This window comes from Erinaceus europaeus, chromosome 8, assembly GCF_950295315.1.
Source record: "Erinaceus europaeus chromosome 8, mEriEur2.1, whole genome shotgun sequence".
NCBI lineage: Eukaryota > Metazoa > Chordata > Mammalia > Eulipotyphla > Erinaceidae > Erinaceus > Erinaceus europaeus.
In genome coordinates this window covers 35213753-35285841 of record NC_080169.1, presented here as the reverse complement: position 1 = coordinate 35285841, position 72089 = coordinate 35213753, and positions in this window count along the sequence as shown.

Below are 72089 nucleotides of genomic sequence, written 5' to 3'. Positions count from 1 at the left end.
AAATTATTGATGAGATAGAACCAGAGTCACTGTGACACATGCAATACCAGTAATTGAACTTAGAACCTCGTACTTGCAAGTTTAGTGATCTATCTGCTCCACAAACCCCTTGGACTTGATCTACAGAGTTCTCATTGATATTCATTTCACTTCAACTTCTGAACAAACAAAATTAGTTCCAGAATTCAGAGATATATGAATTTATACTGACTTATAGGCACCATATTCTGATTGCTCAGGTTAGAACACTTCATAATATAAATATTACGATATTTATGATGATTATGTGACATTGTAGAAAAGAGAAAACATTTGTTCATGTAAAGTCTTTTTTTCTCTTTCTGTTTACTCACTTGCTCTATGATTACTCTGTGAAAGAGTTCTAAGCAGTCTCAGAGGAATAGAGATTCATCATAAAGAATTACCAGGATAGTGAAAAAAAAGGAGGAAGTGGACATAAGTCATTAATAACAAAAAACTGGAGATAAAGCCTTTTAGTAAAGGTCAACAGGTATTTCTGATGCTATATAAACATGTTTTCTTTATTTATTTATGTTATATAAAACAAAATTTGTATTTAATTTGATGCATCTTAAACTTCCACTCTCTTTCTTTATAAACTTACCAGTGCCTTATTGATAATAACCCCAGAAACCCTTCTCCATTCATGTGGAACATTTCACAGTGAGATGCCAAATTAATCTGCTGTAGTTTAGCTTTATAAGGCTCAAATTATTGTTTCACTCAGCTGTTACACATCTAAATGGGCCAGAGCTCTTTAAAATTTAAAGAATAAGAGACTTGGGATATACATAAATAAAAACTCCATGCTTTTCAATATACTGCTAAATTTCAAATCAAGGTAGTAGAAATAAGAGTTCATGAACAAATTTTCTTCTATATATGTGAACTGCATGTTTGTTTGCTCATATCCATGCCTCTACCTGTCTCATATTTTTTCTTCTGTCTTTTATTAAAATCTGCCTTTTACTATCCTTTTAACATTTATTAAAATATTTTCACCATTAAATTTGATTTATCTTTTCAGTATGTGTGTGTGTGTTACAGTAAAATAGGAGCAATTAAATTACCAGGCAGAACTGCATGTTTGTTTGCTCATATCCATGCCTCTACCTATCTCATATTTTTTTCTTCTTTTATTAAAATCTGCCTTTTACTATCCTTTTAACATTTATTAAAATATTTTCACCATTAAATCTGATTTATCTTTTCAGTATGTGTGTGTGTGTGTGTTACAGTAAAATAGGAGCATTTAAATTACCAGGCACAAACTCTCTACTGTTGTCATTCTTGATAGGTTCTAAAATCTTTCATCTCATTCCAGCAAGATAGCTTCTAGTTCTCCACAATTTCCTAAATGTTAATTCTCTAGTTCTTTATCTTCTTGAACATGTTCTATGTTCTAAGATAGTCTGGTAGATTTACAACTTATAAATACTGAAAAGATCAGATTCCATGCCAATAACTGTAAAATATAAATACACAGTGATTATTTTTACAAATGGATATAGGGATTGTTTGCAGATGTTTGGAGTTTAGTCTCTTTGAAAATGTTGCATTTGAGTCAAGATAGCAATAAACAAATATCATTGCAGCTAAGCAATTAAGAATGCTAGCTATGATAACAACATATTATATCACCAAAGTTTTCAGTATACTAGTAATATTGATCTGACATTGGACAAAATCATGTTTTCAGTGAAAAATAATATAAGTAGTTTATTCTTTTATAAAAAATAATGCTTATTCCACATTTTCAAAAATCATTAAAGTAAAATTTATATATGTGTGTGTGTGTGTGTGTGTGTGTGTGTGTGTGTGTGTGCAGAGAAAAAAGAAAACAAGAAATAGCTTGTGATGTAGAAGAGAAAGTTACAAAGTAGAGGGTCAGGCAGTGGCACACCTGGTTAAGCACACACATTACAGTGCACAAGGACTCAAGTTCAAGTCCCTGGTCCTCCTCACCTGCAGGGAAAGCTTCACAAGTGAACTAGGAGTGTAGGTGTCTCTTTGATTCCCCCCTTTTTTTTTACTTATAAAAAGAAAACACTGACAAAACCATAGGATAAGAGGGGTACAACTCCACACAATTCCCACCACCAGAAAGAACTCCGTATCCCATCCCCTCCCTTGATAGCTTTCCTATTCTTTAATCTTCTGGGAGTATGGACCCAAGGTCATTGTGGGATGCAGAAGGTGGAAGGTCTGGCTTCTGTAATCGCTTCCCTGCTGAACACAGATCTATCCATAATCCCAGCCCGTCTCTCTCTTTCCTTAGTGAGGTGGGGCTCTGGGGAAGCAGAGCTCCAGGACACATTGGTGGGGCTGCCCATCCAGGAAAATCTGGTCTGCATCATGCTAGCATCTGGAACATGGTGGTTGACAAGAGAGTTAACATACAAAGCCAAACAAACTGTTGACCAATCATGAACCTAAAGGCTGGAATAGTGTAGATGAAGAGTTGGGGGGGGGTATTCCATTTTATAGATAGCTAGTAGGCATATTTTAGTTATATTCCAAAGGACCTGTGGCTATACTAGTTTTTTTCCCCAAGGCTGGTTCTTTCCCTCCCTTCTCAATTTCTGTCTCTATCCAGTAATAAATAAAAATAAAAATAATAAACATGGCATTTAAAAATTAAAAAATAAAGCTGCAAAGTACAACAGATAATCTCTAATCTTAGAAGCAAGGATAGAAATTAAACAGATTATGAAAGTTAAGAGTTCCCTAAAGCCTGTCAGGAGTAATATAAAGAAACCAATCACAGAGAGATAAGAAACTGTACACATGTGATAGCTATCTTATAAACCATTATTTCTACAATAATATGATTATTAAACATTTTACAATATGATTTAAAATATATATTATTTTTGGACAGGCAGGTGGCACAGTGGATACAGCACTGGACTCTCAAGTGTAAAGTACGGAACTCAATATTTGACAGTACATTCCCAGAGTGAGACTCCGATTCTCTGTCATTAGTAAATAAATAAAATACACTAGCTGTTAAGGTAATTTCAAGAGAGAAATTGCTTTGATCTACACATTAAATCTTGAACTAGAAGTTAATGGTATTTATATAAATGGCATGTTAAATTAATATAATTCATGACATAATTGAAACATGTTCACCCTCTAAACTTCGGAATAGTTTCCTAGAGTGAGGCTGATAGCATGATTGTTACACAAAGGAATAGTTTCCTCTAGTACCAGACGAAAATTTATGGATTTACCCTTGATAATGAGCAGTCTTATAGTCACTTTAAGACAAACACACAGATAAACAATTTAGTATTAAAAGTGTCTATTTCTGGATAGTAGTTAAAAATTTAAACTGAATTTAACTTTTTTTTTTCTTCCACTATATTGGAACTGCTTCCTTCTGGTTAGTCGGCCTATTTTAGTTCCTTCCGTGTACTGGTGATAAAAAAAACAAGCAAAATTATACTGGACACTTTTTTTTTGTAGGCTTTCACACCCTCTAAACCTAAAGTTTTTTTTTTAAAAAAAACTGGTTCTTCCAAAGTTTATATTAATAGAATATACAAAGAGTTTCTCATTCGTTGTTTCAATTATAATTTCTTTGGTCTAATACAGTATTTCTTTGTTCCAAATGATTTTGAATTTACAGTGATGTAGTCAGATGATTTCTGTTCTCTCCTTTCCCTACTCTGCCTACAAAGTGATACACTAATTTTACACAGGCATATAAGAGTAGATTGTGCTTATTTCTTCCTAACTCCTTGTTCCATGATATGTGATTCTTTAGAATAGGTCAAGAGGGTCACACAGAAATAGATTAATGCTAAAATTTGGGGACCAGGTAAGCGGTGCTTTATTCCTTTGTTGTTGCTGTTGTTGTTTTTTCCAGTTTGTTATGGGAATCATTTTTTTCCAACATAACATGAGGCTTATAGTAAATATTTAAATATACCAGCCCAAGGAAGCTAGAGAAGCAGAAAATCCAAGTATTACCCTTCTGTTAGCTCTATCACCAACACAGTAGCTAGTTTTATTTTAATCTCTATACCTAGTAAGAGTCAGACCACAGACAACCTTAAGTCAAGAGCAAAATACTGAGCTTTCTTAATATCCTGAAATTTCCCTCTCCTTTATGCTTGATGAAGAGGAGTTTCCTTAGATACTCTAAATCTGTGGGGGCACAAATGACATTACAACTTTCTTCAAATTTCAGTTCTGCCCTAAATCTACTCTTCTTCATGTTATGACTTAGCCTTATATCCTCTAACAGGTTAAAAAAAAAAGAATTGTGAAAACAGTGAATCCTGAATTTATAAATTGTCTTTGTAAATATGCATTTATTTTTTCATGGTGTCTTATTCAAAACTCAATATTAATGTCCTATTTCAAGAATTAAACTGAATCATTTAAAAGGAAAGGGATTTCAAAAACATTTGCCATAGGAATCAACACCAGAAAAAAGGTCACATGACAGAATATGCCAATCCCATATTCTCCATGTATGTGGGGAACAGTAGATATGTAAGTTAAAACCCATAAAATTTGAAAAACAGAAAGATACATCAAAAGATACACTCACAAAAACAATATATCAAGTAAAGGTCAATTACTGCCCCTATGGCAACCTTTATTAAAATCATCAAACAAGTAAATGCATGAAAGGCTTGAGGCTAACATCCCACTAAAATCCTAGCACTACTCCTTCCCTAACTTGAAGCCACATCCCATAAATCTAATATTGGATTGAATACAACAAATGGCATTCAAATCTTTAACAACTGGAAGAAAGTCTAAACTCATTAGATAAAGAAGGGAGTATAAAAGACTCAGTCTGTGTTTTAAAAACTTAAAGACATACAATTAATTTCCCCCCTCACATATTAATTAACTAGTGATTTATATGACTACACTTTACTGGGAGTGTACATAAACACCATTCCCACCACTAAAAGACTGTGTCCCATCCCACCCACCCCCACTTCCACCCCCACTGGCCCAGGAAGCTGCATGTCTACCCCTCACCACAGAGTTTTTATTTTGGTGCCCTGCCGGGATAGCCTGAAGGTACTTCTTCCCGAGATAGTGCTCTCTGGGTTGGAGAGAACTCAACTGGAGCCGATCTAGGCTGCTGTGTGCGAGAGGGATCAGGAACTCGTGCCACACTAACTTCGCAGGAGATACACTCTGGAACTCTCAGAGCCGGAAAGCAATTTCCAAGTGTCCTTAATCAGAAGAGCAGCTGTTTTTATACTCTCCAAGTAGGGTGGAAACAGGATGTGATATAGAGAGGGTGGAGAGAAAAGTGACTGGTGAAAATCAGAGTGTGACAAGGAGAGGATCAGGGTGTGACAAGGAGAGGGGGTGGAGCAGGTGAGAATTCTACCACTAAACCACCAATGCCCTGGAGGGAGTGTGGTGCTTTATGTAAATGTAAAAGTGATTTATGTAAATAGACCAAAGCTTTGAATGGGATTAAATATATCCCTATATAGGCATATGGTTAAGCAGAAACCAGGGGGAGCTGGCATACTATCCAACATCTCCCCCTTTCTTTTTAACTATTTGCCATAGTATCAGGAGTGCGGGGCACTTTGTGAGGCAGGGAGACTGATAAGAGGCACACCTTTTTGGGGTTCTACTGTCCCTCCTTGCTCAACCTCTCCGTGGAGAGAGAGACTAAGAGGATTGACACACCCCTCAGGCTCAAGCCCTTCCAAGCTCAACCATATCCTCACAATTCCCCAACATCTCCCTCTTACTTCATGGCCATATATAACTGGGTCAATGTCTGTAAAAGGCTTCATCTCTGTCAGGGGAATAGCAGTGTAGGGGTGAATGGAAACCTGTTGGGAAGAAAGCAGAATGATAGCGTGTAAGTGTCTTCAAAAAGAACTAGCACAAGACAGGGAGGGATAAGTAAGAGTAGCAAGAGACAGAGTGAGCCTGATGGGTGGAGGAGTGGGGGCCTGATAAGCCGAGGGGCTAGAGGGGTGATCTGGCATTGCAAAATCCCGAGTCAGCTGGCGGTAAGTTCTATGAACTGCTACAGTCATTCTTCAAGAAGTCCAGCAGTATAAAGGGAGTGTCCAGCAAGTTCTATAGAAGCATCAGTCCAATGTCAACAGCCAGGAAATAAATGCCACACATCTATCTTGATGGAGGAGGACAGCCACTGGAACTTTTCTTCTCTGTAGAGAGTGACCTGGAACCTCCAATACATGATGGGCGAAACAGAAGCAGGAAGAGCAGACACCGATGGTTGAGAGAAAGGCAGTTGGAAAGTCTTGTCCTTTGGAGTCTGTGAATCAGGTTCTCTAGATCGTGTCAGGTCACATCATGGGTTTCAGGGGATGGCTGTAATTGTGGGTGATGTCAGAGGTCAGGGGTCCAACATGGATTTCTGGGGATTCTATATGAGCAGATGCTTCTTTATGCAAAGGCTTGTCATAGCTGTAGTCAATTTCTTATGAAAAAACTTTGTAACAAATTAGAAGTTTACTACAATTGATAACTCAATGATTATAATTGGTTTAGGTATCTTTATAATTTCGTGTAAAGGTCATCTTATGTGACCTCATGTAGCAGTCTCTATATAGCAAAATTTTCATACTGAATTTAAGTCACATATATTGATTCTTAACTATTTTTACATTGGGTTTTTAAGCAAACTCAGGTTACTAGAGTTAACAGATTTTAGTGACAATTTTTTTTTTGGTACATTTACAATATCACATTGATGGCAAATTTGTTGTGGATTAATTTCCACAAGATAGCTTACAGGACATTTTTGGGGGCAATTTATATTCATTAATATTCATAAATCCCTCCAAAAATGTCCTGTATAGAGGATTTGTATTTTAACTTAGGAGATGATGAATTGTCACATTGAATATTTAGAGTTTTACCTTAAACACTCAGTTACTTTAATGAGTTGATTTTACCTCTTCTTGTAAGAATGTAGCTTCGAAGTTACAATTTAACTGTTAAGTTAATGTTTACCAAACTTGAAACACGCATATTAAACATATAGTTTATAACACACAGGAGGAGAAAAACTTGTAAATAAGACATATCATTTCAAATGCGAATTTAGATCTACTGTCATAGTTGAACCATCTTTACTCACACAGTTTAAGACTAAACATTTCATATTTATATCAAGACTTAAAAAAGAAATCAAAAAGGGGAATGAACAATTTTTGGACTGTTTCTGGATGTCTCCAGAAACCATGGCTGCGTCCAGCCGTTTTATATAAAGTCAGTTAACTTTCAGAGTACTCTGAGCACAATGGGTCATACAAAAATTTTGGTCACTCAAGTCACTCAATTTTTTTTTTTTACTCACTCACTCACTCACAAAACACAACTGGCCAGTCATAGCATAAGACATTCGGGGGGGAAGAGTTCTGTGAATCATATATATATATATATTTTTTATTCTGCCATGCTGTATTATGGATCCTGGGGTGCATCCTGCAGCCAGTCCTCTTGCAGCCAGTCTTCTTGCAGTGTTTCTTGTTCTTCAGGGATATCAGTGCCATCATGTGGGTATTGCCAGACATGGCGGGCAGGAACCCAAACAGGCTTGGAGTAATTTTGTGGAAAAATGCATGCGAAACCTCTCCCCATAGTCAACAGGGGGTCAGGTCCTTTCCAGATTTTATCAAGTGGGTCTTTCCATTAGACTTTAATAGCTGGGAAGGTGGGTGGTGTTTGCCAATGAAGAATAATAGGAGGTTGGTCTGAGTTTTGTAAATATTAAAGAGATTTAATGTAGTTAAGGCTTTTGCCAGCTGGATATTGGGGGGGGTACATTTCCCCCTTTTTCTTCATTTAATTGAGCCTTAATACTTTGATGGGCCCTCTCAACAATGCCTTGTACCTGTGGATTATACGGAATGCCTGTGGTATGAGTAATGTTCCAGAGGGAACAAAAATCTTTAAATTGTTTGCTGGTAAAAACATTTCCATTATCCGTTTTAAGTTGAAGAGGTAAGCCCATTACAACAAAACAGGAAAGCATATGGCTTATAAACTTTTTGAGTTTTCTCCAGTCTGAGCTGTAGCCCACATAAACTTAGAGAAGGTATCAATTGAGATGAACACATATTTTTGTTTGCCAAAGTTGGGTATGTGGGTAACATCAGTTTGCCAAAGAGCGTTGGCTTTTAAACCTCGAAGATTAACCCCCAGAGTTTGAATGGCAGGTGTTTTGATTAGACCTGCACAGGAGGAACATGTAGCAAGAATACGTTTTAACTGTGGCAGAGGAATATCAGGAAATCGAGCTCGAAGACCTTTAAGATTAACATGGGTTAGGGAATGAAAGTCAGCAGGATTAGAGACAGAGGCTAGGAGAATTCCTGTGGAGGCAAGGTGGTCAGCTGCAGCATTCCCTTCGGACAGGGGACCAGGAAGAGGGCTGTGGGAATGTAGGTGCTGAACATACAGTGGATGGGTTCGAGAACAGAGCATAAAGGCAATTTGAATTAAAAGAGGAGAAAGTGGGTTGTCATCAGTTCTTACATAAGATCGAGCAAGCCATGGAAGTAAGTTAACAGTATACACACTGTCAGAAAAAAGGTTGAAGGATTCTGGTACAGCTTTTAATGCAAGGAAAACAGCATAAAGTTCTTTGTACTGAGGGGAATTATCAGGAAGTTCAGTAAAGAGAGGTTTGGGGTATTGCTGGTCTGGATAATATATAAGGGCAGCAGCTCCCTTTTTTCCACCATCAGTGAACACTGTAGGAGCAGAGGGGATGGGATCTCGAGAGAAAAGTTTAGGTACTAGTAGAGGCAACAGAGGTAAAGAAGCTATCAAATTATTAGAGGGAAAATGATTATCTAATTGTCCTGGAAAACCCATTAAACTTATGGCAAAATGAGAATGGTGGCGTATGAGCCATTCTGTATCTGTGAGAGAAAAGGGAAGAATGATTTAATCTGGTTCCCTTCCTAAAACCTGAACCAATCTGTTTCTTCCTTGGCGAACCATAAATGCTAAGGCATCAATCTCGGTAAGGAGTCTTGGAGCTCTGCCTACTGGCGTATGAAGCCATTCGAGAATGCCATGTTTATGCCACAATGCCCACACTACCGTGGGGGTGGAGTTAAAAATTAGAAGATTTACTGGAGAGGAGGGGGAGAACCGAACGAGGTGCATGTCCTGGAGAGCCTGGTTAACTTTTTCCAGTGCCAAGGAGGCTTTGGGGGTAAACATACGCTTTGAGGAAGGCTGTTTGTTTCCTTTTAACAGATTGAACAGTGGTTTCAGGCAGCTCATAGGCAGATAAAGATACTGCCTAAGCCAATTCAAATTTCCAAGAAAACTTTGTAAAGAAGCAAGAGTGAGATTAGAAGGAAAAGTAACACAGGTTTTAAAGGACGAATCTGCGTTAGGGAAATCTCTGAGCCTAAGAAAGATATTGGAGGAATTAGCTGTATTTTCTCAGGAGCTACATTAAGTCCACTTCTGTTTAAGGTAGGGATTAGAAAATCTTGTAGGGCGGAGAGATCTGTATCTAATTCTCCCCATATTAACACGTCATCCATATAATGAAAAACCTTAAGGCCCTTATGAATATATGGGAAAAGGGCAGATTTAACAGCCTCTTGACAAATAGTAGGACTATTAGCCATGCCCTGGGGCAGTACCACCCATTCAAATCTATTGGCACGGCTGGCATTATTAATAGAAGGAACAGAGAAAGCAAAACGTTTACAATCTTGTGGGTGTAAGGGAATAGAGAAAAAACAATTCTGTATATCAATAGCTATGATTGGAATTCCAGTAGGAATTGCAGAAGCAAGAGGCAAACCCCTTTGGGGGGAGCCCCAAACCTGCATGGTTTTATTAACTGCATGAAGATCTTGGAGGAGGCACCATTTTCCTGAGCGCTTTTTAATCACAAAGACTGGAGTATTCCATGGGCTCCAAGAATGACGAATGTGTCCCAAAGATAACTGCTCTTGGACGAGTTCTTTTAAAATTTCTAGCTTCTCCCTAGGCAAAGGCCACTGTTCCACCCAGACAGGCTCATTAGAAAGCCAACCTAAACGGGGAGTTCTGTTACGAACAGTGGCAGTTAGTATTGGGGGTGCTGGTTGGGTCTAGCAGTCTCACAGGAGTGAGTGTGGTGTCCTGCAGAGGTATCTGAGGATATCACTACATCTAAAGATTCCAGCAAGTCTCTTCCCAATAAATTGGTGCTTATATCAGCTATTAAAGGCTGAAAGTGTCCTGTAGTCCCTTCTGGACCTTCCCACACAAGGGAATCTCGTGTGCAGAATGCCTGAGTCAATTCTCCAAACACCATGTAAGCGTGGTCCTGGGAGGAGTTCCCAACTCTGGGGAACCTCTTCTTGTCTTAATATTGTCTTATCTGCTCCCGTGTCAATCAAACACTTAAAAGGAATATTACCAATCTTTACTGTCATAGTTGGGTGACCCCTTTCTAAAACAGGGGTGGTCCATAAAATCTCAGGCTCCGAATTCGAGCTGTTCTCTTGCTCCAGCCAGCTATTTCTATGCTGGAAGTTCCCACATACCGCGGGTTCCTCCTTCTGATCACCCTCTGTTATTGTTACTTGGTGTGGTGGGTGTAGCGACGGATTGGGTCCCAAGCTGGGCTTCTGTTTGTGGAAGAAGGGCACAGCACCAAGCGGGCGACCTGGTTCCTTCCCTCTTGGGGGCGGGGCTAAGGGAAACCCCACACGTAGTTTAAATCTCTGTTTACATTTGGCAGAGGCGTGCCATTCCTATGGAACCTTGACCAACAATCTCTCCTCCAGTGAAATCCTTTCTGGCATCTGGGACAAGGCATTCGTGGTCTCTGATTCCCTGTCTGGAGGCGGGGTTGCCCTAACTGGAGGCTGGGTTGCCTGACTGGAGGCGGGGTCGCGGTCTATTTTCTGGACATTGGTTATGCCAATGCCCTTGGCAACCACACTGAAAGCAAGCCCCTTTTTGCTTATGTAAGGTAGCTGCATAGGCTTGTAACATAGGTCCTTGAAAAGAGCTTGATCTGAGATCCTGTGTAGCTATAATCCAAGTATCTGGGTGTTCATTTTTAAGAGTGATACAGGCCTGTCGAAAATGCGGAAGCATTCCATCCCAGACTATGGATCGCAGGAGGAGAAAACGAGCATCAGGATTATAAATCTTCCTTTCCAAACTCGACTGGACCCTGGCAATGAATTTAGTGAGGGATTCATCAGGTTCTTGTTGAAGGGAGAGAATGGGGGCTGAGGCCGCTCCCATGGGTGGTGTTAATCGCTCCCATGCTTTTAATGCACACAGGCGTACCTGATCAAAATACCCCGGTGGAAACTTGGCTTCCGCCTGTTGAATCCCTGTTTCTAATTGGCCTGTTCCAAACAATGCATCAAAATTCCCCTCTGGCTGATTTTGAATATTTTCCCGCGATTGTTGTAAACATTCGTTGCAAAAGAATGCCTCCCATTTCAGGAAGAGGGGGCCTGGGAGCGTAGCGCGAGTTACATCCCTCCAATCTTGGGGAGTATTAAGGTTCTGAAGCAGGCCTTGTAAAATGGACCTGGTCAATGGGGCATGAACACCGTCATCCTTGATAGCCTGGCGTAGTTCCTTCAGGTCTGTGGCGGAATATGGATACCAGGCCTGAGGTTTTTGTCTATTGGGGGCAACATTGACCGGAAATGTGTGGACTTGCTCTGATAAGTGTGTAGCAGTAGGAGGAGTCACTGAAGTGGAAGCTTCTGGACAAGCGGCCGAAGAAGTGGTTTTGGAGGATACAGGAGAATTCGGACATGTGTCTGTCAAAACGGGGGTGGGCGAAGAAGCAGCTGTGGAGGCAGCAGGAGGTTCCAGACACGTGTCTGCCAAAATGGGGGTGGCCGAAGAAGTGGCTGTGGAGTCCAAAGGGGAATTTGGACACATGTCTGCCAAAATAGGGGCCTCAGGGCAAGATGCCAAAATAGGGGCCTCAGGGCAAGATGCAGAGGAATTAGGGTGGGTTAGGATCACGACAGGCCTTTGCTTCTTCTTGTTTTTAAGGTGCTGGTTAAGTTCTATGATCACTTCCTTTATCTCTTGGACCTCAGCCTCTAGGTCCTTAAGCCTTTTTGAGAGGTTGCCCTATATATCCCTTAAAAGCTGCTATGATGATCAACAGAATATAAGGTGCAGCCCCAAGAAAAATGTCCCAGATATATAAAAATTGTATACTGGAAAAAGAATGCAGAATTTGGAAAAGATTTTCCATGGTGGAGAGATCTCAGGAAAACAATAAGAAAGAAAAAAAAATCACAGCGCCTTAACACAATATTGCAGATACCCAAAAGGTGTGTACTTATCTAGGATGTCTTCTTGTAAATCTGCTGCTTCGTGTCCCTGTTCCAGGCGCCAGATGTCGGGATAGCCTGAGGGTACTTCTTCCCGAGCTAGTGTTCTCTGGGTTGGAGAGAACTCAACTGGAGCCGATCTAGGCTGCTGCGTGGGAGAGGGATCAGGAACTCGTGCCGCACTAACTTCGCAGGAGATGCACTCTGGAACTCTTGGAGCCGGAAAGCAATTTCCAAGTGTTTTTAATCAGAAGAGCAGCTGTTTTTATACTCTCCAAGTAGGGTGGAAACAGGATGTGATATAGAGAGGGTGGAGCAAAAAGTGACTGGTGAAAATCAGAGTGTGACAAGGAGAGGATCAGGGTGTGACAAGGAGGGGATCAGGGTGTGACAAGGAGAGGGGGTGGAGCAGGTGAGAATTCTACCACTAAACCACCAATGCCCTGGAGGGAGTGTGGTGCTTTATGTAAATGTAGAAGTGATTTATGTAAATAGACCAAAGCTTTGAATGGGATTAAATCTATCCCTATATAGGCATATGGTTAAGCAGAAGCCAGGGGGAGCTGGCATACTATCCAACAGTGCCCTACTTTCAATTTAGTCAGATCCTGGAGGAATTTTATTTTTATACCATCAATGAAAGATAAGCAAACCTGGAAAACACCAGAAGAAGGCATGCTTTCACTTGTCTGAGAGAGAAGAGGGGAAAAAGGAAAAACACTTAGAAGCAGTAGTAAGTGTAGAGGTGAACTAGAAAGGAAGTGAAGGCAGCACCATAAAAAAAAATGTGGAAATATATATTGCTATATTGATAGTTATAGAATCAGCCCATAGCTTGGGAGAACTACAGCAGTTTCCAGTGGAGGATATGGGACATAGAACTCTGGAGGTAGAAACTGTACAGAGTTATACCCCTATTACCTCACAATTTTGTAAATAAATATTAAATCTCTAATACAAAATAATAGCAAAACTTAAAAAAATAATAAATAAAATAGATTCAAAAAAAAGAGGAAGGAAGGAAGGTAGGAAGTCGGAAGGAAGGAAGGAAGTTGGAAGGAAGGAAGGAAGGAAGGAAGGAAGCTACCTTAACAGACAAATCTTTAATTACCTCTGGGTGATATTTCTTACTGTCCAAAGACAAATCACAGGAGTTGGGCGATAGCACAGCAGGTTAAGCACAACTTATCATGATAGTTATATGCAAAGCAGACAGTCCTTGAAACTGTCTCACTGCACACCATTCTTATAGCCCTTTGGTTTGGTGCAATACATTAAACACACTCCATGTTTTGCTTTGTGTTTCCTCTTTCTGTTCTTGTTTCTTTCTTAAATTCCTAATCATCCCATAGCTATCCTTCTCTTTGTGGCTTATCTCACATGACAAGATTCCTTTAAGCTCTATACAGAATGACAACAATTTTACCATTTTTTTAATTATTTATTCCCTTTTCTTGCCCTTGTTTTTATTGTTGTAGTTATTACTGTTGTCATCATTGTTGGATAGGACAGAGAGAAATGGAGAGAGGAGGGGAAGACAGAGAGGGGGAGAGAAAGATAGATACCTGCAGACCTGCTTCACCACCTGTGAAGTGACTCCCCTGTAGGTGGGGTCCTCCCACTGGTCCTTGCACCTTGAGCCACGTGCGCTTAACCCTTGGCACTACCGCCCTACTCCCAGCTTTATCATTCTTAACAGCTAAGTAATATATATATATATATCACCATATATATATATCACTACTTTTTTAGCCAATCATCTCTTCTTAGACACCTAGGTTGCTTTCAAGTTTAGGCTATTACAAATGCTGCTGCTATGAACACAGATGTACACATATCTCTTTGGAGGAGTGTGTTTGTCTCCAGGAGAGGAATTATCAGGTTATAAGGTAAGTCTACTTTTTTTTGTAAATACTTTTTTCCTGATTAGTTGGGAGATTGTTTATAGTAAACACAGTTGTTGGCACCTGGGTTAAATTTTTCAATTTTCTGCAAGATACTCTCACCTGCAGTCTAGATCCTACCCCACCATCTTGCATCAGGACCTGAAAGAATCCCCCCACACACACATACCTTGAGTCCTTTGCTTTGATGTAATACACCAAAGTACAATACACCAGTACAAGTTCTACCTTGTGTTTCCTCTTTCTGTTCTCATTTCTTAACTTCTGTCCATGAGTAAGATCTTCCTGTATTCATCCTTCTCTTTCTGGAGTATCTATTTCTAACATTTAGTTCTCCAATGTGATCTCCACAGGAGATAAACCAGTTTCCATCCCCACCAGCAGATTAAAAGAGCTCCTTTATTCCAACAACCTTTCCAACATTTGTTGTTACTGTTTTTTTTCTGATGTTTGACATTTTCACAAGATTGAAGTGTTATATCATTGTTGTCTTTATTTCAATTTCTCCAATAATCGGTGACTTAAGCATTTTTTCATATGTCTACTGACCCTTAGGATTCCTTTTTTAGTAGACATTTTGCTCACAACCTGTCACTACCTTTGCATGGTTTTACCTCAAACCATTTGGTTTTTGTTCCTTAATTGGTGATCCCTTTATGTATTTAGATATTAGCTTTTTATCTGATGTATGATATGTAAAGATTTTCTTGCATTCCAGAGAATATGGGTGGTATTAGAGTATTGGTGATTTTTGCCATACAGAAGTTTTTCGATTTGATGTAGCCCCATTAGTTTAAGAATGAAACTAGACCACTACAAATCATCACACAATAAAGTAAATGCCAAATGTATCAAGGATTTGAATGTTAGGCTAGAAGTCATCAAATATTTAGAGGAAAACATTGACAGAATACTTTCCATCCAAAAGACCAATTGTAAAGAAAGTATTTGATATTTCTAATAAGGTTCCAGATAACACTAAGGTAATACTAATACTGTTGTTCTGGAGAATCTTTTACCATAAAAGGGCTAGAAAGAGAATGTGCAAGCATGTGCATGTACAAAAACTTGAAATAAAAAATTTATATGAGAAAATCATTATAGTAATAACAAAATTGAAGTTGGGAGATGGGCAGTGGAACACTTGGTAAAGTGAACATGTTACCATGCAAAAGGACATAGGTTCAAGCCCTCAATCCCCATCTGCAGGAGGGGAAGATTAATGAATAGTGTAGCAGTGCTGTAGATTTGTCTCTTTCCCAATCCTCCCTCTCCCCATCTCTTTCAATTTCTCTGATTTTATAATATACATAATATGCATATATATGCCATAGGAAGCTTGCATTCATCTCCTTTCTTTCTTTCTTTCTTTTTTTCATACATAATATGCATATATATGCCATAGGAAGCTTGCATTCATCTCCTTTCTTTCTTTCTTTCTTTCTTTCTTCCTTCCTTCCTTCCTTCCTTCCTTCCTTCCTTCCTTCCTTTCTTCCTTCCTTCCTTCCTTCCTTTCTTTCTTTCTTTCTTTCTTTCTTTCTTTCTTTCTTTCTTTCTTTCTTTCTTTCTTTCTTTCGTTTTGCCTCCAGAGTTATTGCTGGGGCTAGATGCCTGCACTATGAATCCATTGCTCCTGGAGGCCATTTTTCCCATTTTATTGCCCTTGTTCTTATCATTGTTATTGTTGCCATTGATGATGTTGTTGGATAGGACAGAGAGAGGAGGGGAGACAGAGAAGAGGAGAGAGAGACACTTGTAGACTTGTTTCACCACTCGTGAAGTTACCTTCTTGTAGGTGGGGAGCCAGGGCTCAAACTGGGATTCTTATGCCAGTCCTTGTGCTTCACACCATGTGTGCTTAACCTTCTATGCTATAGCCTAACCCCCATTCATCTATTTTCTACTTCACAACCACAAAATTAAATTGCAGTGGGGATGCATAACTGCATTTTATTCCCTTTTATAACATCATTACAAGTTAATATTATATTTAAACTAGTAATTTGACTTAACTGAGTTTGGGAGGTAGCATGACAGTTATGCAAAAAGACTTTCCTGCTTGAGGATCTGAGGTCCCAAGTTTAATCCCCAGCATCACATAAGTCTCTGCTGACCAATGCTCTAGCAAAATCATCATTATCAGCATCAATCAGGTAAAAAAAATACTGTTGAATTATTTTCCTCATAGAATTGCTCAGTTTTTAAAGTTTATTTTCCCTTTTGTTCCCTTTGTTGTTTTTTATTGTTGTTGTAGTTACTGTTGTCATAGTTGTTAGATAGGACAGAGGAGAGAAATGGAGAGAGGAGGGGAAGACAGAAGGAAGGGGGAGAGAAAGACATCTGAAGACCTGCTTCACCACCTGTGAAGCAATTCCCCTGCAGGTGGGGAGTCAGGGGCTTGAACCAGGATCCTCCCACCGGTCCTTGCACTTTGCACCACTTGCATTTAACCCTGGCACTACCTCCCAACTCCCAGAACTGTTCCAATTTTAAGTAATTGTTGACATGCTACTTTTACAAATCCCCAGTGGTAGAGTGAATTAAATGAAAAGTCATGTCCATATCAACTACACAATTTTTCCAACTCCGGGTATAATGAATGCATAATTTAACCACTGCTAGACTAAACTTTATTCTTTTTAGTTCAGAAAGAGGGTGTAATACAACAGCACTGAAGCTTCCTCTGTGCCATGGTATAACCATGTTGCTGGGTGGGGCTCTAACATGTGTTGTGTACAAAGTATGTTCTCTGTCAGGTGAGCTATCTTCCACCCCTGCCAATTACTTTTTCATATACTTTACCTATCAAATTTCTTCCAGTTACATGATCTGTACTAAAATAATAAGAGATCTATATCAAAGAGCTATATTTTGTAATCGATAGAGATAATCAGTGAATTTCTAGGTTATCCTTGACAAATAGTATAGGGAAAATTATACAAACCATAGATTTTGTCTTCATTTTATCCATGCATACTAAATTTTTAGAATGACAGATAACCAAGGGATGCAAAAACTGAGACCCAAGAAAAGTTTGATCAGTATGGGATTCTCCTAGAAGGATGGTATTAACAAATCAAACTAAAAATCTCAATTTTAGATGTTTAGATACATTATAGCTTGAAATAATTCTTGACTATGTATAGTATATATTTGTACAAAATACATAACTATTGGTTAAAAGTGATGCTATAAATGTTGAAATTTATAATTTAAAAAAATTGTGGTATTACTGCACGGACTCAACCTCTTAATTGTTTCCTTTGAGTTTGCTTAACACTAAATGAAGTAAGGAAGAAGGGCATGAGTCACAAATGAACAAAAAGAACTAAACAATTTTGGATACAAATAATTTCCTAAGATCAGCATGAAAGGGTATAAACTATGTGAAAGAAAAACATCGGCAAGTCATTTTGTAAAATTGAAATTTCCAAGTGTAATTTAAGAGAAAATCTTATCCCAACTAAATATTAATTTCAGAGCTGGAAGCAATAAGAAAGTAAGTAAATAAATAAATAATAAATGGTGGGGAAAGCTCAACCTTGATATTAAAAGCAATTGTTTGCTTCCAGACTTACAGTATGACAGAGGAGTTATTTACTAAAGAAAAAAAATTAAAACATTTAGCCAAAATATACTATATGTGAGAGGTTTAATAAATTGCTGTGTTTTCTAGAGCTCATTTCATTTTAACTTTAAAAACATTTCCTTGAATAAATGAAGTTTAATAGTTGTAAATCTTTTTATGTGGCAGAGTACATGAAACGATCCAAAAATAAACACACAAAATGTTTGATTATCTCAAGGCAGCTGCTAAAAATCATTTTGATAAAAGTCAGTCTCATTCTCGGTTTTAATTTTTTGAGCGAGGATGAAAAAGTATTTTGTTTATGTGAAAACATATTAATCTCTATAAAACAATAACCATTTTCATACTTACTAAGCTAATTAAGTTCCTTTTACATTAAAGTCTGAAAGAGACAAAGTAAGTCAACAATCCTAACTAACGAACGTGAGGTTTTTCTAGGCATACATAAAATATAAAGAAGTCACATTATTGGAGAGATGGCTCAGCCATAATGTGTAACATTTGTTTAAATGAGGATCCAAGTTCGAAACCCCTTCTCTGACCTGCAGATTTCTTTCCCTTTTCCTCTCTACTACACACACACACACACACACACACACACACACACACACTTTCAAAATACAAACTTGAAAAAGAAAGAGCTTGAAGTATTAGAAAAGAGGGATTCTACTCTATATAGAAAATCCAAGTTACAGCCAGCAAAATAGCTTATCTGGACATTAAGCCTGCTTTGTCATGCAGGCGACCTAGATTTGAGCCTTTGCTACACTGAACTGGATTGAGTTCTGTTAAAAGAGTCTCTTACTCTCTCCCTTCCTCCCTTTTGCTGTCTCTATTTATATTAGAAAAATCACCCCAGAATAGTAAAGCCCCAGCAACTGAAAAAATTAAAAGAAAGAAAATTCAAGTCCGTCAACTAAAATAAATATATGGTTGCATAAGAAAATCCAAGAAATCAAATAGATATAAAATACAAAAAGTTGATTGATGAGATAGCTCATCTGGGAAGGTTCCTGTTAGGTCATGTATTGGACTCAAATTAGAGCTTGGCTACTATTATATATCAGTGCTCTGGTGTCTTGTATTCTTCCCCTCGGTCTGTTTCTCTCTGAAAAAGTAGACTTGGAATGATGAAATCCTGGTTGGTGACCAAAAAAAGAAAAATTAGGGTAATCACATATTTTCTTTTTACCAGAATCCAGTTTAAAAAAACACAAAATGTAAGAAAAAACGTAGCAGGAAATAATATAAAATAATAGAAAGAAACATCTAAAGCACATAGCTAGGGGTCATGAATACATTTTCTTATTATTCACATAAACAATTTTAATATAAGATCCCATATTCATAAATGAGCAAATATATTATTAGAATGCTAGTGCCCCCCCCCCGATTTTATTGAGAGTTTACAGCGCAGTTGTTGACACATGGATGCATCAAGACACCAAATGCCCTCTTATACAGTCATCACACCAAAATTTCAATAGGTTGTTCTTTTAAAATGACACAAAACATAATTGCATTTAATTGCAAAACATAATGAATACAATTAGATATTTTTTCCAAAAAGAAGAGTAACTATAGAAGGGAATTTAGCCCTACCAAGTATCAAAACATGTTATAAAGTTCTGATGACATGAAAATGTAATGACATGAAATGTAATGACATGAATGTAATGACATAAAAATGTAAAATATTTAAGAACTAGGGGCCAGGTGGCAGTGCACTGGTTAAGCACACTAAGTACTATGCACAAGCACTTGGGTTCAAGCTCCTGCTCCCCACCTGTAGCGGGGATGCTTCAGAAGAGGTGAAGCAGTTCTGCAGGTATCTCTCTCTCCCTCCTCTCTCTCTTTCTCTCTCTCTCTCTCTCTCTCTCTATATATATATATGTATATGTATATGTATATGTATATGTATATGTATATGTATATGTATATCATTCTCCCTTTTCAATTTCTCTCTCTCTTATTGAATAAAATAGGAGAGAAAGAGAGAGGAAGAAAGAAAGAAAGAAAGAAAGAAAGAAAGAAAGAAAGAAAGAAAGAAAGAAGTGAAAAACGGCTTCCAGGAGTAGATTTGTAGTACCAGTACTGAGCCCCAGTGATAACACTGGAGGCAAAATTAATTAATTAAATATATAATAAGTAAGAAATTGTAAATGAATGCGGAAGAGGGATAGTATTGATAAGTAATTGTGGAACAATTCCAGAATGATGAAAGTGAAATAGAAAAGAGACAAATAATATCATAAAAATATTAAAATTTAAGCATGGAAATCAATAAGAGAGAAAAAGGAATGCTAAGTTCACATACAAAGCAACATATTACTAGATTTAATCATGTATAATTTTCAAAATTCTACCAATCAAAAATACCCATAAATTTTCATGGTGAAGAGCATCTGGGTAAAATCCTAGCAAGACAAATCAACAAAGAACATGAACTAAGCATGGAAAAAATTAAAGGTATATGTGGTTGGCATACTAAGAGACAGTGTTTAGCCTTACTAGTCAAGTAAATGTTAAAAGGTGTTTTTTACTCAAAGTGGTCAAAATTGTAAATAATGAAAATAACCAGTACTTTAATCTTTGATGTTATGTTTTCTGAAGTTGGTTGAAAGTTAACTATTAAGTAAAGTGATCTACCAGGTTACAATTAAAGCAGATCTCATGAAACATTTTCCCTGACACAAGACAAACATTAAGCATTTATTAACAAACTGGTAAAAGAAGAGAGAGAGAGAGAAAGAGAGAGAGAGAGAGAGCCCATGTAAAGCACTTTCACTTAAAATGCTAGTTTTGCCCTTTTATCATTCATTCATAAGAGAAGAGAAAAGAAAGAATCAGAGTAAAATTCGAGCACATGGAAAGCCTAAGCTCCAACTTAGGATCTTATATTTGAGAGTTCAATGTTTTATGCACTGTACAACCTCAAATTCTGTCCTATAGTTCTCAGCTGCACGGAAAACTGAAATCAGGTATAATCTTCCAGAATTAGGAACAGATTATCAGTGCCAGACAAACTGAAATCTTCTTAAACTACTTCTATTGTAAACCATTGACCAGAGGACTATTTAGGTTTAAAGCACTATGTTAAGGGTATAGACTTTGAATATTTTAAGCTGTATAGATCTTGCTTATTTCTTATACTGCACTCTTGCAAGTATGCAGAGTATCTCTAAAATGTTTTGTCCAAATAATTTTACTGATTTTTAAAATTTTACTAAATAATGAAACTATGTGAGTTTATGAATTGTGAACTTCAGCAGTAAAGATAAATTTTTGGTCATCATTATGCTAAATTCCATATTGGGGCCAGTTGAAACAAACAAGCAAAAACAGCTCGTCTTAGCCACTGATAGGGTATGGGCTTCTTGATCAGACTTTAGCTAGCTTACTTTAGACTTTCACAAAGTTGATTAGTAACTGGGTCATTGCATAACCTCATACACTCCATGTAGTCTATGTAAATGTAAACTAAAAGCATTTATCACCAAGTGTATTTTCTCTCCTTCCATATGGTGTCTCCTCTTGTTACTGTATCTTTGATGTGTTCTGTACTCACATCTATGAAGATAACTGGAACCGTTTCACAATTCAGATTTTATTTAGTTTTGGTCAGCACCAATAATACTAATAAATCAGTGCTTAGATCTGTGCAAATGTCAAATTCATCAAAAGAATAGAAAATCCACAGTTTATAACATGTGGCAATCCCGTTTCGAAAGGGATTATCCTTTTGGAAAAATGTCTTGCTTATTCTGCTGAGAAGTTTATTTGCTTTAAATTATTTCATGGTAGTTTCACCTTTTGCAATCTCTAACTTATTTCAATAGCTTTACATCATCACTCTGGAAGCCAAGCAAAGTCCATGAATAGTCTTTGGCAAGGTACTCTGCACTATTAATGATTCCGCAACTATTTAGTGGTGGTGCCAAGCTATTCTCCATCAAAATTAGTCATCCTATATCTCTTCTAGTAACCATCCTGGAGAGGGGAACTAGTGCCTCAAAGGTCTCAATATAACTCAAGAATGACAAAAAGGTTGAGACAAGATGGTACCTTTGACATTTCTGTTTAGATATAACAAAATAATCCATAGAAACTCATGGTTAGCTGAGAGGAAATCTGGACTTAATAGCTTGCAATTCAGGCTAAAAATAAAAATCCTGTGTGTGGAGGGGGCACATTTGATGTCTCACTCCTATTATAGAAGAAGTAAAGGAGGATAGGGGTTCAAGGGGGTGGCTGGTCTGTGGCACATCTGGTTGAGCGCACATGTTGCAATGTGAAAGAACAGAGGTTAAAGCCCTTGGTCCCCACCTACAGGAGAGAAGCTTCACAAGAGTGGTGAAACAGGGTTGCAGGTGTCTCTCAGTTTCTCTCCCTCTCTGTCTCCTCCTTCCCTCTTGATTTCTGTCTGTTTTTATCCAATAAATAAAACTAATAAATTATTTTTTAAAGGAAAAGAGACAAAGAAAATAGCACAATTAGTATCATTCAAGATTCACAGTTAATCATAGATGGCATTAATATTAAATATCAAAATAACAAAAATGAAGAAATGAGGGAGGTTAAAAAAACTAGAAAGATATGATCAGCATGGTAGTGAATAACTTAAAGCATTACCTGGGGGCTGGGCAGTGATGCACTGGGTTAAGGGCACACAGTAAGAACCACAGGGTCCATGCAAAGATATCGATTTGAGCACCTGACTCTGCACTTGCGAAGGATGTGGAGGGGGTCGCTTCACAAGCAGTGAAACAGGTCTTCAGGTGTCTCTCAGTCTCTATCCTTCTCTATCTCTCCCTCTCCTCTCAATTTCTCTGTCCTATTCAATCAAAATGAAAAACTGCCTCCAGGAGCAGTGGAATTGTAATGCTGGCATGGAGCCCCAGTGATAACCCTGGAGGAAAAAAAAAAGGTATTATAAAAACCTGGGTACAGTGAAGAGGAATACAGACTTCATAGTATTTAAAAATAAACCACAACTCCAGGAAACTAGAAATTAGAAATCTCTTAGAAACTGTTGACAAGTCATCTTAACAAAGAAAAGAGAAAACTGAATATGAGGTTCAAAGGATAATTAAACATCTAAAGTCCACTTCCAATGTAACTTGGAATCAACTTCTTTTATATGCAAATGAAAATTTTCTTTGCAAGTACTAAATATGTTTTTTTTTTAACTTGTGTAGCCCATATCTGCAGGCAGAGTGGGGAGGCTACCCTCAGTTTGTGTTTATATCTACTCTGTTTCAAAACTAATATAAGATGCCCTACAAAAAAATAAAAATCATTGCAACATGACAAAGCATAGGCTAAAGTCAAAGCCAAGTAGGAAAAAATGATAAGGTAGAACTTCTGAAATATAAGCCAAAACTTACACAAGTACTTACAAGAAAATGTTGTAAGTCTTATTTCCCAAAATTTTAAATATTAGGATATTTTTTCTAAAACTATAAATATCCCCAGACCACTATAAAACAGCAATCCACTCTTGCACAGTTTTAAGTCATAGCTCCACAAGTATTCATTTATGACTTGTGCAACAATAAACTACAGTGAATTCAATTACTATAATAGTATTTTGAGTCAAGTATACTCATACAAAATGTAGTAGGCCATATACAGATAAGATATTCTCACATGACAATGCTGTATTTGATAGTTCTGTCATTGAAAGACCTTCCGGAAATGTCTAAAGATCTGGTTTAGAACATTACTCCATTCTTTCTTCATCAACAGTTCCTAGTGTGTCCCCAAATTTTAGCATAGTCCCATCCAACTACATTAAGGTATAATCATGTGATTAAGTTTTAATCAGATGTTGCTAGTAGTTTAATCATTATAGGAATTAATGAGCTTCAGTGATCTGGGGAATTCTTGGGTTTTAGTGTTGGAAATGATCCTATTTCACTGCTAGCTTCATCTTTCCATTTTCCACTATTCCTTCCTCACCCAGAAATTGTATTGAGATTGATGTCACTCTTCCTCCACTGCTCTCTCTCTCTCCTTTTTTTTTTTTTTATTTTGGATGGGACAAAAAAGAAAAAAAAAACTTTAATTCAGAATTGTTACATTCAGCTGGGAGAAAAGTTCACCATGGCAAAGGGTGCTTTCTTCAACCTGGTTTGGATTAGAGGTCAGTTTATAAACTAAAGAAAATGCTTTGGCATGAAATTATAAATATGATTTTTTTTTTTTTTTTTGCCAGGCTGATGAAATAAACAGTCCCACAGTTAGGCCAGAAAGCTTCCATCCAACCCTTAGATGGAGCTTGAGACATTTGCAAGTGTAAGAACTAGCTACAAGCTTATAGCCACTTCCAATAAGAATATCAATAGACAAGGCCCCACACCTGGTAATTGAATTAGATAGCATACTAGCCCTAAAGCTACAGCTTCAAATTAGCAACAAACTTCTGACCCAGTCTCAGCTGGAAGGTATATAACCAGTGAACTCTTGCCTAAAAGTGTGCAGTCAATTTGTTCCTTTATACAGTCTGCCTGTCTCTTCTCTGGCTTCTTTAATTGCTTCTCTGGTGGACAAGGAAGGTCAATCCACACACCCAGTTTATCTTTCCCTAATGGGTTGGGCTCTGGAGAGGTAAGGTTCCAGGAAGCACTGATGAGGTCGTCTGCAACTTGGTGGCTGGAAGGTGAACTCTTATCAGTTGATGGAATTTTGGATTGTTTCTAATTTATGGCTACTTTTGACTGTTCTTTCTATAAATATTAATGCACAGTGTCTATGTGCACTATGCACATATTTTCTTGCATACATAAGGTTGGAATCACTGGAGCATTAATAAGTCTATGTTCAACTTTTTGTGAAAGCTAGTTAACACAAACTTTAAATTTTATTATATTAATCAAATACAATTTTCTTTATATATAACTATTACCAAAAGAGAAATATTCTTAACATAAATAAATTTTATGAGAAAATTTCTTTTGTTTTTAAAGAAAATTTAGCAAAAGTTTGTTTTCATTTTCTAATTAGGTTGGACTTCAGAGCCATGGCCAGGCTAGGCAGGCTGAATCCATTCTATTCAAATGCCTATAAATATCAATGCCAGAAAACAGTTCCAAAATAGACCTTTATAATGATAAAACTAGAATCAACAGATGAATAAATTGTTACTTAGAATTAGATTCTAAATATGGCTATACTAGTTTTTGGGGTTTTTTTTTTGCCCCTGAGCCTGAAGTCTGATATGCAGGTAGATCCAAATTATTGTCTGGGGAGATGATGTCATGGCTGGATAAAGGACCAGAAAGCTGGAGCAGGGAAGAGAGTAGCTCCTTAATATGGGAAGGATGTATAAATATTGTTGACTGTAAACTCCATCAATTTGATGTCATCTGGGGCCCATAATCAGTTTATGAACCTATGTAACCTCTGCAACAACAGACTTTCATGTCTGAGGCTTGGAGTCCCCAAATTCAATCTCCGTTCCCACCATAATCCAGACTTGAACAGGGCTCTGTCCAAAAGAATAATAAACAAACAACAAGGAGCCAGGTGGTGGCGCACCTGGTTGATCGCACATGTTACAGTATGCAAGCACCTGGGTTTGAGCCCCTGGCCCCCACCTGTATGGAGAAAGCGTCACAAGTGGTGAAGCAGTGCTCCTGGTGTCTCTCTGTCTCTCTCTCTACCTCCCCTGTCTTCTCAATTTCTGGCTGTTTCTATCCAATAAGTAAATAAAGATAATAAATAAAAAATTTTAAAAAATGAAATATTGCTTATTGCTCATCAGACAGAAACATAAATGATGAAACACAAAACACCTAGAAATTATACAGGTCTCTGTGAATCATGGGGCAATGAAGGTTTCTATAGTTATTCTTCATTTAACATAGAATGAATTATGCTGTTTAGGTAAGAATAATGAAGGGGTGGGGTGGGGGAGGGAATGCTTTCAATAACAAATATGCCTGTGGCAGAGACCATAGTGGTGGTGATGTGTCTCATGAATATCCATTTCCTTACTTCTTTCCACATAAGAGGAAAAAGAAAGAAAGGAAAAAAAAAAAAGAGGTTAGTCACACTTGTAATCATCCAGTATCTACCATTTCTTATCTGCAGTAAGTTCTCACCGCCTAACATCTTCCACTTCATAAAGAAGTAACTGGTCATTCAAAAGCACAATAAGTGGGGGAATAGGCAGAGAAGAAATGCTAAGCCTCTTACTCTCCTCCACTCTTGTGGGCAGATTATTATGCTACTAATCATTCACTAGGAGACAGGAAAGTTATAAGCCTCTGCTAGAAGTGATGGGTTATGGTTATGAAAACACAGCTCTAGACCTAGGAGGGGAAATGTTAACATGAATAAACCAATGAGCTGAACCCTAAGATGTTCTCCCTTACATCCTTTCACTTAATCGTTTTCCTCATATCAAATGCCATCTTGTAAAGATATCCTAAGTAAGCAATAAGTAAATAAATAAATAAATATTTAAAATTAAGAGTATCAACTAAACTGATCAAGAGGACCAGTGACCCTCACACCCATCACTCCTGAAGGCAACTAATGTGTTTTGTGAAGCATGAGCTAAAAACAAACAGCATAGGCATTAAAAGAAAAATTATGTGTAGTGTTTATAAAGCAGAATTAATAGGCTAAAAATAAGATGCAAAAAGAAGAATATAAGGTATCCTCGAATAGAAGTACAGAATTGGAAATAACTAAAAAGGGGGTTGATTTACACAAAACAAATGGACACAATGCTATGAAAAACTAAATATTTAAAAGGAAAATTAACTGATCAAATAACTATCATGATATATAAAATTGAAAAATTAAGAGATTAAGGAAAATTTTCCCTAGCAAAAGAAAGTATAATATATTCTCCAGAATATTACTTAATCAATTTAAAATAATTTCTGTCCACTATAGTCAAATACAGTCTCTCCTCTTTTTAGAAAAAAAATTTTCTTCTCTCAGTTAATGTCACAAACTACCTTCAGATCCATTCACACTATAAAACTGAAAATCTATCATCTATTGAGAACTAATGTCTATATTCAGACAGATTACTTCAGAGTTTCACTGAAAATCTTAAGTTTATACTGAATGTTACCACTGTATGTGCGTACATTGTCAATCTTAGTCATTCCTAATTTTAGGAATTAAAGTTATCAGTAACCAGAATTCTTTACTCAAGCCTGTCCTATCAACTTCCTAAAGATAGCAGATACATTACTAAATGGATTTAAAACTAGGTACATAAAATAGGGTGAGAATTAGCGTACTGAAGAAAATACTTGGTTGGGCCTTTGTTCAAAAATCATCCAACCAAAAATGAAACACAGTGGCCAGCTTTAAGAATCTGAAATATGCATATATTAAGCCTATAATTATGATATGGAGAGAACTATAATTATTAGCATTGGATGGGAAACTGGGGGCACAGAAATTTGGTAGTGGGAGTGGTGTAGAACTATATCACTATTATCTTATAGTCTTCTAAATTAATGTTAAATAACCAATAAAAAAGAAACAAGTAAGAAAAGAAAAATCAAAAATTAAATAGAAATCAATGTACAATGTAGATAATTCAGTGATAAAACATTTTAAATTTTCTTTTTTTAATATTTATATATTATCTGATAAAGACAGAGTAATTGAGAGGGGATAGGGAGATAGAAGAGAAAGCTATGCTTCACCACTCATGAAACTTTCCCCTTGCAGGTGGGAACCCGGGTCTTGAAGATGGGTCTTTGTGCACTTTAATGTGTGTACTAACAGGTGCACCACTGCCTGACCACTGTTAAAGCTTTTTAAAGACCAATAAATGGGCAAACTGGTGAGACTGGTCAAGAAGATAAGAATAATTCACAAGTGCAAGAAATGAAAAAGGTGTCATGATGGCAAAGATTAAAAGATTACTAAGTGATGTCTGAAGAGATAGCATAATGGCTATGCAAAAAGACTATTATGCCTGAGGCTTCAAAGTGCTGGGTTCAATACCTAGCTCCAACAAAAACCACAGATGAACCCAACAATTTCTCTTCTGGAGACATATCCAATAGAAGCAAATGCACCCTCCCAAGGACATGCAAATACATGTGTACATCTATTCTCACATCATCATAATATGTAGTAACCCAAACTTGGAAGTAATAGATGAGTAGCTAAGAAAGTTGTGGTATATATACACAATGGAATACAACTTAGCTATTAAAATGATGAAATTTCAAATCCACATAACACATACCCAAGGATAGACCACATGTTAGGCCACAAAGACAGCATCAATAAATTAAAGAGCATTGAAATCATCCCAAGTATATTCTCAGACCACAGTGGAGTAAAACTAACATTTAACAACAAACAGAAAATTATTAAAAGTCACAGAATTTGGAAACTAAACAACATACTCCTTAAGAACCACTGGGTCAGAGACTCACTCAAGCAGGAAATTCAAATGTTCCTGGAAACAAATGAAAATGAAGACAAAACCTATCAAAATATTTGGGACACAGCTAAAGCAGTACTGAGAGGGAAACTTATAGCCATACAATCACATATTAAACACCAAGAAGAAGCTCAAATGAACGACCTTACTGCACACCTCAAGGACTTAGAGGAAGAGGAATAAAGGAACCCTAAAGCAACCAGAAGGACAGAAATCACTAAAGGTAGAGCAGAAATAAACAACATCGAAAATAAAAGAAACATACAAAAGATCAATGAAGCCAAATGTTGGTTCTTTGAAAGATTAAACAAAATTGACAAACCCCTAGCCAGACTCACCAAACAAAAAAGAGAGAAGACTCAAATTAATAGAATTGTAAACGATGCAGGAGATATCACAACTGACACCACAGAAACCCAGAGAATCCTGCGAAACTTCTATAAAGAACTATATGCCACCAAGCTAGAGAATCTGAAAGATATGGAACAATTCCTAGAAACCAATGCCCTTCCAAAACTGAACCAAGAAGAACTACAAAATCTAAATCACAGAGAAATCACACCAATCACAGACAAAGAAATTGAAACCGTTATTAAGAATCTCCCCAACAACAAAAGTCCTGGACCAGATGGCTTCACAGACGAATTCTACAAAACTTTCAGGAAACAGTTAATACCCATACTTCTTAAGCTATTCCATAAGATTTAAGAAAAAGGAATACTCCCTTCCACCTTCTATGAAGCCAACATCACCCTGATACCAAAAGCTGATAGGGACACAACAAAAAAGGAAAACTGCAGACCAATATCTCTGATGAACGTAGATGCCAAAATATTAAACAAGATCTTGGACAACCGGATACAGCAACATATCAAAAAGATTGTTCATCATGACCAAGTGAGATTCATCCCAGGAATGCAAGGTTGGTTCAACATCCGTAAGTCAATCAATGTCATTCACCACATCAATAAAAGCAAAGCCAAAAACCACATGATTATCTCAATAGATGCAGAGAAAGCCTTTGACAAAATCCAACACCCATTCATGCTCAAAACTCTACAAAAAATGTGAATAGATGGGAAATTCCTAAAGATAGTGGAGTCTATATATAGCAAACCTACAGCCAACATCATACTCAATGGACAGAAGCTGAAAGCATTCCCCCTCAGATCGGGGACTAGACAGGGCTGTCCACTGTCACCATTACTCTTCAACATAGTATTGGAAGTTCTTGCCATAGCAATCAGGCAAGAGAAAGAAATCAAAGGAATACAAATTGTAAGGGAAGAAGTGAAGCTCTCACTATTTGCAGATGATATGACAGTATACATAGAAAGACCTAAAGAATCCAGCAGAAAATTACTGGAAGTTATTAGACAATATAGCAAGGTATCAGGCTACAAAATCAATGTACAAAAATCAGTGGCATTTCTTTATGCAAACACTAAATCTGAAGAAGACATCCAGAAATCACTCCCATTTACTGTTTCAGCAAAATCAATCAAATACCTAGGAATAAAGTTGACCAAAGAAGTGAAATACTTGTATGCTGAAAACTATGAATCAATACTCAAGGAAATAGAAACTGATACCAAGAAATGGAAAGATATCCCATGCTCATGGATTGGAAGAATAAATATCATCAAAATGAATATTCTCCCCAGAGCCATATACAAATTTAATGCAATACCCATCAAAGTTCCACCAAGCTTCTTTAAGAGAATAGAACAAACACTACAATCATTTATCTGGAACCTGAAAACACCTAGAATTGCCAAAACCATCTTGAGGAAAAGAAACAGATATGGAGGCATTAAACTATATTATAAAGCCATCATCATCAAAACAGCATGGTACTGGAACAAAAATAAGCACACAGACCAGTGGAACAGAATTGAAAAGCCCATAAATAAATCCCCACACCTATGGACATCTAATCTTTGATAAGGGGGCCCAAAGGATTAAATGGAAAATGGAGGCTCTCTTCAATAAATGGTGCTGGAAAAACTGGGTTGAAACATGCAGAAGAATGAAATTGAACCACTTTATCTCACCAGAAACAAAAATCAACTCCAAATGGATCAAAGACCTAGATGTCAGACCAGAAACAATCAAATACTTAGAGGAAAACATTGGTAAAACAGTTTCCCACCTACACCTTAAGGACATCTTTGATGAAACAAACCCAATTGCAAGGAAGACTAAAGCAGAAACAAACCCATGGACTACATCAAATTGAAAAGCTTCTGCACATCCAAAAGAAACTATTAAACAAACAGAGAGACCCCTCACAGAATGGGAGAAGATCTTCACATGCCAGACATCAGACAAGAAACTAATCACCAAAATATATAAAGAGCTCAGCAAACTTAGCACCAAAAAAGCAAATGACCCCAAAATGATCATCCAAAAATGGGCAGAGGATATGAACAAAACATTCACTACAGAGGAGATCCAAAAGGCTAACAAACATAGGAAAAACTGCTCTAGGTCACTGATTGTCAGAGAAATGCAAATTAAGACAACACTAAGATACCACCTCACTCCTGTGAGAATGGCATACATCAAAAATGACAGCAGCAATAAATTCTGGAGAGGTTGTGGGGACAGCGGAACCCTTTTACATTGCTGGTGGGAATGTAAATTGGTACAGCCTCTGTGGAGAGCAGTCTAGAAAACTCTCAGAAGGCTAGACATGGACCTTCCATATGACCCAGTAATTCCTCTCCTGGGGTTATACCCCAAGGACTCCATAACACCCAACCAAAAAGAGGTGTGTACTCCTATGTTCATAGCAGCACACTTCATAATAGCTAAAACCTGGAAGCAATCCAAGGTGTCCAACAACAGATGAGTGGCTGAGAAAGCTGTGGTATATATACACAATGGAATACTATGCAGCTATCAAGAACAATGAACCCACCTTCTCTGACCCATCTTGGACAGAGCTAGAAGGAATTATTTTAAGTGAGCTAAGTCAGAAAGGTAACGATGAGTATGGGATGATCCCACTCATCAACAGAAGTTGACTAAGAAGATCTGACAGGGAAACTAAAAGCAGGACCTTATCAAATTGTAAGTAGGGCACCAAAGTAAAAACCCTGTGGTGAGGGGTAGACATGTAGCTTCCTGGGCCAGTGGGGGGTGGGAGTGGGTGGGAGGGATGGGTCACAGTCTTTTGGTGGTGGGAATGGTGTTTATGTACACTCCTAGCAAAATGTAGACATATAAATCAGTAGTTAATTAATATGAGAGGGGGAAAATCAATTGTATGTCTCAAAGTTTTTCAAAACACAAACTGAATCTTTTTAATATATAGGCTGTGTATTTGATATGTGGACTCTCTCAAAAGCCTAGACAAAGTAGATTAGAAGCATTAATAGCACAGCTATATACAAGATACTGGATACTGTACAGCAAACCCTAACAAAAGGACTTTTCAAAGTTAACCCAATTACCAAACAATGTGATGATAACATTAACTATCGATTGTCTTTTTGAACCCTAAGACAGCAGGAACCTCACATCTCCACTATAGAGCCCCTACTTCCCCCAGTCCTGGAACCCTTGGATAGGGCCCACTTTCCCGTATGCCTCTCCCAATCCATACCAAATAATATTGCATCTGCCGATCACAACCTAACCAATGCAATGATTGCCACCTCAACATGCTTCAGCTCAGACTGTGTCCAGAGACCTCACGTGTGGAATGACAACCCTTCAGCTTCATTACTCGGGTGAGACCTTTCCTTTTATAGTACACTCTAATTTCATCTCAGGTGGTTCACTTTCTAACAAAGTCCCAAAACCTACATATACACCAGTTTCTGTGAGAGAGAGCTTATGTTCACACGTATCCATAAACTACTGCAAAATATATACCTGAAAGCAGAAGTACACTAGAGTTTGCAGTGAGTACCTCCCTAACACTTCCTCTCCACTATTCCAAGCTTTGGGTCCATGATTCCTCAACAGTTTGTTTGGCTTTGTATGTTTACTCTCTTTTCAGTCACCAGGTTCCAGATGCCATCAGGATGCTGGCCAGGCTTTCCTGGACTGAAGACCCCACCAATATGTCCTGGAGCTCAGCTTCCCTAGAGACACACCCTACTAGGGAAAGAGAGAGGCAGACTGGGAGTATGGACCGACCAGTCAACGCCCATGTTCCGCAGGGAAGCAATTACAGAAGCCAGACCTTCCACCTTTTGCAACCCTCAGTGACCCTGGGTCCATGCTCCCAGAGGGGTACAGAATGGGAAAGCTATCAGGGGAGGGGGGTGGGATATGGAGATTGGGTGGTGGGAATTGTGTGGAGTTGTACCCCTCCTACCCTATGGATTTGTTAATTAATCCTTTCTTAAATAAAAAAAAAATTTTTTTAGTGATGAAATTATCTCATTTGCTTCATCTTTGATGTGACTCAAAGAAAACATGCTAAGTGAGACAAGTTAAAAGTAAAAGGATGAATACTAGATGATCACACTTGTAGGTGGAAATGAAGAAACACAGATAGAGAGGAAAAACATAAAGTGAAGCACACAGGCTGAAGTGTATTGCACCAAAGCAAAAGTCTCTTTGTAGAGGGCACTAGGGTCTTGTGGCATAATGATAGGCAAGGACCTGGGTTTCAGAAGAGTATCTTGTAGACACCTATCATAGGAGAGGCAAGAGGTCATACCTATGTGTCAACAACTGTACTGAAAATAATTACCACCCTCAATAAAATAATATTTTTTAAAAAAATTAAAATGAAACCACTCATGACAACATTATTTCATATGTCCCTCTCTGTTTCCTTCCCTCTCTCTGGGTGCTGATGGAGCTGAGTTCAGAGTGGTACAACTCCACACAATTCCCACCACCATATCTCCATATCCCATCCCCTCCCCTGATAGCTTTCCTATTCTGTATCCCTCTGGAAGTATGGACCCATGATCATTGTGGGATGCAGAAGGTTGAAGGTCTGGCTTCTGTAATTGCTTCCCAGATTAACATGGGCGTTGACAGGTTGATCCATACTCCCAACCTGCTTCTCACTTTCCATAGTAGGGTGAGGCTCTGGGGAAGCGAAGCTCCAGGAAAACATTGGTGGGGTCCTCTGTCCAGGGAAGTCTGGTCAGTATCCTGCTGGCATCTGTAACCTGGTGGCTGAAAAGAGAGTTAACATACAAAGCCAAAAAAATTGTTGAACAATTATGGACCTAAAGGCTGGAATAGTGCATATGAAGTGTTGGGGGTACTCACTGCAAACTCTAGTGTACTACTGCTTTCAGGTATATATTTTGCCCTAGTTTATGGATACATGTGAACATATACTCTATCTCATGGGACGTGGTCTATATCTAGGTTTTGGGACTTTGTTAGGAAGTGAACCACCTGGAATGGAATTAGAGAATACTATGAAAGGAAAGGTCTCACCTGAGTAATGAAGCTGAAGGGTTGTCATTCCACACCTGAAGTCTCTGGATACAGTCTGAAGTGAAGCATGCTGAGATGGTACTTGTTGAGTTGCTTAGGTTGGGATAGGCAGATGCAGTATTATTTGGTATGAATTGAGAGAAGCATGAAGGAAAGTGGGCCCCCCCTAAGGTTCCAGGACTGGGGGGAAATATAGGCTCTGTGGTGATGCTATATGCCTGACACAGTGGTGACATCAGCTTTGGCAACAGAAGTCTGACAGAGTATGCAGTGATCTGCACAGGCACATGGAGGACTATAGGTGAATCCAGACTGCTGGTGTGCAAAGCATTGTGGGTAGGCTGAATAGACTTAAAAGGACAGCAGCCAGAACTCTTGGGCTCTCTTTGGCTGCAGCTTCTTCTCCTAGTCAGATGCCTCTCAGCTGAGGTACTCCGGCATCCATCTGCCATGTCTACTTCTCCTGGGAACTGAACATGTGTGACTCTGCTAGCCAGTAAACTTTTAGACCCCTCTACAGCCATGAGCAACTTTTACCAGAGCTGATAATTGTTTATCTTATGGGCCTAAACTTTGATGACCATATTCAGACTTTATAAACTTAGCATACGCTTAACCCTTGATAATAATTGCTTATTTTGCCTTTAACCTGTTTCACTCTAATAAACTGTGTATTAATTAAACCAGTTCCCAGCTCCTGCTGTGAATCCTTCTATATGTGTCACAAGCAGCCCCAACCCCCATACCTCTTTTCAAGTTAATTTACAACAGGCTCTATAGTGGAAATGTGAGATTCCTGCTGTCTTAGTGTTCAAGAAGACAATAGATAGTTATTGTTATAATCACATTATTTTGTAATTGGGTTAACTTTTAAAAATCCCTTTGTTAGGATTTGCTCTAGAATACCCAACATCACCATAATTTATGTCCTTTGACATTATTTGTATATAGCTGTGCCGCTGGTTGTTTCTGTTCTCCCTGGTCTAGGCTTTTGAGAGAGTCAACATATCAGAGACTCAGCCTATGTATTAAAAAAGACTACTGAGATATTTTAAACAATGAATTTGTCTCTCCTATCCTCTCCTGGATCAAATAGGAATACCAAAGGAGACCACCTGGGACCAAAACAAGACTGGACTAGAACTACTTCAGGAACCAACCAAATCACTGGTGACTGCAAACATGTGTGGCTGGTGGATGGAGAGGAGCCTAGGGAGAGTTTAAGTGGCTGGTAACAGTCCAGCAGTTATCGATTGAGATACCATCTCTAGTCTGTTCCACCAACAAGGGGGACAGCTGAAGGGAGGAGAGGACTCCCCTGAGACTTACCAAGTGCAATTCTGAGTCTCCATTGCTACTGACCTCAGAATGTGGAGCAGTGGCAGGGAGGACCAGGGCTGACATCAGGGGACAGAGAACTAACCAGGAAACACAGAAGAAGACCTATACCTCCTTGGCATAGCAGTGGGGCTTTGAAAGTCTCTTTGCATAACCACTGGATTATCTCTGCCACACCCTGATTTATCTCTTGGTCAGGAGTCAGTGATTAAGCTAAGAAGCCTACTTATAGTTTAAAAGCCCTCAGGCTTCCATAGCCTACAGGGAAGGAAAAGCACAAAAGAGACCTTTAAGCCACTAAACTCCAAGTCAGGGATTAAAATACTATTGAAACAACTGTTAACTTCCACAACAGTGAACCCTTTAATTATGTTACTAAGACACAAGTCAATCCAGGAAATAGTGATGAGTAATTTGAAAAGTACTGAGAGAGGGAACTCATAACATAATATATAAAATGGTTAAACCAACAAGAAGAAATATTGGAGAAATGAGCCAGGACAAAAGTCCAGCTAAAAGCCCCCAAAAAATTGAAGCACAAAATAATGAGGTCAACATCCAAACACTAGTTAAGGAAATAATCACAGGAGTGAGTAAAGAGTTTGAAAGAATTGTCATCATAAATACAGAAACAACAAATGAGACTCTGGAAGAAAACACTAACTATCTTAAGGTTATTAGAGAGCTGAAAGCTGAAATAGCTGAGCTAAGAACACAACTACATGAACAAGCTAAAACAGTATCAGTACAGGGTAACAAAATACATGAACTTCAGAAAACAGTAGAGGGGAGAGAGAATAGAATCAATGAGGCTGAAGACAAAATTAGCAAGATCGAGGACAAATTAGAGACAACTAAAAAAGAAGTAAGAGACCTCAAATAGACATTAAGAGATACTGAAAATGACAACAGAGACCTATGGGATGAATTCAAAAGGAAAAGTATAGGTATTATTGGCTTTCCAGAGGAAGAAAAAGAGGAAGGGGAAGAAAGCATTGTTTAGGCCATAATAGCTAAAAACTTTTCTAGTCTAGAAAACATCAAAGACATAAAGATTCAAGAAGCCCAGAGGGTCCCAAACAGAATTAGCCCAAACTTAAAAACACCAAGACATCATATTTAGAATGGAAAGGAAGGAAAAAGAAAGGATCCTGAAAGCTACAACAAACAGTCACCTAAACAGAAAAACAAAGAAAAACAAAGAGTCACCTACAGAGGAAAACCCATAAGATTAGCAGCAGATTTCTCCACACAAACACTACAGGCTAGAAGAGAATGGCAAGATATCTATTGAGTACTCAATGAGAAACTTTCAACCAAGAATACTATATCCTGTTAGACTGTCATTCAGACTAGATGGAGGTATAAAAACCTTCTCAGACAAGTAACAGTTGAAACAATCAACTATCAATACCCTGCCCTAAAAGAAGTTCTGAAATGTCTCCTATAAACATTCAGACCACCATAAATAGGCCATATATCAGAACACTCTGAAACTTTACAAGAATGGCATAAACATATCTTCGATCTTTGATATCAATAAATGTCAATGGCCTGAATTCACCTATTAAAAGGCACAGAGTAGGAAGATGGATAAGATAACACAACCCAACAATATGCTGTATTCAGGAAACCGACCTAACTCAACAAGACAAACACAGACTCAAAGTGGAAGGATGGAAAACTATCATACAGACCAATGGCCCACAAAAAAGGGCAGGAACAGCTATTCTCACAGCTGACACAGACTTTAAAATAGATAATATTTAAAAAGATAGGAATGGACACTACTTAATGCTCAGAGGATCAGTCACTCAAGAAGTCTTGACAATTATTAACATCTATGCACCCAAAGATAATCCATCTAAATACATCAAACATCTACTGAAAGAGCTACAGCAATATATTAACAGCAACACAATCATAGTAGGGGACTTCAACACCACACTCTCTCAACTTGACAGATCATCCAAGCAGAAAATCAATAAAGACATAAGGGAACTATATTAGGAGATAGATAAACAAGAACTATTGGCTATTTTCAGAGTCATTCATCCCAAGAAATTGGAATACACATTTTTTAAGCATTTAAAAAGATTTTTTTTATATTTATTTTATTTATTTATTCCCTTTTGTTGCCCTTGTTGTTTTATTGTTGTAGTTATTATTGTTGTTGTCGTTGTTGGATAGGACAGAGAGAAATGGAGAGAGGAGGGGAAGACAGAGAGGAGGAGAGAAAGATAGACACCTGCAGACCTGCTTCACCGCCTGTGAAGCGACTCCCCTGCACATGGGGAGCCAGGGTTCAAACCGGGATCCTTATGTCGGTCCTTGTGCTTTGCGCCACCTGCGCTTTAACCTGCTGCGCTACAGCCTGACTCCCTGGAATACACATTTTACTCAAGTCCACATGGATCATTCTCAAGGATAGAAAATATGTTAGACCAAAAATACAGTATCAACAAATTCAAGAGCATTGATATTATCACAAGCATCTTCTCAGACCACAGTGGAATTAAACTAACACTTACCAATCATAAAAGATTAGTAATAGTCCCAAAATGTGGAAGCTCAACAGTACACTCCTTAACAACTACTGGGTCAAAGAGGAAATAAAGGAAGAAATCAAAATGTTTCCAGAGTTCAATGAAAATGAAGACACAAGCTATCAAAATATTTGGGACACAGCTAAGGTAGTACTGAGAGGGAAGTTCATAGCCATACAAGCACACATTAGGAAACAAGAAAAAGCACAAATAAACAACCTGATTGCACATCTTAAAGACCTAAAAGAAGAAGAACAAAGGAACCCTAAAGCAACCAGGACAGAAATCACTAAATTTAGGGCAGAAATAAATAACATTGAAAATAAGAAAACCATACAAAAGATCAATGAAAGTAAATGTTGGTTCTTTGAAAGAGTGAACAAAATCAACAAACCTTTAGCAAGACTCACAAAAAAAAAAAAAAGGAAGAAGACCCAAATAAATCAGATAGTTAAAAAAAAAAGGAGGCGATATCATAACAGACACTGCAGAAATTCAACATATCATGTGAGGCTTCTATGAACAACTATATGCTACCAAGCTAGAGAACCTGGAAAAAATGTACAATTTCCTAGATACCTACCAATTTCCAAAACTAAGTGAAGAGATAAAATGAACAGGCCCATCACAGCTAATGAAATTGAAACAGTTATCAAATATCATCCCAAGAAAAAACGTCCTGGACCAGATGGTTTTACAAATGAATTCTACAAAACATTCAAAGAAGAAATAATACCTCTACTTTTAAAAGTCTTCCAGAAGATTGAAGACACTGGAATACTCCCTTCTAGCTTCTATGAAGCCAGCATCACTTTTGATACCAAAAACAGACAGGGACACAACCAAAAAAGAAAACTACAGATCAATATCTCTGATGAACATAGATACTAAAATATTGAACAAAATTTTAGCCAATCGGATACAGCTGTACATTAAAAATATTGTTCATCATGACCAAGTGGGGTTTATGCCAGGCATGCAAGGATGGTTTAATATACGTACATCAATAAATGTGATCCACCACATAAACAAAAGCAAGACCAAAAACCACATGGTCATATCAATAGATGCATAGAAAGGCTTTGACAAAATACAACATCTCTTTATGATCGAAACACTACCAAAAATGGGAATAGATGGAAAATTCCTGAAGATAGTGGAATCTATATATAGCAAACATACAGCTAACATCATACTCAGTGGTGAAAAACTGGAAGCATTTACCCTCAGGTCAGGTACTAGAGAGTGCTGCCCACTATCACCATTACTATTCAACAGAGTGTTGGAAGTTTTTGCCATAGCAATCAAGCAGGAGCAAGGAATTAAAGGCATGCAGACTGGAAGAGAAGAAGTCAAACTCTCCCTATTTGCACATGACATGATAATATACATAGAAATACCTAAGGAATCTAGCAAGAAGCTTTTGGAAATCATCAGGCAATACAGTAAGGTGTCAGGCTATAAAATTAACATTCAAAAGTCAGTGGCATTCATCTATGCAAACACTAAGTTAGAAGAAGTTGAAATCCAGAAATCAATTCCTTTTACTATAGCATCAGAAACAATAAAATATCTAGGAATAAACCTAACCAAAGAAGGGGAGTCGGGCTGTAGCGCAGCGGGTTAAGCGCAGGTGGCGCAAAGCACAAGGACCGACATAAGGATCCCGGTTCGAGCCCCCGGCTCCCCACCTGCAGGGGAGTCGCTTCACAGGCGGTGAAGCAGGTCTGCAGGTGTCTATCTTTCTCTCCTCCTCTCTGTCTTCCCCTCCTCTCTCCATTTCTCTCTGTCCTATCCAACAACGACAACAACAATAATAATAACTACAACAATAAAAAAACAACAAGGGCAACAAAAGGGAATAACTAAATAATAAAATAAATATTAAAAAAAAAGAGAAAAAGAAAAAAAAAGGAGGCTAAAAACCTAACCAAAGAAATGAAAGACTTGTATACTGAAAATTATGAGTCACTACTCAAGGAAATTGAAAAAGACACAAAGAAGTGGAAACATGTTCCATGTTCATGCATTGCAAAAATTAACATCATCAAAATGAATATACACCCCAGACTCGTCTATAAATTTAATGCTATCCCCATCAAGATCCCAACCACATTTTTTTGGAGAATAGAACAAATGCTACAAATGTTTCTCTGGAACCAGAAAAGACCTAGATTTGCCAAAAAAATCTTGAGAAGAAAGAACAGAACTGGAGGCATCACACTCCCAGATCTTAAATTGTATTATAGGACCATTGTCATCAAAACTGCTTGGTACTGGAACGTGAATAGTAACACTGACCAGTGGAATAGAACTGAGAGCCCAGAAGTAAGCCTCCACAACTATGGACATCTAATTTTGACAAAGGTGCCCAGACTATTAAGTGGGGGAAGTAGAATCACTTCAACAAATGGTGTTGGAAAAAATGGGTTGAAACATGCAGAAGAATGAAACTGAACCACTGTATTTCACCAAATACAAAAGTAAATTGCAAGTGCATCAAGGACTTGAATCTTAGACCACAAATTATCAGATACTTAGAGGAAAATATTGTCAGAACTCTTTTTCTGCATAAATTTTAAAGACATCTTCAATGAAACAAATCCAATTACAAAGAAGACTAAGGCAAGCATAAACCTATGGGACTACATCAAATTTAAAAGCTTCTGCACAGTTAAAGAAACTAATACACAAACCAAGAGACCCCTCACAGAATGAGAGATCTTTACATGTCATACATCAGATAAGAGGCTAATAACCAGAATACATAAAGAACTTGCAAATCTCAACAACAAGACAACAAATAACTCCATCCAAAAATGGGGAGAGGACATGGACAGAATATTCACCACAGAAGAGATCCAAAAGGCCGAGAAACACATGAAAAAATGCTCCAAGTCTCTGATTGTCAGAGAACTGAAAATAAAGACAACAATGAGATATCACTTCACTCCTGTGAGAATGTCATACAACAGAAAAGCTAACAACAGCAAATGCCAGAGAGGTTGTGGGGTCAAAGAAACACTCTTGCATTGCTGGTGGGAATGTAAATTGGTCCAACCTCTGTGGATAGCAGTCTGGAGAACTCTCAGAAGGCTAGAAATGGATCTACCTACCCTATGACCCTGCAATTCCTCTCCTGGGGATATATCCTAAGGAACCAAACACACCCATCCAAAAAGATCTGTATACACATAAGGTCTTGGCAGCACAATTTGTAATAGCCAAAACCTGGAAGTAACCCAGTTGTCCAACAACAGATGAGTGGCTGAGCAAGTTTTGGTGTATATATATATATATGCAGTGGAATACTTCTCAGCTATAAAAAATAGTGACTTCACTGATTTTAGCCAATCTTGGATGGACCTTGAAAAATTCATGTTAAGTAAAATAAGTCAGAAACAGAAGGATGAATATGGGCAGAAATTGAAAAACAAGATCAGAAAAGAAAACAAGTATAGCCTGAACTGGAATTGGCATATTGACCAAAGTAAAAGACTCTGGGGTGAGTGGGTGGGGAGAATACAGATCCAAGAAGGATGACACAGGAGACCTACTGGGGGTTGTATTGTTATATGGAAAACTGGGAAATGTTATGCATGTCAAACTATTGTATTTACTGTTGAATGCAAAACATTTATTCCCCAATAAAGAAATTTTTTTTTAAAAACTCAAGGACAAGGAAAGAATACTGCCTACTGATAAGGAAAGGAAATAAATGACGTACAAATGTAAAGTTATCAGGCTTTCATAATATTTCTTTCACAATCCCTAGAGGAAAGGAGAGAGTGGAATGACATTTAAAATACTAAAAGATAAGAACTGCCAGCCACATACACTTTATCCTACAAAACTGTCCTTCGAATATGAGGTAGAAATAAAGTTCTTTTAAAAATATTCAAGTGCTAAAACAATTTGCCACCTTGCAGGATTTTTTTTTTTTTTTAGGAATGAAAATTGTATTTCATAAGAAATGTTGACAAGTTGTTCTTACAGCATTCTCTGTCTGGGTGAGCTGTCTGGACATACTACTGTAAGGGCTCAGCTTTTGTTCTTGTCTTTAATTATCAAAACTCTGAGTCTCACAGGAGCATATAAGCCCGGTGTCTTACTGATAGGTTGCTTCATGGGAGGACTATTTGAAATAAGCAATCTTTCTATTGGCCAGTCAAACTCTGGTGCCCTGGTAGGTTCCCACCTCATCTTGTTGTGGTCTCAGGTAATCTTCCTTGATATTCCTACTCCTAGCTTTCTTCTACCCTAAAATTCCTAATCTCATCCACACCAATTCTACTTTTTGGTTCCTGTTTATTAACCATTTTGTCTCAACTTAGGTCATGCCATCTTCCAGATACTAAGTTACAGATGCTGCAATGACTCCATCCTGACTTCTCTGGATAGATGACCTTACCAATGTGATCTGGACCCATGCATCTCCAGAGCTCTGGTCCACTAGGGAGAGATAGAAACCAGCTGGGGGGAAGGGAAGGGGCCGAGCAGAAGTGTAGCGGGTTAACTGCACATGGCACAAAGCACAAGGACCAACAGAAGGATCCAGGCTCAAGGGCTTGGCTCCCCACCTGCAGGGGAGTCGCTTCACAGGCAGTGAAGCAGATCTGCAAGTGTCTATCTTTCTCTCCCCCTCTGTCTTCCCCTCCTCTCTCCATTTCTTTCTGTCCTATCCAACAACAAAAAAGGGAGAAGTAACTATGTATAAATGTGGACAGGGAGTTGTAGAGATAATAGTTGACCCATGTCTACAATCTTAGGGGATATATGGTGGATTGCAGTGAGAATATTGAAGATTCAGAACTCTGATTGTGGGAATGGTGTGGATTCAAACCCCTGTTGACATGTAATTCTGTGATATAAAAATAAATAAATAAATAGAAAATAAGCAGCAGTCACTTAGGAAAAATTGGGGGCTGACATTCCTAGGTGCCCTTCCATTTCATCACTTTTTCATATCTCCCTTCTCATTACGTGCATATTTATGAAAACGTCTACAAGCACATGCATATACACTTCTAGAGAAATTTTTAGTTGGGGTAAAAAAAAAGGTCTAGATTCTGACTTGAAGATTGCAGGTCCTTGATTCCCAAAGTTAATCCTGACTGGATCATACTGTTCTTTGTTACTTCTGTAATGGCACTTCAGTGTGAAATCCTTAGATTACTGAAGGGAGTATGATGTGTTACTAAGAAATAGAAGCAAAATTATGCATAAATCAACGAGTAGGGACAAGACTGAACTTTACTTGCTTTCCAGTTCTACCTTGCCTGATCCAAACACTGACATGTAGTTGCTACTACTACAGATGTCTTTTTCATATTAACTTACTAGCAATTAATCACAATATACAGAATCTGCTGAAAATTGAACACTTCAAAAATAATTCCAACATATAAGGCTTTTACTCCACAATGGTCAAACAAATATAATAAACTATGATCTAAATTCAGCATGAGGGGAGAAGGGGCTTATGTGCTTTTGCTGGAAGTGTAAACTGGTACAGTCACTGTGGAACACAGAATGAATGTGCCTCAAAAGATTAAAAGTAAACTTTGGTGGTGGGAATGGTGTTAATCAACATTCCTATTAAGTTATAGTCTCACAAATCGCTAGTCAATTTACATTATGGGAGGGGGAAATGGATTTAATATCTCAAACTTTTTGATGCACAGGCCATAGCTCTGAGTATATGTTCCTTCAATCTAAGTACTTAAAACTTGAATTGATAATCAGACTGAATCTTAACAGTGGGCTCAAATTGTTAACACATTTCTAATAATGACTTGTTCTTTGAAATATTAAATGTCCTAAAAGCATAGACGAGTTCCTTTATAAGATACAGCTATATGTAAATAGCATAAAAGGACATAAATTATGGTGAGGTCTTATATGATACCGAAAATCCTAACAGTAGGATTTTCAAAGTTAATGCAATTGTCAAATGATTTGGTTATAGCTGTAATAATTTATTGCCTTCTTAAACCTTAAGACAGCAGGAACCTTCTCCTTTCTCTATAAAGCCCATCTTTCCCCCAGTCCTGAAACTTCTACGTTGGGGCTTTCTTTCCTGCATGCTTCTCCCAATTCATATCAACTGACACTGCATCTGCTGATCACAATCCAATCAGTGCAACCAGTACCACCTCAGCATGCTTCGCTTCAGACTGCATCCAGAGACATCAGGCATGGAATATCAACTCTCCAGCTTTGTTTCTCTGGTGAGACCTTTCTTAGCTCATAGGACTCCTTAATATACATTTAATATACATCAATACACATTTTCCTATGTTAACTTAGTTCTCTCCCTTCCTCTAGCTTAATTTATTTTCTTTCTGTTTTCTTTTATTGAGGAGTTCGTTAATCGTTTACAGTACAGCTGTTGGTATATGGGCACAATTTCTCATCTTACTAAGGTAGATATCTGCAAAACACTCTCACAAGCCTTCTCTCTTTATGGTTAAGAACAGCTTCATTTACAGACAAACTCTGCTCTAGACAAAGGTTCAGATGTCTTCTATCATGTCCTCCATGTGGTTTCATTTTTGTTATGGAATCTTTTTAATGTCAGATGTTGCTAGGCAATTTTTTTCCTGCTTTGATTAAGTTAGTTCTAGTACAAACAGAAACATTGCCAAATGGTTTGGTCTTTGCTAGTTGCTTTTCTTCCAAAATAAATATGATCAACTTTTGTGTCAAAAGACTTATGATGTGGTTCCAGAACTTCACAAGGCTGTGGATGATCATAAACTTAGTAGTTCAAGAACTTGACCACTCATCATTAGTATAAATACATGGACAATGAACAAGAATAAATGATGAAGTACTCTAAAAGAAATTGACTCCAATTTACTTGGAGCAGAAAACATATGAGTTTTAACTTATAAGTAGACAAGGAAGAGGTATACCTTCTTTTTGAAGTACTCTGTCTAAAAAAGTACACTAAAATATGACTGAATCATCAAAGAAAAAACAGCTATCATAATGTATGCAGAAATAAAGACAGGTTACTGAAATGAACAGTTTTGAGAAGTAAGAACAAATACAGTTCTAGATAAAATTTTGGCAAAGGAAGGTGTAAGCTACATTGAATTGCAGTTTATCAAGAAGATGATTTTTGAAAGTGTAGATTTCTTATTATTTAAGTGTGAAGTTTTTCTAACTTCCAGTTCCTTGATATATGATTCATTTATATAGGCTGTGATAAATTGCCTGGATCATTGTTTTTCATAGAAAGTAAACATGATTCAAAGCTGTGGGGAAAGGTTCTATAAGGATTCACTTTGCAGTGTAATCACATTAAAATATCCAGGCCCTTTATCTGAGGCTGCCATGGTTACAAGCTCAGAAATACCCATTATACTGGAAAAAGGAGACCCAGCATTGCTATTAAAACTAATTTTTTTTCCTCACAGGAAAGTATGCAAGGAATTCAGTGAAAATGGCTAGAATTCTATCCCATAGTGAATTTTTTCCTCACTTAAAGTTGTGGTTTCTAATCAATGGTTTAGAAGGAATGAAAATGGTGATCCTCACAGAAGGGTTTTTGAGATACTTTTTATTGAATAAAGGGCTTTTGAATAAAAAAGTAGGTCTATAAATAGAGAGGATGACCTCTCTCTGATATTTTATTCATTTCCAGTAAGAAGTCTTTAATAATGAGCCATGTTTTTAACTGAACAATCTCAGTATTTCAACATAACAAGGCAAATGAAAAGAGAAACTGAGTTGTGATTAAACTATTTAATATGATGACCTTTCTTATGACCATAATTGATTAATGAGCTCCTGAAACACTAAGCATGATACTCAATATATTTAGAACTGTGCCTTGACACACTGTTCATAATTTGGCAATAAGTAGGAAGAAGATTACCTCAACAATTATCAAGATAACTTTTTGTTCAAGGATGTGGCTTTTTTTTTTTTATGTAGCAAGCACAGTCATTTCTCCTGAAATTATACAGACTTGACTCAGAGTTTCTAAATTCTTTTTTTTAGAGAATTTATTTATTTATTAATGAGAAGATAGGAGGAGAGAGAAAGAACCAGACATCACTCTGGCACATATGCTGCCAGGGAAAGAACTCAGGACCTCATGCTTGAGAGTCCAAAGCTTTATCACTGCGCCAACTCCCGGACCACGAGCTTCTAAATTCTATTTTAACTAGAATAAATATCAAGATTAAAACAGTTTTACATACACTCTAGTAAGAAAAGTTTTAAATTGATGAAAGTATACTATTTTAAAGTTTATACTGACTTCTGTCTTCTTCCTGGAATAATGAAAGGAAAGTGCTATTATTATGTCAGTGAGCTGCAAATCAGAATTTTTCTTGTATCTAAAGAACTCAAGTTACAGACTATCCTGAAAGTTTAAGAAAAGACAGATGTCTTCCAGAATGAACGAAGGTAAGCATAGACTAATGAGAATAGAAGAATAGTACTGCCATTCAAGTGGGTAGGAAAACCTAGTTAAAATTATATTAAATTCCTGTATTCTAAGAATATTTCCAGTATGAAAATACTGACAATCATGAACATTGTGATTCACAGTGAATTTCTACCACACCAATCAGTATTTTTCTTACTCCAGTTTTCTAATAAAACTAATAAAACAGATAACACTCCCCAGCCCCCAGGGTATATAGAACCCAACAACAAACATCAGTCTACCACTGGGAAAAGCAAAAATGGAAAGAAATATAAGTACACAGAGAAGGTCTGTTGCTGTGGATAGAGCAGGAAGTTAAAGGAAACTCCATCAGCAAATAAGGTATTGCATGAAATTCTATTTAATAATAAAGGAATTTAAAGCCAGGAATATAATGAATGAACCCAAGGTAAAACAAAATACAAACCCACTCACTTCTGAATATTGACCATATAGGGCCTGCAGAGTAGATCATTTGGATAGTTTGCTGCTTTGACATATGAGTGACCCAGGTTCAAAACTGGTCCACACCACAGTGAAGGAAACTTCAGCGTTGCTCTCTCTCTCTTTCTCTCTCTCTCTCTCTCTCCGTCTTCACTCCATGCATCTAGCAAAGAAAAGAGAGATAAAGGGAGGGGAGGAGATTTACAACAGAGATTTAAGAGACAAAATAAGGGAGCATGTAGGGTGAAATACGTATAAACCATAGGTCTATGTCTGCAAATCTGGGACCTCTAAGGGGGATAAAAGGAGAATTACATGGTTGATAGCACCTCATGTTACACACTTCTTCTTCTAGCGTTTGCCCTTCTTCCATAGCCAGTCAACAGCATCAGGTTGAAGCTGTCAGGAGCTGCTTGTTGCTGGCTTTGAAAGTGACTGGGATCCTTGTGGATTCAGTCGGCTAGGAAGGATCGTCAGTTTCCCCAATGAATGGGTACTCACGGGATGCACCACAAGAAGGTCGATCCAATGCATCCCTTGTTACACACTGAAGGGGTAGGGCACATCAATGGTGGATGAGGTAGACTAGCATAAATTTTGGATAGTGTAAAATTGTACCACTGAGACAAGTCTTATATATAAAAAAAAACCTTTCCTCAATAAAATACATATGATTGACCACACAATAACAACCTAAAAGAAAATGGATAGACTCATTTCCAGGCAATAGATGGTGGTTATCTCTCTACTGCTCTACACATGATACTCACTATTCTAAGAAAATTATAAAGTTACAACATACAGAAAAAGAGAAAATAGTCCACAAGAGAAAAAAATAGTAGAACAAGAGACAACCTACATGATAGATCATAGGATAGGGGATTTAGAACTGCTATAAAAACAAAGATTTAATAAGAATATGCAATGATTTCTTTTGTGTGGGGGGGATATGAAAACTTCAACAAAGAGTTGAGAAAAGATAGATGATAAGTTCTAGGATCTCAACATCAGTGCTGTAGTAAATGACTCATCTCCATTGATAAGGGAATCAAAAGCAAGAATAAGCAAATGACACTACATTAAATTAAAAAAAGCTTCTAGACAGTGAATATATTACAGAAACTAAAAGAAAATCTAATATATGGAAGTAGACATATGTATATCTTATGCTTCACAAGGGGTTGATCTCAAGAAGTTGTAAATAAATCACACAACTCAATAGTAAAACATCAAGAAATTCAATAAAAACTGGAAAAACATCTGAATTTTCAGTTCTCCAAATAATGACCAATAAGCACAAAAAATATCCACTGTCATTTAATATTAGGGAAATGCAAATCAAATCCAGATAATAAGAATGGAATATACATATGACTAGAGAAAATAATAATTAAGAACAGGTTTTAGAGAGGTTTTGCAGTAAAAATCTCTGATACAATGTGAGAATGCAAGTTGGTGCAGAAAGTGATAGGAAGATTCCTTAAAAATAAAAACTATGATTTATCTGACTACACTTTACTAGGAGTATACATAAACACCATTCCCACCACCAAAAGACTGTGACCCATCCCTCCCACCCACTCCCACCCCCCACTGCCCCAGGAAGCTGCATGTCTACCCCTCACCACAGGGTTTTTACTTTGGTGCCATATTTACAATTTAGTCAGGTCCTGCTTTTAGTTTCCCTTTCAGATCTTCTTAGTCAACTTCTGTTGATGAGTGGGATCATCCCATACTCATCGTTACCTTTCTGACTTAGCTCACATAACATAATTCCTTCTAGCTCTGTCCAAGATGGGTCAGAGAAGGTGGGTTCATTGTTCTTGATAGCTGCATAGTATTCCATTAATATGAGAGGGGGAAAATTAATTGTATGTCTTGAAGTTTTTAAAACACAGACTGAGTCTTTTTAATATATAGACTGTGTATTTGATATGCGGACTCTCTCAAAAGCCTAGACCAAGTAGATCAGAAGCAACCAATAGTACAGCTATATACAAGATACTGGGTACTGTACAGCAAACCATAACAAAAGGACTTTTCAAAGTTAACCCAATTACCAAACAATGTGATGATAACATTAACTATCCATTGTCTTTTTGAACCATAAGACAACAGGAACCTCATATCTCCACTATAGAGCCTCTACTTACCCCAGTCCTGGAACCTTTGGATAGGGCCCACTTTTCCATATGCCTCTCCCAATCCACATCAAATAATATTGCATCTGCCGATCACAGCCTAATCAACGCAACGACTGCCACTTCAACATGCTTCAGCTCAGACTGTGTCCAGAGACTTCACGTGTGGAATGACAACCCTTCAGCTTCATTACTCAGGTGAGACCTTTCCTTTCATAGTATTCTCTAATTCCATCCCAGGTGGTTCACTTTCTAACAAAGTCCCAAAACCTACATATACACCAGTTTCTGTGAGAGAGAGCATATGTTCACACGTATCCATAAACTACTACAAAATATATACCTGAAAGCAGAAGTACACTAGAGTTTGCGGTGAGTACCCCCCTAATACTTCCTCTCCACTATTCCAAGCTTTGGGTCCATGATTGCTCAACAGTTTGTTTGGCTTTGTATGTTAACTCTCTTTTCACTCACCAGGTTCCAGATGCCATCAGGATGCCGGCCAGGCTTCCCTGGACTGAAGACCCCACCAATATGTTCTAGACCTCCACTTCCCCAGAGAGCCACCCTACTAGGGAAAGAGAGAGGCAGAGTGGGAGTATGGACCGACCAGTCAATGCCCATGTTCAGCGGGGAAGCAATTACAGAAGCCAGACCTTCCACCTTCTGCAACCCACAACAACCCTGGGTCCATGCTCCCAGAGGGGTGGAGAATGGGAAAGCTATCAGGGGAGGGGGTGGGATATGAAGATTGGGTGGTGGGAATTGTGTGGAGTTGTACCCCTCCTACCCTATGGATTTGTTAATTTATCCTTTATTAAATAAAATAATAATAATAAATAAAAATAAATAAATAAAAACTATGTCTGGGAAAGTGCTTCACCTGTATAGTGTGTTGTTTTGTCATGTGTGTGACCCAAGTTTGAGTCTTCAACCCACCACATTGAAAGAAACTTTAATGATACAGTTTCTTTCCCTGTCTCTCTGTCTCTTAGCCTATGTTTCGCTCTAGCTGAAAAAAATCAAATCATAGTGGTGGAACACCAGAGCTGACAAATGTAAGTCAATATAAGAAAAAATAAAATAACATATTATTCTGCACTATCACTGTGAAAAATTATTTGAAGACTATAAAACACTAATTTGAAAGGATATATGCACTCCTATATTTATAGCAGCATTATCCTCAATAACCCAAATATCGAATCAACCTAAAGATTCATTACCAGATGACTGAATTAAGTGAGAAGCTGTAGTATATATAATCAGTAGAATGTCACTCCACCACTAAAAAGATAAAATTTTGCCTTTGCAAATATTTTTTATAGAATTAGAAGCAATTATGCCTAGTGAAATAAATTAAGAAGGTGAAAGGCAACTTTCACATGATTTCACTCATATGTAGAAAATAACTAGCATTAAAAAAAGAGGAAGATCAAGTCAGATTCAGTGAAAACGATGCTTACTGAAGGGAACGTGGAAGGATACTGAGGAGAATAAGTAAAATATCTTCTTTATAGTGGGATGATGCTAGAACTTTGGTAGTGGGTATGTTTAGTCTTACACACACAAAAAGGTAAATCTGTGTCCCCCAAATGCTGTGGTATTCTAAATCAATATTTTGAAATCCTGTGAGAATAGGGGACAGATTCAAATGTGAATGAATACTAGGAAAAAATATACAGAAACAGATGATAAATATCCTCACCTGTCACTGTCAGCAAAATGATCAAACATAAATATAGATCAATTGAAGTTAACCAAACTGTTACACAAAATGAAAAAGTGAATAAAAACAGATGAGGATGATATCACTTACAGATTTAAGAAACAAAGCAAAGGACAATTCAGGATGAATCCTCAATGGTCTGCAATTGATCACAGCAGATTGAAGAAACAGAAGTAGGAAAGGAGGAACACTAAAGAGTTGTTGGGGACCTGAGTCCCTGTGTTAGAAAAGGATGATGTTTTGGTGAAGGTTGAAATACAATTATGTCTATCTTGGGGAAATTTACCCTTGTAACAATAACCTGTAAATCAACATCTCTGTTATAAAGTGATGCTGAATTTAGGGAGGGAAGTTAAGTAAAAGAAAGAGAAGAGAATCAGAGAATATCTAAGAGCTATAAGATGATGACAGGAATCAAACCAGATTACCTATATCAATTGAAATAGCAAAAGGCAAAAATAAAAGAGAATGGGACAAAATATTTGAAGAGGTAATTGTAAAGAATTTTCCCATATCCTCCAGAAGTTCAGAGACTTCCAGGCAGGATAAATAATTTTTGACAAACCTCCAGTAGGTGTGGCCATACAATAATGGGGATTGGATTGGATCTCCCCCCAAAACTATGAGAGAACCAAACAAAATACATCAGTTACAGGTGAAACATTCACAGCCTTGGGTGGGTGATTGTGCATGGTTGGAGCAAGAAGGGGCACAGGATGAAAGTCCAATATGGAAAATAAGAATTCTAGGCAGCTCTGCGTAGAGTCATCTTGCCTCTCTGTGCAATAAGCAGTGAGGGTAGCTACCAGTATTAGAGGAAAGGAGAAGAGAGCTTAAGACTTTTGACTTAACTTTTGACTTAGGGGAATTTAGCTCTCTGAATTTAAGGCAAGGATAAAAAGAAAGAAAGAAAGAAAGAAAGAAAGAAAGAAAGAAAGAAAGAATTTGTAATCATAAGACAACTCAACCCAATGGCCATGCTACCTGTTAGGAAACATAAAGAAGCCTACAGATCACAACAGTAGCACCACCTTCTACCTAGCAATAACCAGCACAATAAATGTGCAAGCAGAGAAACAGAATTAAACAGATAACCATGACAGATCAATCACATAGAAATGAAACATATCCTGAGAAATTATAGATGTAGAGAGACAATCAGACAAAGACTACAGAAGCTTCATTATGTAGACTCTCAAGATTCTAAACATAGTATGAAGAAACATACTCAAGAGTTAAGGAATTTTTCGCTAAGGAATTCAGACAGACAGAAGAGGATCTCAGAATAGACATTGCTAAGAAACTAGAAATCATTAAATAGTAACTTCAATCAGAATTCACTAAGCAGTTAGGAAGCATGAAAGAAAAACTTCAAACAGAACTGCAAGGAGTGAAAGACAAGATGAGAGCAGTTCAAGCTCAGGTAGAGGCTTAGGAAGTAGACTCACATATGCAAAAGAAAGAATTTCCAATATAGAAGATACAATTAGTCCACTCAATTTAAAGATGAGGGAGAGGAAAGGTTTAGAGATAATTAAGTGACTCTCTGAAATTATAGACTCCATCAAAAGGTTGTATATAAAAGTGATAGGTATATCTTCTGAGGAGGACAGGCTGAAAGGTCCAGAGTTCATTTTCAGAGCAATTTTAGCCAATAATTTCCATCATTTGGCAATCATCAGAACCCACTTATTCAAGAAGTTGATTGTAAACCCAGGTACATAAATAAAAAATGACCAACAGCAAGGCACAACATTGTAAAACTATCCAAACTCAACGACAAGGCAAAAAAAAAATTCAGACTGCTAGGAAAAGGAAAGAAGTTACATATAAAGGTAGAATTATCAGGTCTTCATCAGATCTCTTTTTACAAATCTTAGAGACAAGGAGAGAGTGAAATGAAACATCCAAAGTAGTAAAAGAGAAGGAATTCCTGCCATGAATTTTGTATCTTTAAAAATTTTCCTTCAAGGGGCCAGGTGGTGATGCACCTGGTTAAGCACATATGTTACAATGTGCAAGGACCCAGGTTCAAGTCTCCAGTCCCCACCTGCAGGGGGAAAACTTTACAACTGGTGAAGCAGTGCTGCAGGTGTCTCTCTATCTCTCTTTGTCTCTATCCCATACTTCCCTCTCGATTTCTGGCTGTCTCTACCCAATAAGTAAATAAAGATAGTAAAAAAAATTAAAATTATCCTTCAAATATGAAAGAGTAATAAAGGTATTCTCAAATATCCAAAAGCTAAAGGAATTTTCCATAATTAATCCCACCTTAAAAGAATTACTGAACAGTCTCACAAGAAAGAAGGAAGCAAAGGAACACAGGCTCCAACTAGGTGAGCAGCAGTAGAGTAGAACTAAGAACATAATAAAAATAGGAGAGAAGTATAAAACAGAAAAGGGGGGAAATGGAGGACAAGGCAGTTCTGTAAAATATTTTTAAATCAAGAACAACTTAAAAGAGACTTTTTTTAGATATACAATGCTAGTTATTACACTTATTATAACCACAAAACCAGGAACAGAGATTTACAGAAAGCACAAAAATAGACTGTGAGGAACTCATCATAGAAAATCATACACACAATAGGATAGGTAGAAACAAAAGGGCAAAGAGTCAACAACCTAAAACAAAATTAAAACAAAAATCAGAATGAACATAAGTAAACCACATATATCAATAATCACTTTAAATGTGAATGACCTAAATTCACCTGTCAAAAGACTCAGAGTAGCTAAATGGATAAAAGGGCAACATCCATCCATTATATGTCTTCAGGAAACACACATCCAAAGAAAAGACTAACGGAAACTTCATATAAGGGCTGGGTGGTGGCGCACTTAGCTGAGTACAAACATTACAGTGCTCAAGGACATGGGTTCAAGCCCCCATCCCCACCTGCAGGGGGAAAGCTTCATGAGTCAGGTGAAGTAGGTCTTTAGGTGTCTCTTTGTCTCTTTCCCTCTCTCTTCTCCACCTTGGTCTCGATTTCTGGCTATGTCTATCCAATAAATAGGTAAAGATTAAAAAAAATTAAAAAGAAACAATGTAAGAGGCTGGAGAAAGATATTCCAAGCTAATAACTCATTAAAAAGTACAGGGAAAGCTATTCTTTTTATTTATTTATTTATTTTTAAGAAAGGATTAATTAACAAAACCATAGGGTAGGAGGGGTACAACTCCACACAATTCCCACCACCCAATCTCCATATCACACCCCCTCCCCTGATAGCAGGGAAAAGAATAGCAGGGAAAGCTATTCTATGCTCTTATAAAATAGACTTCCAGGTAAAGAAAGTAAGCAGAGACAGAGAGGGACACTACATAATAGTCAAAGGATTAATTCAACATAAAGATATAAGCATCATAAATATATATGCCCCAAACTCAAGTGCACCCAAATACATATAATAAACACTTACTGAATATAAGGGAGAAACTGACAATATAATAATAGTAGAAAATTTTAACATGCCACTCACAGAAAAAGATGGAACATCTAGGGAAAAAAAATCAACAAGAAAATAACAATCTTAAAATCATAAATGAAATGGACCTAATAGATATATATAGAACTTTCCATCCAAAAGAAAGTGTACTTCTCAAGTACACATGGAACATTCACAAGGACTGATCATATGCAGGGCCACAAAAACAGCCTAAACAAATATGTAAACATTAAAATTATAAAATATATCTTCTAAGTAAATACTGTACAATTTCTACCAAAAATGTAAGGAATAACAGAATATATATAGATAGACAGATACAGATATAGATAGATGAAGATTTTTATCCATATCTATATATACAAAAAATATTCTCAAATCTAGAGGAGGAAATATTTTCCAACTCACATTACATCATCATTACTTTAATACCAAACTAGATGTATCAGTTATGAATAGAAAAGTATAAACCACCAATAGAGATAAAAAAATTCTCAAAAAAAATTTTTTTACTATGTATTTATTTATTTATTGCTTCCAGGGTTATTGCTGAGGCTCAGTGCCTGCACTACAAATCCACTGCACCTGAAGGCCATTTTTCCCTTTTGTTGCCCTTGTTATTGTTATTATTGTTGTTGTCATTGCTGTCATTGTTGTTGAATAGGACAGAGAGAAATCAAGAGAGATGGGGAAGAGAGGGGAACGGGAAAGGTAGATACCTGCAGACCTGCTTCACCACTTGTGAAGCAATCCCCCTGAGGGTGGGGAGCTGGGGGCTCAAACTGGGTTTCTTAGGCAGGTCCTTGTACTGAACAACATGTGTGCTTAATCCAGCCTGCTCAACAAAATTTTAGTAAAATTAAATCCAGCAACATATATGAGAAAATGACCTAGGAATCAAAGCAGGCTCAACACCAGAAAATTAGTCAAAATGATTAGCTAAACAAATTTAGGAAAATAACTTGATAAGCTTTAGGATACATTAACAGAAAAATTCTAAAATTATTGGTGATAAAATGAAACTATGTCAGTTTAAAAAAAATCTAAGAAAAGAGAATAGCTAGATTATGCCTTATTTACAAAGATAGAATTCCACCTAATATTTCAAAAAAAAATTCAAGCATATCATCTCTAAATGATTCTATTTAATATAATACTGGATGTTTTAGTTGCTACAAGGAAAAAAAAAGATACACAAATTGGAAAGGTAAAAATATTTCTAATTTGCAGACAACAAATAAAATCCCAAATTTCTACAAAAAAGTATAAAGTAAGTTTACCGGTGTTACAGATTTTGTCCAATAAAGTACTCAACTGGATTTAGATATGTTTACAATAACTAATAAGAAATTAAGTTGTGGATGGGGGTAGATAGCATATGGTTATGCGAAGAGCCTATCATGCCTGAGGCTCTGAAGTCCTAGGTTCAATTCCCTGCACTACCATAAACCAGAGCTAATTAGTGCTCTTGGAAAAAAAGAAGAAAAAAAGAAAGAAAGAAAGAAAGAAAGAGAGAGAGAAAGAAAGAAAGAAATGAAGGAAGGGAGAAAGAGAGAGAGAAAAGAAGAAAAGGAATTTAAGTTATTACAGTCCTTTTTTTACAAAGCAGACTTGCAGCAATATTCACAAGCAGGAAATTATTAGCTATAACTCTAACAGAAAATGAGCACTATCTTGTGGGGCCTTGAGTAAGCCGATGTTGAGCATGGTGTGGGCCATCCAGCAGGGACCCCTGGATGCCTGGGAGGTAAAGGCCTTCTGTCAGTCTCCCCAGTGGCTTTTTGCCTTTATGGGTTGAGCAAAAGGGAACCTGCCAAAGGGGTCCCAGCCCCCCTATGAGTCTCCTTCATGCAAGGGCCCACTGTACTAGCTGGCAGTTTTCGCTTTCTCATTCTCCAAACTAGCTTGACCACGTACCCAATGGTTACTAGGAAGACCCTCATCATCTCTCTGTCCCCTGCTGTCTTGACCATGTAAGGTATCCCTTAACATTCCTGACCATATAAGGCTAGGCCATAATCACCCTGTTCTCCCTGCTACCAACCTATAAATACTCTTGCTTGCCATACAATAAATGTCCTATTCATAGGTAAATAGCTTCCTGAGGTGATCCTTGGCTTCATCTCTTGCCGAAATCCACAGGGAAAAAACCCCCAGCTCATACTCACCCCTGCTGCCCTTGATTTGACCCTTTCAGCCCCCTCCTCTGGTGCTCAACAGAGTGGGTCAGCTGACTCGGTCAGATTGAGAAGTGCGGTCCTGACCCCGACACTACCTATATTTTGAAAACTACAAAATCTGATTTTAGAAATGAAGAGAAACTAAATAAATGAAAAGACATACTAGTTCACATGTTAGAAATTCAGAACTATTGAATTACATACAATGACTTATTCAAAGCAACAGCAATCAAGAAAATACAACATAGATACACTGGGAGAAGAGAATCTAAACTGGGGGAACTAGTATCTTCCAGACACCTATCAAGGGAAGGTAGGATTTTGTGCCTATGTGGCAGCAACTGTAAAGTAAACCATTAACCCCCCCTTCCAACAAGGTATATTCAAAATAAAGTACAGTATAAGCTGTATCAGTAAGATAGAGCCTAGAAGTTTACCCACATAAATATTAGTAATTTTTCCAAAGATATAGAGGCAATTCAAATAAAAATAATAGTTTTCAACAAATAGTGCTAGAAAATGTGAATATCACCATTAAAAAATAGTCATCATTGATATTTATCTTATACAAAACAAAAAAAATTAATTGAACATATTGCAGAAGTGGGGCCCTAGTCGGGGAGCCCTGAGATTCCCAGACAGACATGATGGGCCTAGACCTCGAATAGATCCCTCTTTCCATTGTTACCAGTCATCTCTACGAGGAACAACACAATAGAACCCTTTGTGGACCCCCATAGGACCTTGCCCTCAACTTGGATCAGCAGTGGTACAGAATGTTGCATCCTCCAAAGGGAGGCTGGACAACACACTCTATGTTCCACCTGAGGAAGATGGGTCCTGAAATCAGGGCAGCTTGGAACATTACTACTCATGACTATAGAATGTGAGCTCAGATCTATAGGGATGCAGAGGTCACATAGGCTCCTAAGATGAATATGGGGCCCAGATCACTGTACACCCCATCCACCAGACTTTCTACCTTCTGCACCCCATAATGACCCTGGGTCCATACTCCCAGAAGGATAAACAATAGGAAAGCTATCAGGATATGGAGTTCTGGTGGTGGGAACTGTATGGAGTTGTACCACTCTTTTTTTTTATTTAATTTTTTATTTAAGAAAGGATTAATGAACAAAAACATAAGGTAGGAGGGGTACAACTCCACACAATTCCCACCACCCAATCCCCATAACCCACCCCCTCCCTTGATAGCTTTCCCATTCTCTAGCCCTCTGGGAGCATGGACCCAGGGTCGTTGAGGGTTGCAGAAGGTAGAAGGTCTGGCATCACACTCCCAGACCTTAAACTATATTCATCAAAACAGCATGGTACTGGAACAAAAATAGGCACACAGACCAGTGGAACAGAATTGAAAGCCCAGAAGTAAATCCCAACACCTATGGGCATCTAATCTTTGATAAGGGGGCCCAAAGGACTAAATGGAAAAAGGAGGCTCTCTTCAATAAATGGTGCTGGGAAAACTGGGTTGAAACATGCAGAAGAATGAAATTGAACCACTTTATCTCACCAGAAACAAAAATCAACTCCAAATGGATCAAAGACCTAGATGTCAGACCAGAAACAATCAAATACTTAGAGGAAATCAATGGTAAAACAGTTTCCCACCTACACCTCAAGGACATCTTTGATGAATCAAACCCAATTGCAAGGAAGACTACAGCAGAAACAAACCAATGGGACTACATCAAATTGAAAAGCTTCTGCACATCCAAAGAAACTATTAAACAAACAGAGAGACACCTCACAGAATGGGAGAAGATCTTCACATGCCAGACATCAGACAAGAAACTAATCACCAAAATATATAAAGAGCTCAGCAAACTTAGCACCAAAAAAGCAAATGACCCCATCCAAAAATGGGCAGAGGAAATGAACAAAACATTCACCTCAGAGGAGATCCAAAAGGCTAACACACATATGAAAAACTGCTCTAGGTCACTGATTGTCAGAGAAATGCAAATTAAGACAACACTAAGATACCACCTCACTCCTGTAAGAATGGCATACATCAAAAAGGACAGCAGCAACAAATGCTGGAGAGGATGTGGGGACAGAGGCACCCTTTTACATTGCTGGTAGGAATGTAAATTGGTCCAGCCTCTGTGGAGAGCAGTCTGGAAAACTCTCAGAAGGCTAGACATGGACCTTCTATATGATCCAGTAATTCCTCTCCTGGGGTTATACCCCAAGGACTCCATAACACCCAACCAAAAAGAGGTGTGTACTCCTATGTTCATAGCAGCACAATTCGTAATAGCTAAAACCTGGAAGCAACCCAGGTGCCCAACAACAGAGGAGTTGTACCACTCTTATCCTTTGTTTTTTGTGTTTCCTTTTTATAAATAAAAATTAAATTAAAAAAATAACATATTGTTGAAGTAAGTGTAAGCCATAAATGAGAAACTACATAGAAGAAAACATAAGAAATATAGTTGTGACCTTAGTCTCTGATCTGTTAAGATACAAAGATTAATCCGCAATTAATTTTAAAACAGAAATCAAAATTTAGCAAACCATGTGTTGTAGGACCCTGTATACTGCACACATATTACCCTGCCCAAGAACCTAGATTCAAGCTCAGGTGCTCACCTACAGGAATGAGCTTCACAAGCAGTGAAGCAATGCTGCAGATGTCTCTCTTTATGCCCCCCCAACCTCCTTCTTTCTTCACAATATCTCTGTCTCTGTCAAAAAATAAATAAATAAGGCCACTGTGGGCAATGTATCTGTCATACAGTCACCAAGATCAACAATAACCCTGGTGGCAATAAGATAAAATAAATAATTTATCAAAATATAAACTTCTATTCTCCCAATTATATTATTTTAAAAATGCAGGTAGAACCAATTAATTTGTATAAAATGTTTTTGTAAAATGTATCAGGGCAAAAGATTGTATCTTGAAGACATAAATAACTCTCAAAAACTATTCAACCAAAACAATTTTTTAAAGTATGTGAAATATTTGAGCACCATAGAAAATCTTCAAACAAGTGGTGAAGCAACTCTACAGGTATCTATCTTTCTCTCCACCCCCTTCTGTTCTCCCCCCCTCAATTTCTCTCTGTCCTATCTAATAAAATGAAAAAAAAAAATGGCTCCTAGGAGCAGTGGATTCATAGTACCAGCATTGAGCTCCAGTGGTCTGCTTCTAAATTCTGCTTCTAAGACCCCTTCTGTTGTATTGCTTGCCACTGTGGTCTATTTACATAATCATTGTTTTGCCTGCACTTGTTTAATCCCCACTGGTTCACACACTTTTTCCTTCTCCCCACCCCCTATCCTATGTACATCCTCTTCTGACCTAATACTTCTGCCTCAGGAGATATATAGGACAAGATTGTGATTAGAGATAACTAGATCGAACTGCATCCTCGTTCGTCAATAAAGACTGAACTGCGTCCCCAGTTCAGCCATGAGTCCCTGGTCATCTCTCTCTCACCTGCTAAGCTAGCCAGGCAACTAGCGGCCCAAACTGGGACCAGCAGGCTACTATCACTCTTTGAATTAATCAGCATCCCATGAACCATGTGAATAGAACTAGGATTCAATTTCAGTGAATCAGACACTTTGCCCATTCCTTCTTATCACTGAGACAATTCCCTACTTTCATTGTCTACATTTCACTCTGATATACCAGTGCAAAGCAGTTTTCATATTTCTTGAGGTGATAGGTTGTGCCTGTAGTTATCTTCTGGATGCAAGCTAAACCTAGACATCTACCCAAAAGGGCTATATAAAGCAGCAGTGCATAAACAGATTTGGTACTGAGATCATAATTTATGATTTAAATGCATTTGTGAAATGAAGAGTTGTGAATTTCCTGACCCAGACAATGTGCCCCACCTATCTCCTTGGATTCCAGGAATCCCCATGTTCATTCTGTGGTACTTTCAGACTTGACTTAACACTTTGCTATTGTTTTCCCTTGGCTAGACTCCTAGTCAGGAGAGTGTTGACTCTGTGATAGCTTCGTAGACTATGCACCTTTTTCTAAATAAGTGGCATTATGACATAAATAAAAGAAAACTAAAGAGAAAATGAGACACTTATTGATCTCTTGCCTTTTCAAGAAATAGCACATCTAGCCCTCTATTTGTTACAAACACACACACACACGCAAACACACACACACACACACACACACACACACACACAAAACTTTGGCAGAAAAAAGAGGCCTTGTCTAAGAGTACTTTGAAGAACACTTCCCAACTTTATTTCAAGTACTTTGGCATATACATGAATCGTACCACTCATTGTAGATGATTCTATTCAGAGCACCTCTTCTTCTTACAAGAACATAGCCCTACTCCTCCTGATATACTAAGAATGAACACTGTCCTGCAGTAGTTGTGGTAGACAGAATAAAAATGACCCATTAAATTAACCCACATAATCTGGCAGAGAAAATTATTCCCCAGTATTGAGATGCAATTGGCTGTTTAACAGTATGTCCTTAAAATCTTTTCCCAGGCCAGCAAAATGGCTCACCACCACACTGGGAAAAGCTTTAGTATTGTATTATCTTCCCTTTGCCTGTTTTCCTATTTATCTTTTTATCTGAAAAGTAGGGCTGGAGCAGTAAAGCTCTGGCAATTTTAATTAATTAATTTTCTAGGTAGGCATTTCAGTCTATCATGCTTTAGTTCATAAACTTCCTCTGTCATAACTACTCTTTCACTTTTTCTCTTGAATACTATTACACAACTACCCAAATATAGGTCTATTTCTTTCTTTCTTTCCTCTTCTTCTTCTCCTTCTTCTTCTTCTTCTTCTTCTTCTTCTTCTTCTTCTTCTTCTTCTTCTTCTTCTTCTTCTTCTTCTTCTTCTTTTGCCTCTAAAGTTACCACTGGAGCTCAATGCTGGCACTATGAATCCACTGCTCCTAGTAGCCATTTTTTTAAAATTTTATTAGATAGGAAAGAGAGAAATTGAGAGAGGAGGGGAGAATAAAGGGGAGTGGAGAGAAAGATAGACATCTGTAGACCTGCTTCACCACTTGTGAAGCAACCCCCAACCACCTGCAGTTAGAACTGGGATCCTTGAGCAGGTCCATACACTTTGTACTATGTGTGCCTTACCTAGTGAGCCACCGCCCAATCTCCCCCCTCCATTTCTTTATTTCTATTTAGTGCTCCACTCCTCTTAGTATCGTGCATAGAATGAGAAATCCAGAAAGTGTTTACTAAACTTGCCTACTATTGACATTATAAATAATTTTAAGTATATATGATTTTTTGTCTTTTGTTTTTTTAACCAGATCACTGCTAAACTCTGGATTATGTAGGTACTGGGAATGACCCTGGGACCACTCAGCCTCAAATATGAATGTCCGCTGTAAAATCTACTGTTCTACCTCCTCAACCCCAAATTTAGATGTTATTATTCTTGCTGTTATATTCCAGAAATCTAGAATGCATGCAGTGTAATTAATCAAAACTCAGGTTAGGCAGTGGCAACCTGGTTAATTGCATATGCATGATCATGTGCAAAGACTCAGGTTTAAGCTGTGAGGTAGTGCTGCAGGTATCTCTGTGTCTCTCTTCCTATCCCCTTCCCTCTCAATTTCTCTCTGTCCTCTCAAAAATAAATATGTACCCAAATATGTACCAGGACTCTTATTAGAAGACACTCTATCTTCATGAGACCATACTATTGCTAATAGAGATGATGAAAGAATCAGGACATCATGTGAAGTGACATAAGTCAGAAACAAAGGCTGAATATGGGATAATCTCACTCATAGACAGAAGTCGAAAAACAATATCAGAAGGGAAAACACTAATCAGAATTTAGACTGGAATTGTTGAACTGCACCAAACTAAAAGATTCTGGGGTGGGGGAGAAGGTTCAGGTCCTGAAACATGATGGCAGAAGAGGGCCTAGGGTGGAAATGTTATGTGGAAATGTTTTACATGTACAACTATTGTATTTTACTGTTGACTGTAAACCATTAATCCCCCAATAAAGTAATTTTAATTTTTTTTTAAAGAATCAGGGTATATTACTGTATGTAAAGCCAAGAGTGCCAGGTATATAAACTTTTGCTTAGTACATACAAAAAGAAGGAGGAAAGGAGGAGGAGTACAAGACACAATCAATAGATACATTTTAAAAAATTTTATTTATTTATTCCCTTTTGTTGCCCTTGTTGTTTTTCATTTCTGTAGTTATTATTGTTGTTGTTATTGATGCTGTTGTTGTTGGACAGGACAGAGAGAAACAGAGGGAGGAGGGGAAGACAGAGAGGGGGAGAGAAAGATAGACACCTACAGACCTGCTTCACCGCCTGTGAAGCGACTCCCGAGCAGGTGGGAAGCCAGGGGCTCAAAGTGGAATTCTTACTCAGTCATTGCGCTTTGCGTCACATGTGCTTAACCCACTGTGCTACTGCCCAACTCCCTAGATACATTATTGAGTTCTAGATCCAATGGACTTTATGAAGCAATTTGTCATAGGCCATGCCATGGTTTCCTATCATTGGCAAGAAGGAATTAATGATGCCATGTTAACTTTGCTCACATAGTCTAGTTGCTCCTAACCAGGGTTTAGTTTCCTTGTACTTCAGTGGTTAGATCTGTCAGATTGCCCGGTAGGAAAAAAAGAGGGGGTGATCAAGGGACAAGAACAAGAGACAGCTGTCAGTGACTGAGACATTTACAAGAAATGGAAATATCTTGGTTAAGGGAAACTTCTATAAATATATTTAAAGCTATCTATAAAGCTAGCTAAAATCCAGCATTCTCATAGACAAGTAAGCTTTTTAACATGTTCTGGGAACTTAGAAGACTCTTATTTTCAGAGAAGAAGGAAACTAACTTAGTTATTATAAAGTGAAAAGTCCCAGATGTTTTGTTTTTCTTGAAAAAACAGCAATTCATTGTCTTAATGGGGTAACTTCTTAGAGCTCTCCATTAGTGGAATGAGTCAGCTGTTAGTCTGCTCTTTCTTTAGATCTCAAATATTTTGCTTTTAAAAAAAGTATTTCTAGCATTGCTTAGTCATAGTTACCAAAATAGTGATTGTCATACCATGCATTTATTCTGCTATTTGTGCTTTGATTTCTGATGGTAAAACTGTAGCAGTATGTGAGTTATTTTAATTCAGGTTCACTTCCACACAATGAGAGGCTTTTTGTTGTTGCTGTTGTTTGTTTGTTTTGTTTTGTTTATTTTTAAAATAGACTGTCTGTAAGATAAACTCTACCTGCAAAAGTCAGAGGCATTAGAAGTTAGCTTAACACCACCACCACCGCCCCCCACCAATGGACTCACTGGGTTAAAATCTCTATGTTAGGACACTGATTTCAGAGAAGGAAATTAAAAATACATAAAGATTCTTGCTCTGAATCCTGTGTTATCTCTAAAAAATGAAAAGATAACTTGTAGCCCCATACATCAACTTACTTTCCAATAGCAGCATTTAAACAAAAGATGTTGTTCATCCAGTTCAAATTCAGTGCCAAGTTATGTGTCAGGAGGGAGAGTTAATTTCTCATAAAAGAACATGTTTGGCCCTAAGATGTGATTTATGAGTCAGTATATAAAATTGACTAATGTGTTTGCTCTAAGTAGGGAGTAAGCCACTAGGCATTACAAACCTTAAGCTTTTAGGAAAGAGTGGAAATAACTCTTTTTTCTCTGCCCTACTCCTCAACACAGATGAATCAAAATTGGTAAACTTTCTGGATTGCTTAATACCTCCCAGATAGCAGTATTAATGTTCTGACAAGGCAGGTGAAAATTTGCCCATGAGTTACAAACAACTGAGAAAGTCTTTCTCTGTGGAATGGATTCTTGGTAGTTTCTATGGAAAACATGCCCTTTATCCAATCATCTTTTCCTTTGCCTTGACTTTTTTTCCCAATGGTTTTTAAACACACCAAATATGACTTGCTAATAGCCACTGGCAGAAGGCGAGGGGAAAGGCATACTAGTAGTCATACTAGTGAAGTCAAAGTAACAACATGATATACTGCATAGCTCCAGAGACATCTTATTTTTCTTCTTCACAACACAACTTGTATAGTCATTAAATGTGAATAAATTCTTAGTGAACTAGACACAATCATATTACATTTAGTACTATTGGCTTAATCCACCCCTGCAGCCAGAAAGGGATCACCTTGTTATGTGCTTGTTTGTTTGTTTTGTTGGAAATTCTTGTGGAGAAATTGTTAATGCTTCAGGAGGGGTATTAACTCAGCTACGATAAATAATTCCTAGGCAATGTTTAGACTGGCCAAAAGTCTACCTCAGAATTGTGCGTAATGATAGAATAGCACACTTGGCATCTATTTTCTATATACTAGGATTATCTTTAAAACAAGAAACAAAGTCAGGCTCTGTCAGCTGATTAATCTGATTAATGTATTCTATTAGTGAAAGTCTATACTAAATTAATGAAGAAGCAAGCACCTAATCCCCATTTTTATCTAAGTGGTGTAGATAAAATTATAGAATCATGACTGTTTGATACTCCTTACTAGTAATTACAGAGCACACTTGGAACTCTTATGAAAATTCACTTTGATCTTGTTTGTAGTTCTGTACCATCTAGACTCCTGTGACATAAGCATTAAAGCCTCCAGGCTGTTTTAAAGCTGAAACTAATCAGGCAGAATTAGCACAAAAAAGAAGTTTCAACATGACATAGTTATGTATTCAGAAAACCTTTGCTTTGATGTTAAGGTTCTTAATAAAGCTTCAAATATTTTAATATTTAAATATTTGCATGCCATTAACAGAGAAAGACATAACAAATCTTTCTTCTTCTTATGTCCAAATCAGGGTTAAGACATAATTCAGGAGATTCTCATAATAATTCTGTATTGTATTTCTTTATATGAATCAGCAAAAGGGAAAAAAACTTACTTGAAGGTCGTCTGAGATTGTGCCACTTTTCCTACAATGTGGATATAAAATTTGAAGGGTATAACACACACACACACACACACACACACACACACATACACACAAAGGATGTACACAGTGCAATTCCAAGGAGCACAAATATTACTTGGAATAACATTGACTTGGAGCCAAATGAAAATGTGTATTTCTTTTGTGGAATTTTATCCCATTTTTGTTTGACTTACTTCTGTTGTTAAATATTTACTAAAATTTGAAAGTCATTCCTTAACATTTATTAATGATAGATAATGTTATTCCATTAACAACTCAACAAACTTTTTAAGGCTATAGAAGGTAAGTCTTACTACTTTCACACTGCTAACCCATCCTTGTAGAATAAATATTTGCTTTTAGTTTCTCTGTGCCAATTTGTGGGATCATGTAATCTAAACCACCTATTGTAAATATGGTGTAACCTCAAGAGTGTGAGAGAGCAAAATTTAAAGCCTTGTCTGCCTACTCTCCTAGGTCCTTGAATTAAGGCTTCTATGTCTCCAGAAAAATATTTAGGATACTCTTCAAAAGTATAACAGTAAGAGTATATTAAAGAAGGATTTAGGGCCAGGTTGAGTGCATATGCCAGATTCGAGTCCCCAATCCCCACTTGCAGGGGGAAAGCTTCACAAGTGGTGAAGCAGTGCTGCAGATGCCTCTCTGTCTCTGACCCTTTCTGTCTCCCCCTTCCCTCTCGATTTCTGACTGTCTCTATCCAATAGATAAATAAATAAATAAATATAATAAATTTTTTTGAAAGAAGGATTTCCAAGGAGGCCTTACTTTGATATTTTCTCACATCCTCCAACTAAAAGTGGGCTAGGTTTTTGTGTACATATCAGATATCAAATGACTGAAAGTTATATTTGTCATTGTCCTAAACATTGTTACTTATTTGTTTATTTGTTCTGACTAGAAATAGAGAGAAATAGAGGGGGAGGGAGAGAACAAGAAGGGAAGAAAGACATACATCTGCAGAGAAAGATATAATAAGACCTTTCATCTTCTGAAGTCCAAATCAATATTAAGACGTAATTCAGGGTATTCCCATAAAAACTAAGTATTATATTTATTTACATGAATCTGCAAAAGGGGAAAAAATGACTTGAGATTTCTTTGAGGGTTTTCCACTTTTCCCACAGTGTTGATATGAAACATTTGAAGGCTATAACAACAAAAGATTGTATATAACCACTCATGAAGCTTACCTCTCTGCAACTGGATACCGGGATCTTGAATCCCATCCTTGTATATTGTAATGTGTGTATATCATCGGTGCACTACCATCCAGAGGCCAAAATGTTATTTTTTATCTAACAATTTTCTTTGAAATCTAGCCTAAGTTATTTCTTAGAACCTCTGCCTTAATTAATGTTACCCTATCAGGAATCAAAACTCTCATAAGATTTTATGATGAGCGGGAGTCGGGCGGTAGTGCAGTGGGTTAAGCGCAGGTGGTGCAAAGCGCAAGGACTGTAACAAGGATCCTGTTCCAGCCTCCAGCTCCCCACCTGCAGGGGAGTCGCTTCACAGGCTATGAAGCAGGTCTGCAGGTGTCTATCTTTCTCTCTCCATCTCTGTCTTCCCCCCTCCCCATTTCTCTCTGTCCTATCCAACAACAACAACAACAATAATACCTACAACAATAAAAACAACAAGGGCAACAAAATGGAATAAACAAATAAATATTTTAAAAATATATATATATAAGATCTTATGATGAGCATTAAATACTAGCTACACAAACATCACTGAATGTGACTTGATCTTCTGTGTAGAGTACAAAGCTGCCTGCATGGAGTGACTTCTCTGTTCCTTAACACACACACACACACACACACACACACACGTGCACGCTTCCCCACTCATTGATACTAGATTTTCTTGCCTTTCCATCCAGAGCAAGACTCAGCTCTGATTTACAATTGATGCAAGGGACTGAATCTGGAACCTTAAAGCCTCAGGCATGAAAGTCTGTTGCTCTACAAGGGCATTATCTCCATAGCCCTAATTATAAATTTCAATAAAAAGATAAGCCTTCTATCCAAAATGTTAATAAGAATGTAAATAGCAAACATTATAACTCTCTCATTTTAGTACTATCCTTAGGAGTATACTTCTATAGAAGAACCTGTGGAAAAATTGGTCACAAATGTCCAGTACATATAAATGACTGGCATTAGGTACTTTTTGATACTATCATATCATTTACTAGAAGGAAAGAGAAGTAAAAGAGGAAAAAAATCATTTATTGAGAAACTATCATGATACAGTACTAGGTATTTCTAACAAATTATCTCATTCTACTTCCTGCAGCCATGATAAGTTTTAGATGACATTATCTTCATTTTAGAAATGAATCAACTCAGCCTCAGAAAGTTATGAAGTTTCATGAAGTCCCGTAGTTGATAAATGGTACATTTGGGACTCAGATAAGTTATTTAGGAAACCAACATTGTTCTTGGTGGAAGAAGAGTATGATATATAGTTTTTTTAGGAGCAGATACACATAAAAAAACTCAAAGATCATGAGCACTAGGAGTAATGAGTAGGAGATTATAGAAAATAATCTGTCTCAGATTTGAATAAAGGATAGCCTGTGAATGTCATAGATATATATTAGAACAACATATTTAATGAATGGCATATATATACTAGAGCAACATATTTCATCTACCTCCTCTTTTTCATTTTTTAAAATTTTTTATTATTGATTTACAAAATTATAACAGGGATATAACTCCACAGCATTCCCACCACCAGAGTTCTATGTCCCCATTCCCTCCATTGGAAACTGTAATTGTTTCCCCAAGGTCACAGATATAGGTTAATGATTATGTCTACAACTATCTATCTATATTTATTTATATTTGCCCATTATTTCTAATACCCTGCCTTCTCTTCCTTTCTTTTTTTAAATATTTTAAAAATTTATTTATATTCCCTTTTGTTGCCCTTGTGTTTTATTTTTGTTGTAGTTATTGTTGTCATTGTTAGATAGGACAGAGAAAAATGGAGAGAGGAAAGGAAGATAGATAAGGGGAAAGAAAGATAGACACCTGTAGACCTTTCACCCCTTGTGAGGTGACCCCCTGCAGGTGGGGAGCAGGGGGGCTTGAACCTGCTGGTCCTTGCACTTGGCGTCATGTATGCTTAACCCCACCACCCAACTCCTCTTCCTTTCTAAGTCACACCTACACCTATTACTAGTTCCAAGTGTCCTTTTTCCCCCCTCTTCTCTTTCTGGATTCTGATGGAATTGTAGTTCAGAGCCCTCTAATTATTATCCCCTTAACATTTCTCCCCTTTGGGAGTATGAACTAAAATTCTTTTTGGAATGCAGAAGGTGAGAGTTATGGCTTCTCTAATTGCTTCTCTGCTGGATGTAGATGCTGGCAGGTCAATCCATAACCCCAGACTATTTTTTATTAGTGATTTGATATTGATTTACAAAATTGCAGAGGTATAATTCCATACCATTCCCACTACCAGAGTTCTGAATCCCCAGTCCCTCCATTGCAATCCATAGCAGTTCTCCTCAATTTGCAGACATGAGTTAACTGTCATCTCTAAACTACCTGTCTACATTTGTACATAATTGCCCCACTTTTTCTTCCAGGTCCAGACCTCTTTCCCTTCAAGCCACATATAACATACATCCAAATGTCCCTCCCTTTTTCCTCCTCTCTCTCCAGGTTTTGATGACCACTCCCCACCCCCGTTTCTATCTTTCCCTAGTGGGGGTAGGGCTCTGGAAAGGTGAGGTTCTGGGACACATTGGTAAGGTCGTCTGCCCAGGAAGATCAAGATGAAATCATAGTAACATCTGCAACTTGATGGCTGAAAGGCAGTTAGATATAAAGCAGGAAAAAATGTTCAATAAACAGGACCCAAAGAGTAAGGACAGAGCAGATGATGATAGGTATCTTAGGGTGGAAGGAAGCAAGGAAATCTATTTTAGGTATGTTCTTAGGGGCCCATGACTGTAGCAATTTTTGCTTGAGCCTGATAGCTAACATGGATGTGGACTAAAAATATTAGCTGGGAATATGATGTCAGAGTTGAGAATAAGGCTAGAAAGCTTGATTAGGGCAGAAAGTAGTTCCCAAACTTGAAAAAGGAAATCTATGAATACAATTAACTGTTTACCCCATCAATCTGACCCAAAGCCCATATATGTAGCACAGGAGCATGTATAATTGTCAGTTTGAACTCACAGTCCATGATCACAGCTGGGAACATTCTAGGTTGAACTAATTTCAACACAAGTTTTACTCAAATGGCAGGGTAGAGTGATCCAGCCTCTCTTCAGAGACTGGGATAGCCCCTACCATTGCTAGTTTATAATAAGAATATGTTCCTGAAAAAGCCCACAGAGGACTTATGATAACTTTCCTGTTTTGGAAGTTAACAGCGGTGGTAGAAAGAGGGATCAGTAATATAAACTCGGGCCAGTAGTTTCAGCCAAACTCAAATGCAGTGTGTAAGAAGCATGTGGCCCTTGAAGCTGACACCTGATTCAAACCGTGTTGTATTAATACTTATGCGTTATCTCTAGGGCTTAGTGCCTGCACTATGAATCCACTATCCCTGGAGACCATTTTTTTCCATTTTGTTGCCAGTTATTGCTATCATTGTTGTTATTGCTGTTAGATAGGACAGAGAGAAATCAAGAGAAGAGGAGAAGACAAAGAAGGGGAGAGAAAGATAGACAGCTGAAGACCTGCTTCACTGCTTGTGAAGAGACCCCCCCACAGGTGGAGATCCTTAAGACGGTCTTTGCACTTCGCACTATGTACACTTAACCCAGTGTGCTACTGCTTGGCCCCACAGTGAATAATTTTTAAAATAAGTGCCCACTCAATATTTTTACTAAGCTACATTGTGGTTGTTGTTATCTGTCAAAATTAACAGGGAGGGACAGGGGAAAACATCATAATGGTTATGTAAAAAGACTTTCAAAGCTAAAAGGTGCCAGGTTCAGTCACCAACATCATTGCAAACTAGATCTGAGCAGAGTTCTGGTTAATAATAGCAATAACAATAATAATAATAATAAATATACCCTGTATTTTATCAGGTTGCCCTAAACCTCAGATAAGTTATTTATTCTGTCTGGACTCAAATTACTTTATCTAAAATTTGAGAATAATGAGGTTGCCATACAGAAGAGATTATCTCAAGGACTGAAATAAAATATGTTAAGAACTTGTTTGTATATCAAACATCTATACAGAATTGGTACAGATCTACAAAAAGAAGTATAAATAATAAAAAACTGTGCGGGGTATCCAGGTAGATAGCATAATGTTCAATCCTCTGCAGCACCACTATAAACCAGAGCTGAGCAGTGCTCTGGTAAAAAAAAAAAAAAAAACTGGGCCAAAGAACTAACCAGGCAGTTTCCTAAAGAAGAGATACACATAGGGGGTCGGGCTGTAGTACAGTGGGTTAAGTGCACATGGCGGGAAGCACAAGGACCTGCATAAGGATCCCAGTTGAAGCCTCCTGCTCCCCACCTGAAGGGGTGTCTCTTCACTAGCCGTGAAGCAGGTCTGCAGGTATCTGCCTTTCTCTCCCCATCTCTATCACCCTTCCTCTCTCTGTCCTATCCAACAACAACAGCAATGACAATGGTAATAATAACAACAACAAGGGAAACAAAAATGGGGAAAATGGCATCCAGGAGCAGTGAATTCATTGTGCAGACACCAAGCCCCAGCAATAACCCTGAAGGCAAGAGGAGAGAGAGAGAAAGAGACATGTTCTGCAGACATATGAAGGAATGTTCCACATCACCTATCATGAAAGAAATGCAAATTAAGACCAAAGTTGTAGAGAAAAAAAAACTCTGCTATACTGCTGGTGGGAATACGAACTGGCATATCCCCTTTGGAAGACTGTATAGAGAGTCCATAAACAAATAAAAACGTAATTACCTTATGAGCTACTAACACTACTGTAAGCATTTAGCCAAAGGATACTCAGACACTAATTTGAAGGAACATGTGTACCTCAATGTTCCTAGCTGCATTATTCATAATATCTGTCCATCAACAGATGACTGGTTAAAGAAGTTACGGGATATATATTTGATGGAATACTGCTCTGTAATAAAAAAAAAGATAATATTGTATCCCTTAGGGCAAAATAGATGGGACTGAAAGATATTATTATTATTAGCAAAATAAATAGACAAAATAAAACTACTAGATTGTCTCACTCACATGTGGAATCTGTAAAAAACTAAAAACAAAAAACAGAAGCAAGCAAAAACTGTTTCTAAGACTTGGGAGAACTGTGATGGAATGGTAGACACAAAACTTCGGTGGTGGTGTGGTATAGAACTATACACTAATCTTACAATCTTGTAACTCACTATTAATCACAAATTTAAAAATGAAAAAATATTACAATAAATTCAGAATTAGAAAATTCATAAGTGACTCGATAGTCACTGCCAACATTAAGCCAGGACACACGGCAATTTCAATGTTTGTTCAACTCCTTTCCACCTATTTCTCCTGTCTCTTTGCCAATAAGTAGTTTTTGATCTAATTTAGGAATGAGTGTGGGGAACTCTGGAAATAAAAACTAACCCTAAAATACTTCCTGAAGCATTACCAGAAATCATGTTTTAGATTTCTAAATAACTTGCATTGTTCTAAATTTCCAGGCTGCACCCATGACCACAAAGTAAATGGGACATTAGGGCAACCATGTGAAGTACCAAGTTGCAACATGAAATAAGTGTTCAACATGAGTCATTTGGAAAAAAAAAAAAGAATGACTAGAAAAGATGACACTACCTGACAACAATATTTCAAAAAGACACATGAGGAATGTGTCTGCATTTGCTTTCACATCATGAATTACCACATCAACCAACTGTGAACCCATGAGGGACGGATCACCCTCATTCAGCAATCACAGTAATCATAGCCTCAGGTCTGCAGTGTAACCGGTGGTTCTCAACTTGGGCTGTACAATCAAATTACCTCAGGAAGTATTTTCGTTTCTTGTTCTTCCTTCTTTCCTTTCTTCCCATCTTCTTTTCTTTCTCCCTTTATTTCTATCCATTAATGCCAATGTCTGCGTCACAATACCAGAGACTTGAATTAAGTGATAGAGTATGGAAACAAGGCAGTAGCAATTTTAATATCCCCTAGGCTACTCAACGTGAGCCAAGATGTAAGACCTTTATTTCAGTTGTATG